This window comes from Rhinoraja longicauda, chromosome 18, assembly GCF_053455715.1.
Source record: "Rhinoraja longicauda isolate Sanriku21f chromosome 18, sRhiLon1.1, whole genome shotgun sequence".
NCBI classification, from domain to species: Eukaryota; Metazoa; Chordata; class Chondrichthyes; order Rajiformes; family Arhynchobatidae; genus Rhinoraja; species Rhinoraja longicauda.
In genome coordinates, this window is record NC_135970.1 from 8481133 (window position 1) to 8553221 (window position 72089).

Here is a 72089-nt window from a genome sequence, read left to right on the forward strand (position 1 = left end):
TTTCTATTCTTACTTCCAAAGTGAATAACCTCACACTTATCTACATTAAACTGCATCTGCCATGTATCCGCCCACTCACACAACCTGTCCAAGTCACCCTGCAGCCTTATTGCATCTTCCTCACAATTCACACTACCCCCCAACTTAGTATCATCTGCAAATTTGCTAATGGTACTTTTAATCCCTTCGTCTAAGTCATTAATGTATATCGTGAATAGCTGGGGTCCCAGCACCGAACCTTGCGGTACCCCACTGGTCACTGCCTGCCATTCCGAAAGGGACCCATTTATCCCCACTCTTTGCTTTCTGTCTGTCAACCAATTTTCTATCCATGTCAGTACCCTACCCCCAATACCATGTGCCCTAATTTTGCCCACTAATCTCCTATGTGGGACCTTGTCGAAGGCTTTCTGAAAGTCGAGGTACACCACATCCACTGACTCTCCCTTGTCAATTTTCCTAGTTACATCCTCAAAAAATTCCAGTAGATTTGTCAAGCATGATTTCCCCTTCGTAAATCCATGCTAACTCGGAATGATCCCGTTACTGCTATCCAAATGCTCAGCAATTTCGTCTTTTATAATTGACTCCAGCATCTTCCCCACCACTGATGTCAGACTAACTGGTCTATAATTACCCGTTTTCTCTCTCCCTCCTTTCTTAAAAAGTGGGATAACATTTGCTATCCTCCAATCCACAGGAACTGATCCTGAATCTATAGAACATTGAAAAATGATCTCCAATGCTTCCACTATTTCTAGAGCCACCTCCTTAAGTACTCTGGGATGCAGACCATCAGGCCCTGGGGATTTATCAGCCTTCAGTCCCATCAGTCTACCCAACACCATTTCCTGCCTAATGTGGATTTCCTTCAGTTCCTCCATCACCCTAGGTTCTCCGGCCCCTAGAACATTTGGGAGATTGTGTGTATCTTCCTCAGTGAAGACAGATCCAAAGTAACGGTTTAACTCGTCTGCCATTTCTTTGTTCCCCATAATAAATTCCCCTGCTTCTGTCTTCAAGGGACCCACATTTGCCTTGACTATTTTTTTCCTCTTCACGTACCTAAAAAAACTTTTGCTATCCTCCTTTATATTATTCGCTAATTTACCCTCGTACCTCATCTTTTCTCCCCGTATTGCCTTTTTAGTTAACTTTTGTTGCTCTTTAAAAGAGTCCCAATCCTCTGTCTTCCCACTCTTCTTTGCTATGTTATACTTCCTCTCCTTAATTTTTATGCTGTCCCTGACTTCCCTTGTCAGGCACAGGTGTCTCTTACTCCCCTTAGAGTCTTTCCACCTCTTTGGAATAAATTGATCCTGCAACCTCTGCATTATTCCCAGGAATACCTGCCATTGCTGTTCTACCGTCTTCCCTGCTAGGGCCTCATTCCAATCAATTTTGGCCAGCTCCCGCCTCATGCCTCTGTAATCCCCTTTGCTATACTGTAATACCGACACTTCCGATTTTCCCTTCTGCCTTTCCATTTGCAGAGTAAAACTTATCATGTTGTGATCACTGCCTCCTAATGGTTCTTTTACCTCTAGTCCCCTTATCAGATCAGGATCATTACACAACACTAAATCCAGAATTGCCTTCTCCCTGGTAGGCTCCAGTACAAGCTGTTCTAAGAATCCATCTCGAAGGCACTCTACAAACTCTCTTTCCTGGGGTCCATTTCCAACCTGATTTTCCCAGTCTACCTGCATGTTGAAATCTCCCATAACCACCGTAGCATTACATTTTTGACACGCCAATTTTATCTCCTGATTCAACTTGCACCCTATGTCGAGGCTACTGTTTGGGGGCCTATAGATAACTCCCATTAGGGTCTTTTTACCCTTACAATTTCAAGGAGACACCCTGGTGAATCCCCAGCACAATCTTCAGCACAGTCACATCCTTCTGAAAATATGGCGACCGGAACTGCGCACAAGTAACATGTAAAGATCAATGCAAATTACAATCAAGCCTTAGATACAATCTATCGGTTTTCTGTCAACCATTTTGAAGAAACAATAATTAAAAGATAAAAACCTGCTGTAGCAATGCCTATTTTACTTAGTTTGATTTAGCTTAGAAATACAGTGTGGTAATAGGCCCTACGGCCCACTGAGTCCATGCCAACCTGTGATCCCCATGCACTAACACTATACTACACTGACAATTTACAAGTCTTGTCAAAGCCAATTAACCTACAAACCTGGACATCTTTTGAAATTTGGGAGGAAACTGGAGCACACAGGGAAAACCCATGCGGTCACGGGGAGAACGTGGAACGTAGAAACTCTGTCCAGACAGCACACGCAGTCAAGATCGAACCCGGGTCTCTGGCGCTGCGCCACTGTGCCACCCAACTCTGACAGTGATGAATCTTTGAAATTCTATGTCCTGGAGGACTCTGGACGTTTATTCAAGACAGAGATGGATAGCTTTCTGGACATGAAGAGAAATGCAGGAAAATGGAGCTGAGGTGTTAGATTTGCCAAGGAATGGATGAGGAAGGAGACGTCAGAAACAAACTCCAGCGCTTTACTCTTATGATATCTTCTTGTACAAACTTAGGTAGGATACTTAGTCGTCATTGACAAGTTAGGATAAAGAACCTCTTATGATTCTATGACTCTAATCCATCCAATTTTACCTGTCCAAATTCTGTTATTTAAGACATTGTATCTAAAACCATATCTACAAACTGTGTTTGTAACCAAAACCCTATATAGAATGAGCTACCAGAGGAAGTAGTTGAGGAAGCTACAATAGCAGCATTTAAAAGACACTTGGGCAGGTATATGGATAGAAAAGATTTAGAGGGAAATAGGGCAAACTTGGGCAAATGGGAATAAAGATGGGGCATCTTGGGCAGCATAGACAAGTTGGGCCAAAGAGCCTGTTTCTGTATTGTATGGCTCTATGCCTCTTTATGACCATGCTAGCATTGTCTAAAACCATTGACCATTGTAGCTGTCAGTTGGCAGCCATTTTCCATCCAGCACCACCATCTGGTTGCTTGTCTAAATTGAGAGGACCATGGACTGATGGATATTGGTCTAGGATTTTGGCACTAGTCAAATACTAGTCTGAGGAAGGATCTCGACCCGAAGCATCACCTGTTCCTTCTCTCCAGAGATGATGCCTGTCCCTCTGAGTGGCTCAGCATTTTGTGTTCATATTCGATGTGAACCAGCATCTGCAGTTCCTTCCTGCACACTAGGAGGGGCAATTGGAGTTGGGTTGGATGGTATTCAAGCTCCCCTGTAACAGCCAAACCCATAAGAAAAGTTTCCCCATGATGGCTACACAGTTTGTGTCCATTCTTCTTTTCATCACGACGGGCAAAGCTGAGGTCAAGCTGAAAGGGAAACCATACTCAGGGGAAAGGAGACAAAGTGCTGGAGTAACTCAGCGGGTCAGGCAGCATTTCTGGGGAACATGGATAGGTGATGTTTTGGGTTGTGACCCTACATCAGACCTTAATCAATCCATTTACAGTGTATTGATACATGATAAGGGAAAAACGCATAGTGCAAGGTAAAGCCTGCAAAGTCCGATCAAGGATAGTCCAAGGGTCACCAAAGAGGTAGATAGTAGTTCAGCACTGTTCTCTGGTTGTGGTAGGATGATTCAGTTGCCTGATAACAGCTGGGAAGAAACTGTCCCTGAATCTGGTCGTGTGGATTTTCACACTTCAATAACTTTCGCCTAATGGGAGAGGGGAGAAGAGGGAGTGGCCGGGGTGCGACTCGTCCTTGATTATGCTGTTGGCCTTGCCGAAGCAGCGTGAGGTGTAAATGGAGTCAATTAAGGGAGGTTGGTTTGTGAGACGGCCTGGGCTGCGTTCACAATTGTCAAGCGCAAGGTCGACAGTGTGCACAACATTACTGTTTGGTCCTTCAAGCATATCTCTTCTCTATTCCACACAGTGTATAAAACCCTCTTCAAACTCCTTTCAGCAAATGCAATTTTACTCTAATGGACAGCTCCTTGTGGAACTGGAGGATGTACTTCCTGCGGCAACTGAGGAAACATAATCTGTCACAGGTAATGATGGTCAGTAAATGCTCAGTAAACATAGGTGAAGTGAATTGGGCCATTGGATAGCAATGGAATATTTTTATCTATGAATACATAGGTGTGGGCAGTGCTGTTGTAAAGCCCAAAGCACCTGAAGCATACTGTACTTGTAATGCCCAGGATCACAGGCACAGGGAACTGTTGACAGATTCAGTGCCTTGGTTTGAAGGGAAATAGAATGGTTACTTTTAGAAGACTGGGCTTCAGAACTGTTTACAAATCAGTTGGCCTTGAATAGCTTAAACTCTAAAATAGAGGTTGCCCTCTGGTTAACCAGCAGTGGTGGGACATGGTCTACATAGAACACAGGAGACATTAGTGCGAGTGTTTAATGAAAGCTCTCTATTGCTGGATCAGCACACCTCTGGAGGTAATATTAGACAGGACATGGTCTGTTCTGTAAAGGAGGGGGGGAGAGGAGGATTCCGGGTGGGGGACCATGGGCATGGTGGTGGTGCAATGCACCTGGAGTGTATGAAGAGTGAGAGGCTGGAGAGGTGACTTTGCTTAGCCTAGGCCAGCTCCAATGATGGGGTCAACAGCATTGGGCCAGGAATGGGAAAGAAGAACACTGGCAGAGAGAAGGACACGAGAAGGACCAAGCTGTGTGCCAAAGCACGCTTGCGGATACTGTTCCCACCATTAACCCTATTCTGTGGAGCAAGGTGGAGGGGGCGGAGGTGATAACACAAGGCTGAGGCCATTCCCCCCGATCACTTTACCAATCCCTGATGTGTGGTCCCGGATCAGAGGAGGAACTGTGCTTTTAATCAGAAAACTGACACCTGTTTTCTCACCCTATGCTATAAACACGAGTCAGGCCAACCAGTAGGACTGGTTTTCCTGTTGATACAAGGAGCTGGTTAACAATTAACCATTTGTCCTCCTGCCACTGTAAAGATTTAAACAGTTAAGACATTGCCAGTAGACCTCAGGCAGAGCCAGGCACATCCCTTTTATTTTAGTCAACTATTTCCTGCACTGGTGCAATATTTATAGAAAAGAAATACATTTTCTCTAGTGAAGCTTGGCGCCTGATCGTAGAAACCCGGTGCCTTGTTTACAATAACCACGGCGAATACAACAACTGCAGTGATCAGGTTAACTAGCATTTTATGTAAAATAAAAAGGATGCAAATTAACAAGCTCCTTGTTGTTTAATTCATAACTGTGGCCAATCAAATTAAAGGAGGTGAAGGCGGGGGAACTCCCCATGCAAGGCAAAGTCCTTAAGAGGCCTCTGAATTATTTAAATTACATCTGGCCCAATTTTCATCTGCTCACACAGAAAAGGGGATAATCCGAATTGTGCAACTCGCCCAGCTTGCCCAGTGTTACAGGAGGCTCAGTAACCATCGGCTAATCCATTGCCCGGATGCCATTGTGGAGACGCATCAGGACCTGCTTCAGGTATGCTCCACAACCCTTCAATTGCTCACTCCTTCTGCCGCACCTGTCCTGACCCGGTCTTCGTAGTTCATCTGTCAATATCCTGTTGTCTGTTCAACAGTTCAAGAAGCTTTCGAAATTTTGATTTCATAAAAGTTGACTCAGAAGTTGGTGGAGTAACGTCTAAGTACTTTGTCAGTCAGTGCGGCTAGAGATGATTCTGTGGAGCCCCTAGTGGGTCGCATCTCGGTTCCCGACCCGAACCTGCAAATGTTCCTTCAGGAGATGCGGTCCTTCGATTTTGCATGGGGAGGTTGTGGGTAGAGTTAGCTGTTTTCTCCCTGCTAATAGGGTGGGAGTTATCTCAGAGAGGTGTTACTGGGTTCGGACTGTGGGGGGGCTTGGGGGGGAGGGGGGGGGGAGGACTGTATGGGGTGGCAGGTGGCTTCACTTGAGAGACATTGCTTAAAAGGGCAAATCTGACATCCCTACCATTCTCAACTTTCGAGAATGTGAAATCGATCTAAGCCATGATTGCTGCTGCTAGATCTGCTGAGTATTCCAGCATTTTTGTTTTTTATTTACGTTTTTGACAAGCAGTGATTAAAGCAGTGCAAGGATATGTAATGTAAAGGATCTTCCTCCGGGCATTTGATACAATCCCTCGTAAGAGATAGTTGGCTCAAACTGAATGCCTGATTCTGAAGACACGTCAATGACTGATCAGGAAGTTGATTGTGCGACAAGAGACAAAGAGTAAAAGGGCAGGTGTCCAGATCTGAGGGATGCGACTGGTGGGCCTGGCAAGGATCTGTGTTAGACCACAATGTACAGAATGGCTTTGGTGATAAGGATAGAAAGACTTTTGTTTCCAGTCACACAGAAAGAATTCAATGTGCAGTGTGGAGGAGAGGATTTTCAATGGGGGTCAAAACTAGCAAATGGATTTGAATGTCAGCACACTTACGCTTTGACTTTTAAAAGACTGTGAAAGGTACTTTCTAAAGAGTGAAACATTGGTGATGGTGGGGCAACTGTGAGACTTCAGGAGTGGGTGCAGGTGAAGGGGAATGGGGAAGGTGGATCCATGACTATGAATCATTAATAAATCATGAAGTGTGCATGAAATCGTTGAAAGGGTCAGGGACAATAGACAATAGGTGCAGGAGTAGGCCATTCGGCCCTTCGAGCCAGCACCACCAGGGAATGGCAATCTTTTTCCAAGGCGTGTTTGAAGGGAGTGGAAACATTGCTACACTGACACGGAGTTTTGGATAGATCGCACCTGGAGTATCTGGTCTCCACATCTTCAGAGAGATAATTTGATTCCAGTTCAAGAGAGGGGTTGTTTATTATAATGCTGCCCAGACTTCAGAATATTATTATGGCGGGGTGGCGCAGCGGTAGAGTTGCTGCTTTACAGAGAAAGCAGCGCCGGAGACTCAGGTTCGATCCTGACTACGGGTGCTGTACTGTAAGGAGTTTGTACGTTCCCCCCGTGACCTGCGTGGGTTTTCTCCGAGATCTTCGGTTTCCTCCCACACTCCAAAGACGTACAGGTATGTAGGTTAATTTGACTGGGTAAATGTAAAAATTGTCCCTAGTGTGTGTAGGATAGTGTTAGTGTGCGGGGATCGCTGGGCGGCACGGACTTGGCGCTGTATCTGAAATATGAAAAAATAAAATTAAAAAAATATGAAATGACGGAATCCAGAGCTGCATTTGCTGAAACCGTGAAAGGTTTGATGCTTTTTCTATCACATAAAATGGGTGACAAATGGGGTGATCGGAATAATGATTTCTGCTGTTTGGTGATTTTAAACTAGAGGTGTAATGTAAAAAAAATCAGACTAGTTCTTTCTGGGATAAAGTTTGGTAATACAGTATTTCCAGATGCAGTGGAAGTGGTAATACAGTATTTCCAGATGCAGTGGAAGTTTTGAATTTGTTTCCAGAAGTGACAATTGACGCTTGGCAAATTGTTTAGTTTAAACTAAGATTGATACATTTCCGTGGTGAAATATATGAAGTAAAGGTGGCGACATGGAATAAGGTCAGAGGTCAGTTGTGATATGAGTGAAGTGTAGAACAGACTCAAGGGGGTGAATGGCCTCCTCAGTTCCCATTCCCCAAGGCCTTACTGCCAGCTGTGTGATCCGGATGAACAGTTGTCCCGAGCCAGCTGACTGCGGATTATATTGCCACAGTCCAACTCATTGCTAACTACTGGCCACACCTCACACGCCTGACCCCCTCTCTCGCCCCAATATCGCGTCAGTGTCATCTAGCAACAGTGCAATCAGAAACACTATGGCCGCCCAACGCCACCATGAGCTCCCGCTGCCGTCCCCCCCATAAGGTCGTCACCTAAAGGAGTAACGGCATCAGCTTCCCTGTGGTTTCACCCAGATCCATTGGTCGGTAGGGCAGGAACTTGGCGAGGGACGTGAGGCAGTCTGCTGAAGGGTACCACTGACACAGATATAGCTCCAAAGATGTGGCTTTGGTTTTCAATTCGCGGGTGTGCGTCCACTGTCTTGGTTGATTTAGTTCTCCAGTGATTGAATTTGAAAATAAATTTCAGGCCAGAAAGCAAGTCTCCAGTCTGGGTTCTTGGACTCCCTTTACATAGTGGGAAGGATGTCCTCTTGTTATCGAGGATGTGTTGACTTTTTGTGGTTTGGAGATCCTGTTTATCCAAATGCAAATACTGTTTTGCGGTCGTAACACATGAGGAGATAATAACTTTGCGATGACCGGTTCCCTCTCACAGTTGACGGAGGTGAAAGAGGGGAGGTGTCAACTGAACAGAAAAGGCCAGCATGTCGTGTGGTGAGGGAGAGGGTCTTGCATTCTATTCCCGGACTCACCTGCGGTCCTGTTTACTGCCCTGTCAATGATCTGGTAGCAAGAGTCGCTCAGGTCGTAGGGGTGAAGTTACTTCAGAGCATAAGCCAGACACAGAAAGACCATGCGATGTTTACCCACTGTCCTCAATCACATACTCAACAGTCTGAAGAAGGATCTCGACCCGAAACGTCACCCATTCCTTCTCTCCCGAGATGCTGCCTGACCTGCTGAGTTACTCCAGCATTTTGTGAATAAATACCTTTGATTTGTACCAGCATCTGCAGTTATTTTCTTATACATACTCAACAGCATTCTTTTCCCCATCTTCGTTCTCAGCCCAGCTAGGAAATCCATTCAAGAGCCAAGAGTGTTTTATTGTCATACAGTACGTCCCAAAATGAAATTCTTACCAGCTCTGTACGCAATATCATAAATGAGAAAACAAGTTCAGCGTATATATATATATAGTTGTATATATAGCTGTATATATATATACGCACAAACATACACACACGTACATATACATCAAAACAAACAAACAATAGTGCAAAAATACAAAACCAATGCCCCCAAGTCCATGTAGTTCAGAGCTTGTTTTGAGGTTGTAGTGTTTAATAGCCTGATGGCTGTGGGGAAGAAGCTGTTCCTGAACCTGGGCGATACACCTATCAGCCTCCTGAACCTGGGCGATACACCTATCAGCCTCCTGAACCTGGGCGATACACCTATCAGCCTCCTGAACCTGGGCGATACACCTATCAGCCTCCTGAACCTGGGCGATACACCTATCAGCCTCCTGAACCTGGGCGATACACCTATCAGCCTCCTGAACCTGGGCGATACACCTATCAGCCTCCTGAACCTGGGCGATACACCTATCAGCCTCCTGAACCTGGGCGATACACCTATCAGCCTCCTGAACCTGGGCGATACACCTATCAGCCTCCTGAACCTGGGCGATACACCTATCAGCCTCCTGAACCTGGGCGATACACCTATCAGCCTCCTGAACCTGGGCGATACACCTATCAGCCTCCTGAACCTGGGCGATACACCTATCAGCCTCCTATATCTTTTCCCGATGGCAGGAGTGAAATGAGAGTGTGACCAGGGTGGTGCGGGCAGGCACGCTGGAGGATTTCCGGGACCGCTGGGCACCGCGAGGGATTGGATGTATCCTAGACGGGGATTGTAATATAATTGCATAATAGTCTCATTTGGTATATTTGTTTGTATAGTATTCTGGTGGTGGGTTATGTTTTGTCTTTATTGTATTGTAAATATTGTTTTAAAATAATTGAGTATAATTTTTGATTTAAAAAAAAAGGGCAGTGTGGGTCTCCGATGATGCTGGCTGTCTATTTAAGGCAGCAACTCTTGTAAATCCCTTCGATGGTGGGGAGGTCAGTACCCGTGATGGACTGGGCACTATTTTGCCGTCTTCTTCACTCCTGGGCATTGAAGTTGCCAAACCAGGCAGTAATCCAACCAGTCAATAAGCTCTTTACTGTACACCTGGGGAAGTATATCTGTAGAAGGATACCTTCAGTTGTATTTCTTCAAGGCCTCCTGATTTGAACGGTATTCTGCTCCCAAAACTCTCCTTACCACCATCTCTCAAGTGGCAATTATAGATAAGTTAGTTTCAAATACCTCTCCAAATTAGAAGCTCATGGGTTCAACTCATTCTCTTGCTCAATGTGGGTGAGTTGTTGAATCTGGGGGAATTTAATGAGTGCAAAATAAGATTAGATTAGTGTAGGATTAGTGTAAATGCGAAGTTGGTGGTTGGCACGGACCTGTTGGGCCGAAGGGCCTGTTTCAATCTGTATCTTTCTATCTCTCGTGGCTGAACTTCACTGGCCATTGTTTGAGGAGGAGGGTTAACCTGTCTCTTGTTGCTTGTTCAGGACAATGGAAGCTCTCATTCGGTACCAAGAAGACCAAGGCATTTCCTCACTCTTGAGGTCAATAATAAAAGGCTGATCACTTGACGATGCATCCCATTGCTAATGCGGTTCATGTGTCCTCAACCTGAATGCAACATTTCCTACACTGCAGTTGTAGCTTTCCTTCAAAAGGGGCAAGGGGGAAGAAGACAGGGGTTTGATAGTTACCTAAAATTGGAGAATTCAATCTTCATACCGTTGGGTTGGGTTGGGTTGTAAACTACCTTATTTTCTTATAGAATATAAGGTGTTGTTCTTCCAGTTTGCATGTGGCCTCACTCTGGCAATGGAGGAGGCCAAAGATGGGAAGGTCAATGTGGGAATGGGAAGGAGTGTTACCATGGTTACCAACCAGGAGATCCTACAGCCCTTGGTGCGAGAGGCGAGGGAAGGCTGAGAAGGAAATGTAATTAATGCCGGCAAGTGGGGTCAGTATAGGTGAGAATGATGTCTGTATAGGTACAGACACAAAGGACAGAAGAGCCTGCTTTTATGCTGTACAACTCCACGACTCAAGAGTCAGAGAGTGATGCAGCAAGGAAACAGGCCTTTCAGCCCATTGAATCTGTGCTGGCCATTGTTTTTTCAAATCCTACATTAATCCCACTTTTAATCTCCCCTCAACTCCAATTTGCAACAGCCAATTAACCTACCAACCACAACAGCCTGTGGGGTGTGGGTGGGACCAGAGTCCCTGGAGGAAACTCACATGATCGCAGGGGGAGAAACGTGCAAACTGCACGCAGACGCGGAACCTGAGGTCAGGATTGAACCCAGATCACTGCACACACGAGGCTGTAACTTTACCACTGCACAAGCCCTCTCACACAATCACTCCTGCAATGCACCCTCAGCTACTCCACACCATGTTAGGCACTTTGTTTAAGCACCAATACGCCCAAAGTAGGCAGTTCAGAGACAAGTGAACAGACTGAGATAATACTTACTGAACTTCCGAAAAATGTGAAGTGATTTTATTGAAACCTGCAATATTATGAGGTAGAAACAAGGAACTGCAGATGCTGGTTTACAACAAAAAAAAAGAAACAAAGCGCTGGAGTAACACAGCAGATCAGGCAACATTTCTGGAGAACATGGATGGGTGACATTTCGGGTCGGGACCACTTCTGATTGTGGGGTGAGGGTGGGGGTGGGGGAAGAAAGCTGGAGGAAAGGAGGGGGCAGGACAAAGCCCAGCAGGTAATAAGTTGAAACAGGTGAGGGGGCCGATAGGCAGATGGTTGGACAAAGGCCAGAGGTGAAAAGACAGGAGGTGTGAGACAAAAGGATTGAAGAGTTGCAAATTGTGAAGCTAGAAGAAGGAATGGAGGTGGAGGGGGAGGGGGGGGGGGGTGTGGAGGGGAGAAATAGGTACGAGTCCAGGTGGGACACACAGGGAAGGGGGTTGGAAGGGGAGGTGTGCGAAATAAAGGAGGAGGGGGTTGTTGTGTTTACTTAACATTGGAGAATTAAATATTCATACCATTGGGTTGTAAGCTACCTGAGATTACAGAGGTGCTGTTCCTTCAGTTTTCATGTGGTCTCACTCTGGGAATGGAGGAGGCCCAGGGCACAAAGATCAGTTTGGGAATGGGAAGAGGAGTTAAAATGGTTAGCAACAGTGAGATCAAAGTAGGCCTTGGTGGGCCGAGCGCGTGTTTGGTGAAACGGTTGCCGATGTACAGAGGCATTGGCAGAGTATGGACTGAGGATATCGCCCCTAGTTAAGGGTACGTAATACTAGAAGGAGATAGTTTGGGAATATGGACTCCCCAGTTAAGGCAGGAATGAGATGGAATGACTTTACTCAGAGTATTGTGCATCATTTAATTGTGTGCCACAATATAGTCATTGAATATATTCAAAGTGGTGACAGATATATAAACAACAAGGGGGTCAAGGGGCACTGGGAGGGTGTGGGAAAGCGGTCCATCCATGGAGAGGCTAAATGGACTTGATCTTGCTGTTTCTAACATCACCGTTTAATCTGTGATAACCAGGCCGCCCCCAGCTTAACACAATGGTCGAGAGGAATGACACATCCACACCACACATAAGTCCACACCGCAGTCTGCAAATCCGAATCTTCACCCACCCTTGCCATAACGCCACAATCCAAAGACCTACTGCAGTGCCTTGCTGTGTCTCATCGATCCACAGACCCTCCCACACAACATTGAATCCCAGCCTCAAATGCATCTGCTGTGTGATGTAAGCTGGTACTGTTATATATTCCACACGCAATGTGGGGATATGAAATATTAGATGAATGCCTTATTGTCTCCAACCACTCCCTCTGGAAGTGTAAGGCATTGCTCAACAAGTTCCTTAACATCTCATTACTCAATGAAACAGGAACTAAATCACCATGTGCAAATAATGCAAGTCAAATATTTTTGCCACGTAGCATTCTGAAATGTAATTGCTGAGAGATGGGTTGTGTGCAAACTTTCCTCAGGCACAGGTCTGTGTGAAACATAAACATCCTATTTCCATCCTACCATAGTGTGGAATGGCCAAGATATGGCTTAACTTGGTATAACGTGACAGCAGTGACAATGGTAATAGTGAGATAGTGGAATCAGATACAATTGCTACATTTAAGAGGCTTTTAGACAGGAACATAAATAGGCACGGTATAGAAGGAGCAAGGAACTGCAGATGCTGGATTGCACAAAAGGATACAAAGTGCTGGAGTAACTCGATGGGTCTGGCAGCATCTTTGGAAAACATGCGTGTGAAAGAACTGCAGATGCTGGTTTAAATCAAAGATAGACGCAAAATGCTGGAGTAACTCAGCGCGACAGGCAGCATCTCTGGAGAGAAGGAATGGGAGACGTTTCGGGTCGAGATCCAGAACATTTTCACCTGAGATGCTGCCTGACCCGCTGACTTACTCCAGCACTTTTTGTCTTTTAAGGTATAGATGGATATGGTCCTAGTGAGGGCAAAGGGAAGTAGTGCAGATGGGCTAAAAAGTCAGCATGGCAGTGATGGGCCGAAGGACACATTTCACTGCTGAACGATTCCATGACTCTATGACATTAAATAACTGGTCAAGCATGTATGATTAAAAATAACAAACAGTGTGTCAGATTTAGCAACGTGTAAACCGCCACATCAGCATTCAGGTGAATCCTGACATTCATTGTCGTTTTGCTAGTCATGGTGAATTGAATTCTGTAATCCATTGCCAAAATTTAGCTGGCAAATTAGCCAAAACAACAAAGACAAAGAATGTTGTAAATACTCTGCAGGTTAGGCAGCATCTGTGGAGAGAGAAACAATTCAGTGAACTTATTGTGTTCGAACAATCACTCTGGGTCTGGAGCCATAGATGCAATTAATCTTTGTCTAATTGAATGGGCAGGGGAGACAAATCTCGCAGGAATAAAAATACATTGTTTTATATATCTTTTTAGATATGACAATAATTGACAGATTCTTGACAGCCCATTAAATGTAGCTATCACTAATCTTTGGTGAGACCGAGCGCTCAGGGAGTTACTGGGGATTTCCCAATGTTCTGCCTGAGATTGAATCAGAGGGCACTTGAGTAGAGTCAGAGTCATAAAGAGAGTCACAGAAGCTGTCTCTTTGGCTCACTAAGTCCACACCAGCCGCCAACCACCCATTTACACTAATCTCACATTAATCCCATTTAATATTCTCTGCACATTTTCTTCAACTACCTCCATGCAATTTACAGTGAGCAATTAACCGACCAACTCCCACGTTAACCTACCAATTCCCACTGGATGCGGGAGGAAACCGGAGCACCCAGAGGAATCCCACAACATTGCAGGGAGAACGTGCAGACTCCCCACAGAGAGCGCCGGAGATCAGGATTGAGCTTGGGCATTTGTCTCCGTGAGGAAGTGGTTCCACTCGCCGCCCCACCATGTTTTAACGGTGACAAATATGTTGAATCTAAAACGCGCAGCAGCTCCAATGACTGATGCATTCATTTGTTGTTCTCACTGATCTCATCAGTGGAATCTCATCAAACTGGAAAGTGTGCAGAGAAGATACACAAGGATGTTGCCAGGACTTGGGGGCCTGAGCTACAGAGAGAGAGAGAGGTTAAGCAGGTTAGGACTCTTCTTTGGAGCGCAGGAGAATGAGCAGTGATCTTAAAGAGGTGTAAAAAATCATGAGGAATAGATCCAGTATGCACAGTGTCTTGCCCAGAGTAGGGGAATCAAAAACCAGGGGCCATAGGTTTAAGGTAATGGGGAAAGATTTAATAGGAACCTGATCGGTAACTTTTTCAGATAGAGGCTGGTGGGTGTATTTAACGAGCTGCTGGAGGAGGAGGTAGTTGACACAGGTAGTAGTATCACAATGTTTAAGAACCATTCGGATAGGTACATGGATAGGACAGGTTTAGAGGGATATGGGCCAAATGCAGGCAGGTGAGACTAGTGTAGATGGGAGATGTTAGTCGGTGTTGGGCAAGTTGGGCCGAAGGACCTGTTTCCACACTGTATGACTATGACTCTATGACTCTCGGAGTGTGTCATGTCCTGGAACATCAATGGATCTCAATGGAGTGGACTGGATTCTCTGCTAACTTTCTTCATTGTCTCACCCCTCTCCACATCACCTTATATACCCCTGCGCATTTGGCCAATTGTCCCTGAATGCCTCAGTCTGCGTTGTCTGAATTTCGAGCAGATACATGCCGTGGAGCCAATCATTTCCTGTATAATTACTGTGGTTAACTTGCTGGGTGACATGAGCTATGTAGGTGCCTGTTGAGTAACATTGCAGCAACTGTTCTAATAGCGAGTGGCCTTCATTTACACAGCTGCACGTTATGATTAAAAAAACGATCACTGCTCATAAGTATAAATAAAAGGCAGCGTTTCTATGATGTTGAATAGAATTGGTTTCAAAATTGGTCCTTGCTCATTACAATGGTTCTCACATACTTCGATGGAAGTGGACAGCCAATGCTACTGGTCGAGATCCTTCATCTTGAGTCCAGAGACAGGGACTTTAGCAAAGCCTTCGACAAGGCCCTGCATGATAGGCATGCTTGGAAGGTTAGACCACATGGAATCCAAGACAAGCTAGACAGTTGGATTCAGAATTTGCCTGCAGGGAGATGTCAAAGGATAGTTGTGGGGGGGTCTGTTTTTCTCATTGGAGGTCTGTGGCCAGTGGAGTGCTGTAGGGGTTGGGCTGGGCTCACCGCTGTTTGTTATATACATTAATGATCTGCCTGACAATGCTGGGCCCACAGCCCCCACCAGGCAGAGTCCCACAGCACCGCTGGGTCCTACTGCCCACCCTCTACTACAGGTAACCACAGCAAGTTCTCCACTGGACCTCCCCCTTCCCCCTCTAGCCAGGCGACTCTAACTACTCCCCACATTGGTCCTCATGCCCCCCTCTGCTCTGTTAACCCACCACCCCCTCACCATACATCCCCTCCACCTCCACCTGCCCCCCTGCCTTCATCCGACCCCAACCCCCACAATTGCCGAGTGTTCACCATCCCCCCTGACCTCCCCGTTTCAGACACCGAACGGTCTGTCCTCAGCAGAGGCCTTACCTTTGTTCCCCTCCGCCCCCACATCAACGAGTTCCGGGTCCGCCATGACGTGGAGCTCTTCTTCTGCCGCCTCCGCCTCCGAGCCTTTTTCCATGGGAAGGAGTCCTCACCCCCCACTGATGACCCCTTCTCCTGTCTCCAATGGACCCCCTCCTCTTGGACCCTCCCTGTTGGCCAACTACCCTCACTAGAACCTTTCATCTCCATTAGCAACATGCCTGACAATGTAGTTGACATGGTTAGTACATTTTCAGATGACACCAAAATTGGCAGTATAGTGAAGAGTGAGGGAGGAATCAAAGTTTATCACAAGATCTAGTCCCTTTGGGAAGGTAGACCAAAAAAATGGCAAATGGAATTTAATTCTGACCAGTGTGAGGTGTTGCACTTTGGTATATCAAACTTGGGCAGAATTTACACAGTAAATAGTCGAGCCCTGGAGAATGTTGAAGAACAGAGGGGTCTGGGAATACATGCGTACAGTTCCCTTAGAGTGGTGGGTCAGATGAAGAGTGTGATGAAGAAGGTGTTTGGCAGCAAAGATAGGCACAAAATACTGGCGTTTCTCAGCAAGTCAGGCAGCATTTGCAGAGAGGGAAGCACCTGGAACACCTGATGCAACTGGTACAAGTCGTTGGTGAGACCACACTTGGAGTACTGTGTGCAGTCCCGATCACCCAGCTACAGGTAGGATGCCGTCAAGCTACGAAAAGAGTGCAGAAGAGATTCACCAGGATGATGCCTGGGCTTGTGGGCTTGAGTTATTGGCTGGACTAGATGTTTTCTTTGAAGCGCAGTAGGCTGAGGGATAATCCTATTGAGGTGTATAAGATCAAGAGGGGTATGGATAAAATGAACACTCACTATTTTTTTCCCAGAGGTCTAAAACTAGAGGGTCTAGACTTAAAGTGAGAGGGGAGAGATTTAAAAGAGACCTCAGGTGTTGCTTTTTCACCCAGAAGATAGTCCACATCTGGAATGAGCTGGTAGAGGAAGCTACAGCAGCAGATGCAAAAATGACTTTTAAAAGATATTTTGACAGATGTATGGTATAGTCAGGGTTTAGACAGTTGTAGGCCGAATGCAGGCAAATGGGATTAGCCCAATATGCCAACTTGCTTCTCATGGACAAACTGGGCCAAAGGTTTGTTTCTATGCCATACAACTCTATGACTGCATGGATCCTGCCTTGAATTGTCAACTGCTGATTTCCCTCCACAGATGCTGCCTGACCTGCTGAGTTCCACCAGAATTTTCATTTTTTGCTCGTGATTCCAATACCTGCAGTCTTTAGAATTTCCGTTCTTATGTACTCTCTGACTATGTGTCTATTTCCTGGTGGAACCTTCATCGGAATTGGATAAAGTTCAAGATCAAACAAACTTTCACTGTAGAGAACCAAGAATAAAACTGAAGGCTAAAATGAAAAAAAAAGTGTTGGTTCTGGAAACCTGATATGGGAGCAGAAAATGCTGGGAATACTCAGTAAATCAGGCAGCAACTGGAGAGAGAGGAGCGGTCGGAACTCTTATTCCTCTCTCCAGAGATGCTGCTTGACCTACTGAGTTACTCCAGCATTTTGTGAAATAAATACCTTTGATTTGTATCAGCATCTGCAGTTATTTTCTTACACTGCCTGCCCTACTGAGTGTTTCTAGCATTTTCTGCTTTTATTTAAGATATGTAAAAAATTCTCTGAAAGAGCAAAAAGGTTGAATTATAATAGAAAGATACAAGGTCGGAGGACTGGTATTGGGATAAAGAAAGAATGATCACTGGGTCTAATAGGAATGGCAGAACTCACAGTTGAAATTATGAAACTAGTAGAGGTGGCGATCTGTTTCTAGTGTATAAGTTGTTGTAACTCTCTCCACTTTCCAACATAGTAACATCCAGCATCTTTACAGGGACACCATTGAGAGGAACTTGTCGCAAAGCTGACTCTCTCCATGTGATTCCAGATCATGATTGTGCAAGACAGAAGCATCATGAATGGTCAGTTCAGAAACCACCATATACCACAGCAACTATCGCCAACTTGGAGCAATCTCGACCTCGAAAGCAATGGTAGGGTTTTCTAATGACACTAAATAAACAAAACAATCCAGGTTTTGAATATGAATATGACAGAAATGTAGTACTGGGTTATGAACGCCTGGCTTATGGGCACCTTACATATGAGCAAGCCGCCATATATTATTAAATGCTATGTTTATTCCTCTGCTTGGCAGAACTGGTTTGCTCTTTCCCTCCATGTTCAGTAATTGTTCTTTCCTATCACTCTCACATACCTTAATGCCATTTAATGCCATTTAATGCAATACTATGGGGATATGGATACAGTATCTAATATTTTTTGTTTTACTTTCTCACTTATGAACATACTCAACTTTAGGACACCTGTAAAAACAGAACCCTGGGGGCCAATTGTATTTGAAAGCAAATTGAAATCTCATTTTGTATCTCTTCTGGCTTGTATTTCTCATAACTTCAATAGAAATAAAAATTGGAAGAGATGTGAAAGGACTTGCTGGTTTGTTATTTATCGATTTCGCCAGCGGGTCAAGTTCTGACTCGAAGGAGAGCTGGCAACACGAAACAGTCATTAAGTCTCTTCCCCCATCCGCCAAAGCACACATCCAGTTCTCATTCAGCCCACCTATGCTGCCTGCCTCCAATTTACTTGTAATCTTTGTGCAATCAGCACATCATTCGAACCAATGCAAGGGGTAAGGCTGTTGTGTTATCAGCTGCACCCTTTCAGCTTTGATCAATGAACACAATAAAAATGGGATCAAAAGCACTAACCAGCTGAATGTACACACACATGTATTTTGAAAATTGAATGGCAATGATGCTGTAAATAAGAACAGCTAGTAGCTCAGCACATCCATCAGGTTATCATTACTAATAAGCAAAGGGAACAACTCACTAAGCTACTTTAGTTCAGTTTAGTTTAGAGAAAGAGCAGGGAAACAGGCCCTTCGGTCCACCGAGTCCACACGACCATCGATCACCCATTCGCACTAGTTCTCTGTCATCCCACTTTCTCATCCACTCCCTACATATTGATGGTGGCGCAGAGGTAGAGTTGCTGCCTTCCAGCACCAGAGACCCGGGTTCGATCCTGACTATGGGTGCTGTCTGGGTGCAGACGATACAAGGCCTTCTATGCCCGCACCTCCAGACTCAGGAACAGCTTCATCCCCAGGGCCATAGCTGCTATGAACCGGTCCTGCTGAGCCGGATGGCCACAACTTTACCCTGTCCAAAACTGTTACAACTGTTTCGTTTCGTTGGGTTGCTGCTGTCTAAATTACCTAAATTATTGCATCATATGGGAGGCGCATTCCCAATCTCGTTGTACCCCTGGGTACAATGACAATAAAGATATATTGTATTGTATTGTATTGTCTGTACGGAGTTTGTACGTTCTCCCCATGTGTGGGTTTTCTCCGGGTGCTCCGGTTTCCTCTCATACTTCAAAGATGTACAGGTTTGTCGGCTAATTGGCTTGGTAATATTGTAAATTGGCCGTAATGTGTGTAGGATAGTGTCAGTATGTGGGGATCGCTGGACGGCGCGGACCTTGGGCCGAAGGACTTGTTTCTGCTCAGTATCTAAAAAAATATTAGGGATCATTTTACAGAGACCAGTTAACTTATAAGCCTGCAGATCTTTGGTGTTTGGGAAGAAACTGGAGCACCCGGAGGAAAGCCACGTGGTCACAGAGAGAACGTGCGTACTCCGCACAGAGAGCACCTGAGGTCAGGATCGGACCCGTGTCTCTGTGAGGCAGCATCTTCACCAGCTGTGCTGCTCTGCCACTCGATGAGTTATGCAACATAACTGAGTTACATTGAAAGGACTGCGAGAAGCAGCATCAAGCACGCCTAACAACAGAGTTCTGCAGCAAATCAATTACCTTCCAAAGATACCAGTCAGGAGTGTGATGGATGAATACAGCTGACTCCAACTATATTTAACCAACACAAAACCATCTTCATCTATGTGGTGTTGGTATGTTCTTCCTGTGATCCTATGAGCTTCCCTCCAGGTGCTCCAGTTTTCTCCCACATCGCATAGGCTGGCCAAGTTAAATGGCCACTGTGTGCAGGTGGATGGTCAGGGTGGTATTGATCAGTATGAGCGAATAGATAAGGTTCAGGGAAGTAAGCGAGGGAATGAGATTAATGGATTGCTCTGAGAGTCAGCAGAGACTAAGGGCTCATTCACCTCCTTCTGTGTCACAAAGAAAGATGAAAAATCTATCAAATATGATAGAGGACAAAGCAGTCCACTTGGTGGTCACCCATTACACCACTCTGCATGTTCAGTTACTCCAACACCAGCTCACCGTGCCCGCAGTCTGACATCTACAATAGTTGATAGTGACTCTCAAACCCACAGCTTCAACCATCACGAAGAACAAGGACAGCAGGTGCATGGGAGCACCACCACCTGTAGGTTCCCCTCTGTTGCACACTGCCCTGATGTGAACATGTATCACTGGGCATTCATCATGACTGAGTCTAAAACCAGTAACTTCCTCTCCAGTAGCAACATGGGAACAACTTCACGAGAAGGACCGTAGTAATTCAAGATGGCCATTTACGATCACCTTCTCAAGGGCATCAAAGGACCTTGCCTGTGATATTGTCATTCCCATAAATGAATAAAAAGAAGTCCTGGCAAAGCATTTATGAAGGACTGCGTGCTTGTTAACCAGCCAAAGCCACGCTGGTAAGGGACAGAGCTAAGGGATTCCACAACCAACCCTGCCAAATCCAGTTGTGTTTAAAAGCATACAATTAAGCAGGAAGTGAAGATTTTGAGATTGTCGCCATCTCCCAAGCCAATGGCGTCCACCAGGTGATTAGCAAAGACAGCCCTGTTCTGTCAGCTGTGTCCCTCTCCTTTCCTTTCCTAGATCACCCCATCGGGGAAGTCAGTCTCCAGCCATTCCATGTGATAACAAGAATATGCCCTGAGCACTGGAGATGCAAATTCTATTCGACCGGACAAGATCCTTGCTGGAATCAAAAAGAAATTAACTCCAGACATCGGAAATAAACAGAAAACACTGGAAAAACTTAATCGGGTCAGGCAGATGTGGAGAGAAAAGCTGATTTCGTGTCTTGGGTCAATGGCGCCTTCATTAAAACCAGGAAAAATTGGAAATCAAATGTATTTGTTTAACTTGTAGAGAAGGGGAATGAGTGGAGAGGCCAAAGGGGACACTGAGATAGAGTGGGGAACATGGCAAATGGATGAAGCATGAGGAGATGATGCTGGCTGAGAGAGGGAGCAGAGGCTTGTTACTTAAGTGGAGTTGTGTAGAGGAGCATGACATGGGAGATGAATGAGAACAGAGAGAAACACTTGCTGAGAATGAGCGATACAAAATACTGCAGCTGCTGGAAACGAGGAAAAGCAGAGAATACTGGAAATACTCAGCAGATCAGGCAGCATCTGCCGCTCGAGGGAAACTCTCCATTGCCCCGATCTTACGAGTCAAGTTGATGAATAGTTGTTGTAGCTCCTCTCTAATTAAGGTGTGGTTCAATATGCAAGCCTTCCATGAGTAGACAGTATGCAGTGCAAGCTAAGTTGTTTGACATCAACAAAAAGGTGTGTGTGTGCGACAGAATCAGAATTCCTGAAGCAACAATCCCCATGTGCAGTAATATCCTGTTGCACAGCACACCAAGCATTGTGCTGTGTGATAGCAATTCTACGCCTTAATATTTCCAAGATGTGAAAATTAAAAGTTCTATATTTCTTGAGAAGATCTTGCCTCCTGCAATATACAGCAGGCTTGTATATCGTATATGGGTGTAGATTAGTGTAATGGTGTCACTCATGTTATGTGTCATGCTTTTGTAGTTATGCCCCTTTAGCTTTTTAGTGACCACTGCTTGTGAGATTGGGGTTAGTGTAAGTGGAACGTGCAGGCGTGAGGTCGTGCTTGCTATGTAGTTAATAAAGTCTTTGGATCATGATACAGGTGTAAGGCTTCTGTTATTATACGGTCAGCACAACATGGTGTCAGAAGTGGGATGCCTTTTGGTATATGTTCTGCCAGTGAAGTATTTCAACAAGCCATGGAGCAATTGTTTGCGGGCTACCCGTGCTCCATTGTAGTGGATGATATCCTCATTGCTGGAAGTGGAAGTGGGGCTGCTGAGGCCATCCATCTCAAGCTAAATCCTCTAAAATGCAAATTCAGAGTGAATGAGGTAAAATACTTAGGCCATATATTTACCAAAGACGGCCTCAAAAGTGATCCAGCGACAGCTAGCGCTATCAACGAGCTTCCAGCACCCACAGACGTGCTCAGTTTGTAGAGATTCTTTGGCATGGCCAACTATTTGAGCAAATTCATTCAGGACTTCAGTGAAATTTCAGCCCCATTACGCCAGCTTACACACAAAGACTCTGCTTGGACTTGGCACGAGCAATAACAGACTGCATTTGACACTCTTAAATGGCGGATGTCTAATGCTCCGACTCTGGCTTACTTTGACCCTAAACTACCAATTACTCTTACTTGTGATGCCTCACAACACGGGCTGGGCGCTGCATGCCTTCAGTACGATGGCAATGGCAATAAGCCTGTTGCCTATGCTTCGCGCACCATGACTGCAACAGAACAACGATATGCCCATATTGAAAAAGAACTGTTAGCGGTTGTTTTTGCCTGCAAGAAATTCAACGATTTTGTCTTTGGCCACACTGTCACAATTGAAACTGACCACCAACCTCTGATGAGCATTGTCAACAAACCTATTCACACCTCTCCAGCGCGTCTACAACGGATGTTACTGCAACTTCAGAAATATGACATCGTGCTGGTCCACAAACGCGATAAGGACATGCACCTGGCCGATACTCTTTTACGTGCACCCCGGAAGAGCTGCGAGGGTCCGCCCTCGCCGGATGACGTCTTTGTTGTGATGTGTGTGTCTTTTATCCCTTTGTCCTGCATGGAGGACCTGGTTGCCCACACTGCTGTTGACAGTCCCCCACGGTCGCTAACCTCCGTCATTAAGCGCGGCTGGCCAGACAAGCACTATAACATTCCGCTGCCAGTCCGGCCCTTCTTTGCTGTCCGAGATGAGCTGGTGCTGCAAGATGGCATTATTTTAAAAGGACACAAGGCCGTGGTTCCTGCCTCGCTGTACCACCGGTATTTTAACGCTGTCCATGCGGGACACCTGGGTGCTGAAACCACTGTTTCACGGGCGAGAAGCATGTTTTACTGGTCTGACATGGCCGAATACATCACCGAGAATGTGGCAGTGTGCAACAGTTTGGTACCTCACCAACAAAAGCCACCGCTTCTTTCACATCCGGTACCTGAGCTCCCGTAGTCTACAGTCACAACTGACATATTTGAGTGGTATGGCGAGCAATACCTGGTGCTCGTGGATTCTTATTCAGGATGGCTCGACATTGATTTTCTCAGCAGCCCCACTTCCAGCGGAGTGATTTCGAAGTTATCTCGCCACTTTTCAGTCCACGGATCCCGGGTCAAACTGTTAACTGACAACGGCAGTCAATTCACCAGCCAACAATTCAGGGAGTTCGCTAGACACTGGAATTTTCACCACATCACCAGCAGCCCGGAATATCCACAGTCTAACGGGCTGGCTGAACGGGCTATCAAAAGTGCTAAACAGCTCATGGAACGTTCGTACAGAGCAAAATCGGACATATTCCTGGATCTGCTTAACTTACGCAACATCTCCTGTGACCCCATCTTGGGTTCACCCGCTCAACGTTTATTGTCAAGGCAAACCCCTGCCACAGTGCCTGTAGCCAATCAGGCTTTAGTCCCACAAGTGTTTCCACTTCAATCCAGGTTGAATCCAGTTTCCACTTCAATCCTGGAGGTTCAATCCAGGTTGCACAGAAGCGCGACATTCAGAAACGATGGTTTGACAAGACAAGTAGGCCACTGCCACCGCTGACCAAAGGGCAGGTGGTCCGCTTACAGACTGACAGAGGCCATGACCTTATCGGAGTAATCTCTGGAATTGCTTCGGAGCCACTCTCATATATCGTTAGTGCCGATGGCGGTACCTACCGATGTAACAGGTGGCACATCCTGCCTGTGAACGAGCCAGTTCCTCCTCCGTATTGTCCAGATCGTACAAGTCCGCTTTCGTTTGTGCCTAGTGGCACTCGCATGCTTTTGCCAGCACAACATCCCATGTCTGCAACAGCCCCTTTGCCTGTAACAGCTCCACTGCCTGTTCCATCTTCCCCTCCATATTCATCGCCTGTTCCACAGTTTGCTGCTTCATCTCCAGGAATGTTGATTCAGTCTCCCTCGCCTGTGGAATCACCTGCTCTCTCCCCGGATAAGAAGAATGGAGATGGTCTCTATCGTACACGTGCTGGTCGTGTTTGCAGATCAGTTGTGAAGTATCCGGACTATGTTTAACTTTCCACCAGTTTGTCACCAATTGTTATACATGACGTCCTTAGTTTATGGATCTGTATCGTTGTTGATTCTTTAAGAGGGGGGGATGTAGATTAGCGTAATGGTGTCACTCATGTTATGTGTCATGCTTTTGTAGTTACGCCCCTTTAGCTTTTGAGTGACCACTGCTTGTGAGATTGGGGTTAGTGTAAGTGGAACGTGCAGGCGTGAGGTCGTACTTGCTATGTAGTTAATAAAGTCTTTGGATCATTATCCAGGTGTAAGGCTTCTGTTATTATACGGTCAGCACAACAATGGGTGACCCGAAACGTCACCCATTCCTTCTCTCCAGAGATGCTGCCTGTCCCGCTGAGTTACTCCAGCTTTTTGTGTCCACCCTGTGAGAATGGACTGGATGGACGGAAGGGCCAAGGCTCTGATGGACTGGGCTGTGTTCACCACTCTGCAGGTTCAGGCGATTGAGAGCAGAGCAGTTGCCATAGCAGGCTGAGATGCGTCCCGTGACAATGCTTTCTGCAGCGCATCTGAAAAAGTTTCACAGAATCCTCCTTGAATTGGCAAATCTTCTCAGACTCCTAAAAAACTAAACTTGTTGATGTGCTTTCTTGATCACCGCAGGGGTGTGAAGGGACCAGGTGAGGTTACTGGTGATGTGAAAGTCCAGGAACCTGAAGCTGTTGACCATCTCTGCAGCAGCCCATTGATGAGGACAGGGTTGTGTTCACCCCTTCACTTCCTTAGGTCAACAACTATGTTTTTGTTTTTTTTAAGGACTAGCTTGTTGCCCTCATACCATAACACAAGGGTCTTGATCTCTTTCCTGCAATTTGTCTCATGGTTTTTTAGATCCAGCTGACTCCAGTGTTATATTTGGTGAACTTAAAAGATCGCGTCAGCATTGTACTTGGCCACACCGTCATGGGTGTGCAGGGAGTGGACCAAAGAACTGAGCACTCAACCCTGGGGAGGGCGGGCATCAGTGTTGAAAGTCACGACGGAGTCAATGTTACAACCAATTCTAACTGCCTGAGGTCTGCTGGTCAGGAAGTCTAGAAGCCAGTTGCAGATGAAGGCTCCAATGCCGAGGTCCAGAATTTTAGGGATTAGATTATGCTGCTTTATGGTGTTGAAGGCTGAGCTGTGATCAATGAATGGCATCCTGACGTAGGTGTCCTTATTGCCAAGAAGATCCAGGACTGCATGTCATGCAAGGTAGACGGTGTCTTCTGTAGACCTATTTGTCCTATGCACAAATTTGCAGGGTTTCCAGATTGACCAGAAGACTGGGACCAATGCAGGCCATTACCAGTCTTTCAAAGCTTCTCATTATAGTCCACCTTAGAGCTACTGCGTGGTATTGCTTAAGACTTGGGGACTGAAATGATGGAGTTTTCCTTGAAACAGATGGGGAATGTAGACTGATTGAAGCCGGAGATTAAATATGTTAGCAAAGACTGTGGCCAGTTGATTGACGCATTATTTCAGAACTTGTCCAGGGACTCCATCGGGACAATTGCTTTCCAAGAGTTTACTCTCATGGAAGGAGATCTGCCAGCAAGATGTGAGGAACAGATCCTGCAGGGGATGGGGGCCGTATTTAGGTGGACTTTTTCGCTTGTTCAAAATAGGCAGAAAAGACGTTGAACTTATCCAGTAGAGATGCTGCCTTGCCAGAGATTTCCCCTGGTTTCAGCGCGTAGCCTGTGATGGTATTCAGACCCTGCCACTGTCCCCTTAGCATCCCATTGATGGAATTGGTCTTCCATCTTGTTTCGGAAGACTAATAGCAAATTTCCAGCAAATACTGGAAACCTGAATGAAAGGCAGAACAAGGTGGAGATACTCAGCAGGTCAGGCAGCATCTGTGGAGAGAGAAATTGAGTTCATGTTACAGGTCAAAGACTTTTGTCAGAACTGCAAAAAGTTAAAGCAGAAAAACAAAACAAAAATTAGTTCTCATCTCGTACTCCCCCTGATGGCTCACAGGAATGTTGTGAAGTTCCATCATTAATTCCAGGAGCCTCTAGGAATGTCCTGGAAGTTTGATAAGCCCATTCCCTTCAGATTGCCTCTGCCTGGTGGAAATCTGATCTATCAAGAAACCCATAGAACCGGGAGGCAGCAGACAATATCCATGTCATTCCCTCAGTAACCAGAGAGGAGAGGAAGGAGCTAAAGAGGCCTGTGATGAATAGACAATAGACAATAGACAATAGGTGCATGAGGAGGCCATTCGGCCTTTCGAGCCAGCACCGCCATTCAATGTGATCATGGCTGATCATTCTCAATCAGTAACCCATTCCTGCCTTCTCCCCATACCCCCTGACTCCGCTATCCTTAAGAGCTCTATCTAGCTCTCTCTTGAATGCATTCAGAGAATTGGCCTCCACTGCCTTCTGAGGCAGAGAATTCCACAGAATCACAACTCTGACTGAAAAAGGTTTTCCTCATCTCCGTTCTAAATGGCCTACCCCTTATTCTTAAACTGTGGCCCCTTGTTCTGGACTCCCCCAACATTGGGAACATGTTTCCTGCCTCTAACGTGTCCAACCCCTTAATAATCTTATACGTTTCGATAAGATCCCCTCTCATCCTTCTAAATTCCAGTGTATACAAGCCTAGTCGCTCCAGTCTTTCAACATATGACAGTCCCGCAATTCCTGGAATTAACCTAATAAACCTACGCTGCACACCCTCAGTAACAAGAATATCCTTCCTCAAATTTGGAGACCAAAACTGCACACAGTACTCCAGGTGCAGTTTCACTAGGGCCCTGTACAACTGCAGGTCTCACTAGGGCCCTGTACAACTGCAGAAGGACCTCCTCTGCTCAAGTGGGAGCAGATTAAATAAACAGAGGGATAATTTTTTTATCCATCCGCAGGATGTGGGCTTCATACAGTCGGTAGATAATTGCCCATCCCAGGTTGCCCCTGAGCAGATGGTGGTGAGCTGCCTGCTTGAACTGCTACAGTCCTTGAGGTGTGGGTATACCCACAGTGCTGTTAGGCAGGGCGGTCTAGGATTTTGACCCAGTGACGGGGGATGAACGCCAATCCATTTTCAAATCCGGATGGTGTGTGTGGCTTGGAAAGCAACTTCCAGGCGGTGGTAGTCCAATGCTTTTGCTGCCCTTGCTCTTCTAGCTCGTCAAGGTCATGGGCTGGGACAGTGCTATCTAAGGAGTTTTAGATTTTAAGGTAATGGCTGAGGGATAACCATTGGCAAGGAAACCAGGTGAGACTTTTCCGTTCTCTACTGGAAGAGGGGAATGGGATTTTTAAAACCCATCTCAGAGGGCAGGTGGGTCCTTGGTTTAATATCTCTTCCAGATGATAGCACCTCAAGTCAAGTCAAGTCATCAGGGGATATGGGGAGAAGGCAGGAACGGGGTACTGAATGGGAATGATCAGCCATGATCACATTGAATGGCAGTGCTGCCTCAAAGGGCCGAATGGCCTACTCCTGCACCTATTGTCTATTGTCTATTGTCAAGTCAAGTCATGTCTATTGTCAGATGCACAAGTACAGTGAGGCACAGGTACAATGACAATCTTGCTTGACTCAGACTGCAGATAAAACATCAATTATGCATAAATTGCCCATACGTAAATTCTGCAAGACAGTGAAAAGGAAAATACTGTGCACCAAAACAAGACATTAGCACAAAACACAATTAGAGCACAAGTCCATGGTAGTGCAAGAGGTGGCCCATTACTGAGGCAGGGTTAAGGTTGTGCAGATCGATTCAAGAACCTGAAGGGTTTGTAGGAAAGTAGCTGTTCCTGAACCTGGTATGTAGGACTTCAGGTTCTGCACCTCCTGCCCGATGGTAGAAGCAAAAAAAGGCCATAGCACGAATGGTGAGAGTCTTTGAAAATAGATGCTGCCTTTTTGAGACAGTACCTCTTGTAGATGGTTTTGATAGTGGGGACGACTGTGCCTGGGATGGACCAGGCTTAGTCTAGTACCAGGCCGCACCAGGCCACACCAGGCCGTACCAGGCCGTACCAGGCCGTACCAGGCCGTACCAGGCCACAATGCAACCAGTCAGGATACTCTCTACAGTGCGCTTGTAGAAATTCTTTGGTGAATTTGGTGACATGTTGAATTTCTTAAAAATTCTAAGAAAATCGAGGCACCTTTTGGTGGGACAGTGCTTCACAGCGTGTCAGTCTATGCGTTTGTCTCCAAAGCTGTGGAGTGTGACTTGAACAAAGTCCCACCGAAGAGAAGCCACATACAACACCACATCAGGAAGCTAGTGACTCTGGTGCTATAAAAGCAGAAGATGCTGGAAGATCTCAGTAGGTCAGGGAGCATGTGTGGAAAGAGAAGCAATTAACACGTCGGGTCAAAATTCGTCATCAGAACTGAGAAAGCAAGTTAGTCTAAAGGAATAGAGAACGTAAAACATAGAACGATCCAGCCCTTCAGCAGGCCCCTTGGCCCACAATGTCTGCGTTCAGTTTCGTTTATTGTCATGTGTAACGAGGTACAGTGAGAAGTTTCACGTTCAGTGAAAAGCTTAACATAATGCCAAGATAAACTAATCTCATTTGCTTACATGTGATCCGTTTCCCTCAATTGTCTTTATATCCATGTGCCGATTGAAAAGTTTCTTAAACACCACAATCCTATCTGCCTCCACTCTATCTCTGGCAGCACATTCCAGGTACCCACCAACATCTGTGTAAAAAAGGTTGTCCTGAACGGCTCCTTTAAACTTTGCCCCACTCACCTTAACGCTATGCCCTCTAGTCTTTGATATTTCCACCCTGCGAGAAAAGTTCTGATTGTCCACCCTGACTATGACTCGCATAACTTTATGTACTTCTAATGGGTCTCTCCTCAACCTCCCATGTTCCAGACAAAACAGTACAAGTCTGCCCAACCTCGAAATGTAGCTGAAACCCACTAATCCCGACAACATTCTAGTAAACCTCTTCTATACCGTCCCTAAAGCCTCCACATCCTTCCTGTAACAGTGAAGATATGGGAGGACAACGAGAATGTCAGTAACGGAATGAAATGATGTATAGACATTGAATGGACACTGAATTCCTTTGTGTAACGTCTTCCTAGTTTTGTGAAGTCCAGTTGTTGTTGGATGGCCAACTAGGGTCAGCCGAGGAGGCCAGAAAATACAACTGAAGGGAAAAGAAGAGGGGAAGGAATGGTAGCATGAAAACTGCTCTGAACTAAACCGAAAGAAAGCCCTGAAGTCTGAAGAAGGGTCTCGACCCAAAACGTCACCTATTCCTTTTCTCCAGAGATGCTGCCTGTCCTGCTGAGTTACTCCAGCACTTTGTGTCTATCTTTGGTGTAAACCAGCATCTGCAGTTCCTTCCGACACAGAAAGCAAAGAGCAAGTTATCTGACATTGGAAACTTCAACAGGCTGCAGTGTGCCCAGAGAGGAGATGAGATTTTGTTTTCTCAGGTTTGCATTGTAACAGTGCAGAAGGTCACAAACAGAGTGGGGCATGATGGTGAATTAATATTGCAGGCAATGGGAAGCTTAGTGTCGCTCCTGGGGCAGAGGGCAGGTGCTCCGTGTGGTCTGCAAGTTGACATAACACTCCCATTCCTTTTGTATCTCCCAGCTCCAGGTGGGTATTGTGGAGGCTCGTGGCTGCAGGCACCTCCCCATCTATGGACCAAGTACCACGTGTGGGAATGGCTCCAGCACACGTTGGACGCCAACCAGCTGGACGCCAACTTCATTCGCTTTCACGACTTTGATGTGACCGGGGAGCAGCTGTGCGCCATGTCCTTTGAGATCTTCAGCCGTGCGACTGGCCCTCTGGGCCCACTTCTCTTCAGCAGCCTGGAGAGCCTAAAGTGGAGCAGCAAGTTCCTCCCACCAATGGGGCAGCCACTAATGGCAGAGCAGAGAGGCAAGTATCACGCTCTGAGCTCACTCGGAAACGCGGGGTCAGTTGTGCGAAGAATACAGCCACTCAGCTTCACAATCTGTACCTCACCACCAACTATATCTGAGATGATATAGGTTTAAAGAGAGGCAACACTATACCAGATTGCCATAAAGTGGATCAGCTCAGGTAGGCAACTTGGACGGCATGGAAACAATGGACCGAATGGTCTGTTTATAAACTGTATAACTCTATGGTTCTATGGCCTAACAATATCTTTATCATGTTGTGCCATAGAATGCTACTGACCTGGGATTAGGGTGGTGATTCTGGCCTTTATTGTACTGTTTATCTGTACATTTTGTATAATTACTTGTCCCCCAAACACTTTGCACCACAAGCTGCCTTACTCTTTAACCTGGTGCAGTAATTAGTATGTGGCAGGAATGAAAAGGTTCAGAGTTTGATTAGGTGACTTTTGGCACCTCCACTAAGGATTTTCTCAGCCCTCTTGGCAAGTAACATTATACATTAGGTCTGGAGACAGGAAGCTTTTGCCTACAGCTTCAGGAGCCCCAACAACACCACCCACGTGACAAACTCTACTAAATTACGGAAACAGGTATTGAGCAGATAATGCATCATGCGTCCTAATATTCTTACGTAAGGTGCTTAAAACTGCTCGCATGCTAATATATTTACGTAAGCTGCTTAAAATGACTGGTGGTTATGTTTCTAAACATCATTCCCACTGCCCCAACTCCACCCATTCTCCAACTTGCCACTGTCCAGACAATTACAATGTTTTGCCTCCAAATAGGTCCACTTTCCGAGAATATGCTGGGTAAAGGTGCTGGGATAGGTGGCTGAGGATGGGTGACGTTTTGGGTCAGGACCCTTTTTCATGAAGAAGTCCTGACCTGAAACGTCACCCATCATTATTCTCCAGGGAAGCTTCATGATCCGCTGAGTTATTCCAGCCTTGTGTCTGTCTTTGGTATGAACCAGCATGTGTAGTTCTTTGTTTCTACATTTGCCTGGCCTACCTCCATGCTGTACAGCTATGGCTCGATGACTCCATCAGTGGGGAATGCAGTGGAAAGTTCTCTTGGAGAACTAGTGTTGAAATTGCCTCGTGGGTGACTAATGGGCAGGCCACAACAACTCTCACCAACAGTTAAGATCATGGCAGTGGAACATAAAATCCAGTCAGTCTAATTCAATTGTACTCAAGCTTTAGTTTAGCGGCAGGCGCTAAATCTCTCCAGGAGACTTCATTTTATCTATGTGGGATAACATTAGTAGTCAGATTTTTTTATCAGGGTAGTTTGAACACCTTCAGATGGGACTGTATGGGTTTTCTCTGGGTGCTCCAGTTTCCTCCTGCACTCCCAGTACCTGGTTCAGGAGAAATGTGTATGGGAAGGAACTGCAGATGCTGGTTTACATCGAAGATAGACACAAAATGCTGGAGTAACTCAGCGGGACAGGTAACATTTCTGGACAGAAGGAATTGGTGACGTTTTGGGTTGGGAAGTTCTGCTATTTCTGAAGAAGAGTCTCGACCCGAAACGTCACCCATTCCTTCTATCCGGAGATGCTGCCTGTCCCGCTGAGTTACTCCAGCGTTGTGTCTGTCTCAGGAGAAATGTGTGGCTGTGGGGGATCTTGCTGAAACCAACTGAACTCATCAAAAATTTAAATCACAACACAGGCTAAATCATCTTTTGAGTAGACATCAAGGAAACTTGAAGATGACAGTATTTGTCACGATCCTCCAGGAATAATGAAGTTAATTTTGTGCCTTTACATTCAGGTTCTTTTATCACTGACATGGTATTCCCAGTGAATGACACCGTTAAATCGTTTGGTAAGTACCTGTCCATTCATTGAATTCACTTAGTGTTATGGAGTCTTATTACATTTATTAAATTAGAAAAAATTAACATCCTTATTAAAATACAAAGAATATATCAATCAATACACAGGTGTCACCTGATTCCGCACTCAGCTACAAATCTACACAGCACAATGTTGCCACTGCATGGAACAAACCTCTCAATCCGCACACAACTGCATGGAAACAGACTCTGAATTTGAACATTTTTTTAACTAGCACTCACCAATCTCCCAATCCACCTCCTTGCACTTTTTATTTGCACTTTCTCTGTAACCTTAACAATATATCCTACACTGTTTCCTTCCTCTTTTTGCACTACTCGTTCAAGAGTCAAGAGTGTCTCATTTCACTGCTACCATCAGAAAGGAGGTGCAGGAGCCTGAAAACCATCACGACTGGGTTAAAGACAAAAGCTTCTTCCTAGCAACCAGCAGGCTCTTGAACACTACATAGAAACATAGAAAATAGGTGCAGGAGGAGGCCATTTGGCCCTTTGAGCCAGCACCGCCATTCATTGTGATCATGGCTGATCATCTACAATCAGTAACCTGTGCCTGCCTTCTCCCCATATCCCTTGATTCCACTAGCCCCTAGAGCTCTATCTAACTCTCCTTTAAATTCATCCAGTGAATTGGCCTCCACTGCCTACTGTGGCAGAGAATTACAGAACATTAACCTCAACAACAATGATCTTCTTTGGACTGCGTCTTTCACTGCACTCGTTTTGCACTTGTGTGGTTACCTACTATTTACTATTTTATTTTTCTATTGTATATGTACCAGCAACAGTACAATGAAATTCTTACTTGCTGCAGCTTAACAGGCCCGTAAACACAAAAACACACAGAGATATATATAAAAGTAACATAATATATTTCTAATCAGTTGCAACATATTTCTATGCTCCGTTTTTCTCACGTCCCCCATAAGTGTGCTGGTTGATAATGACATTTTCAACTGTAAATTATGCCTGGTGCCGGTGAGTTGGCATACAGAATCAAAAGATAGTTGATGGGCATGTGGCACAGAATAAGTTGCAAGGCTACAGAGAAACAAGTAGAGGGGGAACAAGACTGCAGGGATTGCTCTGATGGGGGGTCAGCATGGATCTGATGGGCTTCCTTCCAAATTGCAATGATTCATTGCACTTTGGCTCATTAGTTAAATTATCATGCTCATGGTGACCAGTATTACATGGCCTTGCCACAATTTATGCAATTACAGAAGTCTATAAGCAGATATGAAGTAAAGGGAAATATACTGTTCCTATATCAATTTCTTTTTATGTCTGTTTTGAATTTCCTAACAGTCAACGTGATTTAGGAAGATGGATACTTGACAGTAACAATGGCCAGTGTGGAGAGCATTGACCACAGACCATAGAACAGTATAGCACAGGAACACACTCTTCAGCTCATAATGTCTGTGCCTAAATAATGCAAAGTTGAAACGAGTCTCCTCTGTTTTCACTTGATTCATATCCCTCCGTTTCCTTCCATATCCCTTCATTCCTTATTTTGTTATATTTTATTACTGACTTTTCATGCTGGAAGCCTACGTCCTGGCCTGAGGTTTAGTATTCTCATTGTTCTAGATGCTGTTGACGAGGGAGATGTGGGAAGACCAGAGATTACATTGACGTCTGTCCCCCAAGACACTCAAGGTAATACCAGGTCAGGAAGTTGAAGTGAGTTTCAAATCATAGGAGGTGAGACCCGGTTGGTTGTAGCTTAGTTGAATTACGTATTCACTTACACTATCAGATATGTGTACCTGACATCATTGTCTGCCATGAAGCTGGTGAGAATAAGCTGAAGGATGGTGGGTGGATGAGCGGGGAAATGGAGATGGAGGTCGGTCATTGCAGGGGACAATGAAGACCACATGGTTCCTGACATAAGACAAGGGGTAGATTATTCATGGTTGGAGGGAGTGGAACCTTGATCGCAAAATTGTGGCATCGTGATGGGGGGGAAAGAAGAGATGAAGAGTCCTGAGGCTTTCTTCCTGCTCTGATAAATGTCCACCGAACATGGCCCCATCCGCTGCTCCACTGTTGACAACAGGCAGCACTTGCTCCGAGGCATTGTGGGAAACATTATGATGTCATCAAGGAGCGACATACACTGACGTCAAGCCCAGGCATCTGGCAAAGGAGGCATTGTCAGTGCTAACATTCAGTGGAGACCGACGTCACTGGGTGGGAACAGTGACTAAGAAGTTGACTAAGCAGGCAATACGGGGAGAAAAGATGAGGTACGAGGGTAAACTAGCCAATAATATAAAGGAGGATAGTAAAAGCTTTTTTAGGTATGTAAAGAGGAAAAAAATAGTCAAGGCAAATGTGGGTCCCTTGAAGACAGAAGCGGGGAATTTATTATGGGGAACAAGGAAATGGCAGACGAGTTGAACCGGTACTTTGGGTCTGTCTTCACTAAGGAAGATACAAGCAATCTCCCAGATGTTCTAGTGGCCAGAGATCCTAGGGTGACAGAGGAACTGAAGGAAATCCACATTAGGCAGGAAATGGTGTTGGGTAGACTGATGGGACTGAAGGCTGATAAATCCCCAGGGCCTGATGGTCTGCATCCCAGAGTACTTAAGGAGGTGGCGCTAGAAATTGTGGATGCATTGGTGATCATTTTCCAATGTTCTATAGATTCAGGATCAGTTCCTGTGGATTAGTGGTAGCTAATGTTGTCCCACTTTTTAAGAAAGGAGGGAGAGAGAAAACGGGAAATTATAGACCAGTTAGTCTGACATCAGTGGTGGGGAAGATGCTGGAGTCAATTATAAAAGACGAAATTGCGGAGCATTTGGATAGTAGTAACAGGATTGTTCCGAGTCAGCATGGATTTACGAAGGGGAAAACATGCTTGACTAATCTTCTGGAATTCTTTGAGGATGTACAGGGGTGAGCCAGTGTGGTGTACCTTGACTTTCAGAAAGCCTTTGATAAGGTCCCACATAGGAGATTAGAGGACAAAATTAGAGCACATGGTATTGGAGGTAGGGTACTGACATGGATAGAAAATTGGTTGACAGACAGAAAGCAAAGAGTGGGGATAAATGGGTCCCTTTCAGAATGGCAGGCAGTAACTAGTGGGGTACCGCAAGGCTCGGTGCTGGGACCGCAGCTATTTACAATATACATTAATGACTTGGATGAAGGGATTAAAAGTAACATTAGCAAATTTGAGGGTGATACAAAGCTGGGTGGTAGTGTGAACTGTGAGGAAGATGCTATGAGGTTGCAGGGTGAATTGGACAGGTTGTGTGAGTGGGCGGATGCATGGCAGATGCAGTTTAATGTGGATAAGTGTGAGGTTATCCACTTTGGTGGTAAGAATAGGAAAGCAGAGTATTATCTGAATGGTGTCAAGTTAGGAACAGGGGACGTACAATGAGATCTGTGTGTCCTAGTGCATCATTCACTGAAAGGAAGCATGCAGGTACAGCAGGCAGTGAAGAAAGCCAATGGAATGTTGGCCTTCATAACAAGAGGAGTTGAATATAGGAGCAAAGAGGTCCTTCTGCAGTTGTACAGGGCCCTAGTGAGACCACACCTGGAGTACTGTGTGCAGTTTTGGTCTCCAAATTTGAGGAAGGATATTCTTGCTATTGAGGGCGTGCAGCGTAGGTTTACTAGGTTAATTCCCGGAATGGCGGGACTATCATATGTTGAAAGACTGGAGCGACTAGGCTTGTATACATTGGAATTTAGAAGGATGAGAGGAGATCTTATCGAAACGTATAAGATTATTAAGGGGTTGGACACGTTAGAGGCAGGAAACATGTTCCCAATGTTGGGGGAGTCCAGAACAAGGGGCCACAGTTTAAGAATAAGGGGTAGGCCATTTAGAACTGAGATGAGGAAAAGCTTTTTCAGTCAGAGAGTTGTGAATCTGTGGAATTCTCTGCCTCAGAAGGCAGTGGAGGCCAATTCTCTGAATGCATTCAAGAGAGAGCTAGATAGAGCTCTTAAGGATAGCGGAGTCAGGGGGTATGGGGAGAAGGCAGGAACGGGGTACTGATTGAGAATGATCAGCCATGATCACATTGAATGGCAGTGCTGGCTCGAAGGGCCGAATGGCCTCCTCCTGCACCTATTGTCTATTGTCTATTGCCTTTGGCTGATTATTTAACTCAATTTTTGCACTGATTGAGCTTGATTTAGTGGATTAACCAACTGAAATACATAAAACTGTTCCCATAATAATCGTGTCCTTGCAGACTGTCAAGATAAAGAACACCAGATTCAGTCGCAGAGAGGAAATGGGAAAAAGCACAGTAAGTAAATGTCTAAACTTGATCCATTATTAGGCTTCAAGCATCTCAGTTTCACATTGATGAATACGAGATACCCAGAAAATAGGTGAATCCTGGCTGTGTGGGGCTCAGGAGCAATTCTCAGTGTAGATTCTTGGATTGGATCCAACCTCCATAGAGGTATCTTCCAGATGCTTGACTGGGCAGATAGTGCTTTGGTGATGGTGAACAACTGGCTGAGGCTGTGAGTTAGTGACACCATAGCTTAGCCAGCTTCATAGTGTCCATAAACTCGAGCCCTTAGTTATTATTGACCTGCATTTGTTTTAAGTTGTTTCAAAAGCATTCCATGGCCTTGTCCCTCTCTGCCTCTGTCAGATTTTCCTTTGCACAACCCTGCAAGATTTCTAAATCTTCCAAATCTGACCACTTGACCATCACCCATTTCAATGTTTCACTGTTGACAACCATGTTTTCAGCTCAGGAACCTCCTGAATCCTTCATACATCGTAGAATACTCCCTTCTTTTAATACGTTCACTGATATCCGGTCACCTTGGCTTCTTGCATCTTGTTATGTAGCCAGATTCAAATTTTGTTTGCCAATATATCTGTGATGCACCTTGTTTTCATTGAAGGCTCTTTATAAATGCACATTATTATTGTGGTTGATGTTAATCCGGGAAGCTCCCTTTTCTTTAAGCTGCACTGGAAAAACCAATGCCAAGGACATTTATTTACCCTTTCAATCCTGTTGCACAGTTCTGACCTGAAACATTAAACGCCCACATTCTGTGTCTGTAGATGTTGCATGGCCCACTGAGTAAAAGAATCATGGTGTAATTGAGTCACAGCACAGAAACAGGCCTTTCAGACCAACTCATCCATGCTGACCAAGATGCCCCATCTAAGCCAGTCTCATTTCCCCACATTTGGCCCTTTTTGTCTCTAATCCTGTCCAAGTGTCTTTTAAATATTTTTATGGCACCTGCCTCAACTACCATACCTGGCAGCTCGTTCGGTATACCTACCACACTCTGAGTGAAAAACGTTGCCTCTTAGGTTCTTATTAAGTTCATAGTAGGTTCATATTAAGTACATAGAAGGTCTTCCAGTGCTCTGTTTCTTGTTCCAGATTCCAGCATCTGTAGTCTCTTGTGCCTTCACTGTAATGTGGCCTGGATTGGAGGAGTTTAGTTATGGGGAGAGATTGGATAGGCTGGGTTTTCCCTGGAGTGAAGGAGGCTGATGGGTGATCAGAGAGTGATGTAACATTTTAAGAGGCATAGATCAGCTAGATAGTCTGAATCATTTTTTCCCCCATGCTGGGGATTCAAAAATAACAAGCAAAGGTTTAAGGAGAAAGGAAAGAGTTTTAAAAGGGATTTGAGGGGAAGGTTTGTTTACAGAAAGTTAATAATATCTGCAAGGGGAGATAACGGAATCAGATACGATCTCCACATTTAGGAAACATTTAGACAGAGACTTGAATAGGCAAAGCATGGAAGAATATATTCCTTACATGAGCAAATGGGGTTAGTGTAGCTGGGCAAAAAAAGTTGGTAATGCTGTGGTGGGGCAAAGGGCCCATTTCTATGCTGTCCAAATCTAAGTGTGTGATTCTATACTGTGATCCAACAGTCTGGTCTACCCAATACAATGGTTCATAAGTTCATAAGTTCGAGGAGTAGAATTAGGCCATTCGGCCCATCCAGTCTACTCTGCCATTCAATCATGGCTGATCTATCATTCCCTCTCAACCCTACTCTCCTGTAACCACCTCTGATCACCCAGTAATATGTCAATAAACAGCTGGCTTTATCAGGTTAAAATGCAATAAATGGAAGTTTACAAACATTCCTAGGAAATTGGGTGATGTTCCGGATTTCTTGCTCTATCTTTTTCCAAACATTTAATGCCTTTTAACAACTCCAGCAGTATAATTTCACTGGTTTTATCGGCCTTTCGTGATGTATTAGGAATCTAAGAAAGAAAGAGTGAATGTCCCTGTAAGTTTTAATCAGAATTGAAGTGTTGCGTAAAAGATATTATGTGGCTTTCCCAGGAAGCATCTAATTTTATATAACAGCATGACACAGATTTTATAGCAGAGGAATAGATCCTTTGATACAGGCTGATGTTTATATTCTGCAGGAACTTCTCCCCATTCTACTTCATTGAACTCCATCTGCACATTGTTAAAATCTATTAGCACGATCATAAAAACCTCAAATCCAATTTAAGCTGCATCAAAGCAGTGGTATCTTGGATAATCAATTGCGGAGAGCTCAGATGGAAATTATGATGATCAGTTGCAGCGTAGTTCTGTGCAGTTGCATAATGACTCGGAATTTCAGATTAGCCTGAAGGCAAAGACAGGAGCATTGTATTTTTGATGTTTCTGATTTAATTCAGCGACTGTTTCCTGTTTGGAACATTTCCCATAAAGATAATATTCAGGACATCTTCAGCCAAATGTTTTCACTGCAAATGCAGTCATTGGGTTGCTCATTATGTTGTTTCCCCCCTCAAATTTACTTACTTCCTTGTAACTCTTTTTACTGGCAGACGTGTTGGGAGACAAGATGACACAGATTTAATGAATAGGGTCAAGTGAATTCAGTAACTTCATGGCTTGTTACCAGCAGCATAATTAAGGACAAGTCGCACCCTGGCCACTCCCTCTTCTCCCCTCTCCCATCAGGCAAAAGATATAGAAGTGTGGAAACGCACATCACCAGATTCGAGGACAGTTTTTTCCCAGCTGTTATCAAGCAACTGAATCATCCTACCATAACTCGAGATCAATGCTGAACTACTATCTACCTCTTTGATGACCCTCAGACTATCCTTGATTGGACTTTGTTGGCCTTACCTTGCACTAAACATTATTCCCTTATTATGTATCTATACACTGTAAATGGATCAATTGGAATCATGTATTGTCTTTCTGCTGACTGGTTAGCAAGCAACAAAAGCTTTTCACTGTACCTCGGTACAGGTGACAATAAACTAAACTGAACTGGAATGCACAGGGCTTAAAGGGTGGCTAAAGAAGGTTTAACACAAACCCCTGAAAGAGAGTTAAACAACGACCATCTTAGAGTCGATGGTGAAAGAGCAGCATTGGCAGCTCTTTCAAAGAGTTGGCATTGGCGTCTTGGGCTGTACTTTCTGTGCTTATTAAATCATAATTCAAAAAGCAAGAAATGCCTTAGAGCCACTGACATCATATTTCAGTTATAAAGGAGCTCAAGTTTCATTTGAAACAACCTTGCATATTATCCAACTTTGTCAGACAGCACCGATTTTAAAAGCTTGAGCAATGACAAATCTCCCAATTCTCGCCATAACAAAGCTCCTTCGATGCAAGATGGGCAGCCAAGGATCTGCCATTGACCATAGGATATAGGAGCAGAATTAGGCCACTCGACTTATCGAGTCTACTCCGCCATTCAATCATGATTGATCTACCTTTCCCTCTTAACCCCATTCTCCTGCCTTCTCCATGTAACTTTTCACGCCCTCACTAATCAAGAACCTATCAATCTCTGCTTTCAAAAATACCCAATGTCTTTGCCTCCACAGGCTTCTGTGGCAACCATCACCCTCTGGCTAAATTAATTCCCCCTCATCTCCATTCTGAAGGTACTTCCTTTTATTTTGAGGCTGTGTTCTTTGGTTTTAGACCCTCCCATTGCTGGAAACATCCTTTCCATGTCCACTCTATCTATGCCTTTAATTATCCGGTAGGTTTCAATGCGATCTCTCCTCATCCTTCTACATTCCAGTGAGCACAAGCCCAGAGCCATCAAATGCTCCTCATGTGCTAACCCAATCATTCACGGGATCATCCTCTGGACCCTTTCCAACACCAGCACTTCCTTCCTCAGATATGGGGCCTAAAACTGCTCACAATATTCCAAGTGTGCCATATAAAGCCTCAGGGTTTATATCCTCACCTTTCTTGCCTTTATATCCTCCCCTCGAATTTGTCTTCCTGTCAACTTAACCTGCAAATTAATCCATTGAGAATCATGCACCAGGACTTCCAAGTCCCTTTGCACGTCCAATTTCTGAAGCCGCACCCCTTTTAGAAAATAGTCTATGCATGACCGTACACTTTACTACAGTATTCCATTTGCCCTCTGCCCAAACCTGTTCAGATCCCTCTGCAGACTTCATGCTTCCTCAACACTAAGATCATAAGATCATAAGTGATAGGAGTAGAATTAGGCCACTCGGCCCATTGAGTCTACTCCGCCATTCAATCATGGCCGATCTATCTCTGCCTCCTAACCCCATTCTCCTGCCTTCTCCCCATAACCCCTGACACCCATACTAATCAAGAATCTATCTATCTCTGCCTTAAATATATCCACTGACTTTGCCTCCACAGCCTTCTGTGTTGAAGAATTCCACAGATTCACCTAAAGTAATTCCTCCTCATCTCCTTCCTAAAAGAACACCCTTTAATTCTGAGGCTATGACCTACCCTTCCACCTATCGTTGTATCATCCACAAATTTGGCCACATCATCCAGTTCATTGAAATATATCGTGAAAATTAAAGGACCCGACACTGACCCCTGTGGAACACCTACCCCCACAGCCGACAATCAGAAAAGGCCCCCTTCATTCCCACTCTTTCCCTTCTGCCAGTCAGCCGATCATGCTAGTAGCCCACCTCTAATACCATGGGCTTCCATCTTGTTTAGCAGCCTTACATATAGCATCTTATCAAAGATTTGAATGAATCAAACCTCTGCCATCCATATCTTACACCTCACTCACTCACTCACTCACTCACTCACTCACTCACTCACTCACTCACTCACTCACTCACTCACTCACTCACTCACTCACTCACTCACTCACTCACTCACTCACTCACTCACTCACTACATTAGGCTTAATGGTTCCCAGTCCAGCAGCAGTTGTCTAATTGTTATCCTAATTAGTACCTGCCTCAAATATGCCCTCCATATACCACCACCCTCTGCGTGAAAACATTGGTCCTCAGGTTCCTATTAAATCTTTCCCATCTCATCTTAAATCTATGACCTAAGGTTCTTAATTTAAAGGACTAATTCCAAGGAATAAAGTCTAGGCCTTCTTAATCTCTCCCTATATATCACTCACAGAAACATAGAAAATAGGTGCAGGAGGAGGCCATTCAGCCCTTTGAGCCAGCACCACCATTCATTGTGAATGAATGTGGCTGATCGTCCCCAGTCAATAACCCGTGCCTGCCTTCTCCCCATATCCCTTGATTCCACTAGCCACTAGAGCTCTATCTAACTCTATCTTAAATCCATCCAGTGATTTGGCTTCCACTGCCCTCTGTGGCAGAGAAATCCACAAATTCACAACTCTCTGGGTGAAAAAGTTTCTTCTTACCTCAGTTTTAAATGGCCTCCCCTTTATTCTAAGACTGTGGCCCCTGGTTCTGGACTCGCCCAATATTGGGAACATTTTTCCTGCATCTGGTTTGTCCAGTCCTTTTATAATTTTATATGTTTCTATAAGATCCCCTCTCATCCTTCTAAACTCCAGTGAATACAAGCCTAGTCTTTTCAATCTTTCCTCATTTGACAGTCCCACCATCCCAAGGATCAATCTCGTGAACCTACGCTGCACTGCCTCAATTACAAGGATGTCCTTCCTCAAATTAGGAGACCAAAACTGTACACAATACTCAAGATGTGGGCTTACCAGGGCCCTATACAACTGCATAAGAACCTCTTTACTCCTATACTGAAATCCTCTTGTTATGAAGGCCAACATCCCATTAGCTTTCTTCACTGCCTGCTGTACCTGCACGTCAACTTTCAGTGACTGGTGTACAAGGGCACCCAGGTCTCGCTGCACCTCCCCCTTACCTAACCTAACACCATTGAGATAATATTCTGCCTCCTGGTTTTTGCCGCCAAAGTAGATAACCTCACATTTATCTATATTATATTGCATCTGCCACGCATCTGCCCACTCACTCAACCTGTCCTGGTCACCCTGCAACCTCCTAACATCCTCTTCACAGTTTACACTGCCACCCAGCTTTGTGTCATCCGCAAACTTGCTAGTGTTGCTTCTAATTCCCTCTTCCAAATCATTAATATATATGGTAAACAGTTGCAGCCCCAACACTGAACCTTGCGGCACTCCACTCGCCACTGCCTGCCATTCTGAAAAGGACCTGTTTAATCCTACTCTTTGATTCCTGTCTGCCAACCAATTTTCTATCCAAGTCAACACCCTACTCCAATACCATGTGCTCTAATTTTAGTCACCAATCTCCCGTGCGGGACCTTATCAAAGGCTTTCTGAAAGTCTAGATACACTACATCCACTGGCTCCCCTTCATCCATTTTACTTGTCACATCCTCAAAAAATTCCAGAAGATTAGTCAAGCATGATCTCCCTCGAGTCCTTGCAACATTTAGCGACTCATCGAAAATTAAGAAAAGCATTTAACTTTTTTAGAAAGTAGAAAGTTGTAAACAAGCAACACCCTGTTACAGTCATATCCAGAATTATCCTCAACAACTAATCACCTGGACCTCCTTCAACAGGATATCTGGTATGTCTTGTGTTGCTGCTGGAGATGCTCCACTATTTGCACCTCTGTTCTCAGTTCATCTTGAGCTTCTCCAGAGGTCTCGACCACCATTAGTCACTTTGGCCAAATTACTATTTTCTATGATTTCCAGACTAAATTGTTTGCAGATATACAAATCTGCCTTTTTGGCTCATACATCAGGTACTCTCAGCACTAGGAAGGGGGATATTCATGGTGTTGCCCCTCCCAATTACCCAGCTCTGGATGTGTTAGAATTGCAGAGCTTTGATCCATTGGTTATGGTTTTGCTTCATTTAATAGGCCTCAACGTTGCTCTGCATTGCATGCATGTGTTCTTTGGCTGTAGCTTCACTATCAGTTCCAGATGTACCCGTTCCTTACATACTCTTCTACACTCCTCATTGGGAATAGCAGCTAATGAGGCCCATGCTGGGCCCTGAGACTATAGCCTGTGGAGATATATCTCTCTGCTGCTACCCATGGTCCATACTACTTTGTGCTAAACCAGTTTTGAGCTGCCATTTCTGTTTTGAATCTATTGAATTTAGCAAAATGGTAGGGCCACGTATAGTTCCAGGAGAGACCACACAATCTGACAGGATGAGTAACCCAGGCAGATACTTTATACACTGCACTTCAACTGGCAAGTCACTGGCCTTATTTCTGCACTACACATAAGGAAATCACCGTCTGCTTTGATCTGTTGTTTTCACACCTTACCCCTCCATATCTCCAGACTCCCTCTCCCGTGACCCTCTGTCTGAAGAAGGGTCTCAACCCAAAACGTCAGCCATTCCTTCTCTCCAAAGATGCTGCCTGTCCCACTGAGTTACTGCAGCATTTTGTATCTATCTTCGGTGTAAACCAGCATCTGCAGTTCCTTCTGACACATCTATAGTAAGGCTTCTCCCTATAGGGTGCCTATCAATTTTAGCTAATGTTGATAAACATCTGCTTTGTCCCACTTTACTCCTTAAATCATGTTCTTGCTTAAATTGTTTAGGTAGTTTCCAATGCTTTGCTCCTCACATGATGAATTGCTTTGGTGGGATGATGACAGGTGTGCATTTATATTCGTGCCATTGCATTTACTGACAGAATTAGCCTCAAAACTTTTCCTGTTTGACGACTTAAATAGGGCAGGTTTGTGTGATCTTTCCATCATCATTTAACAAGAAGTAAGAGAGATTACATGATGATAGAAAGTAAAACCAGTTAAGCAAGGTCATGCTCAGCTCAAAAATGCTAAATATGAATTTGAAAATCAGGGGAGAAGAAGAATATTAAGTACTGTGACTCGGTTACAACTGGTTGATATATGGAGCACCTTCATGTGATTTAGATAGTTGTGATACTGGTGCCACAGACATAAATTTAATGGTGCCAATATTGCTAATTCCAGGATGCTGACTCGGAGGTGGGAACAGTGTGTTAAATTTAATTTGCACCAGACTTTTCGGCCTAAGGTTTCCTCAAATGATTTTTAAACTAAATACAGACTTCCAAGGTGTGGTCCGCATTGCATTATGGGGAGCATGGCACCCTTCTTGAGCACAATATCCCACTATGTGTTAACACCCCGAGAAGTCTTTAAACAGTCCAGCTCCTCTCATTGACCAAGCAGTTATAAAGTTATAAAGTTTCTGATTTCATTGTAGATAAGCAACCTTGCCAAATGAATATATCTCAATGGTTCATAGCGCAGGCTCCACTTTCGCAGAAAAATGGGTTAAAGAAAAATGATTATTATGTATTAACATACAAATTCACTTTGTGGTTCTTATTCTACCACGCCTCACAGATTTGAATTCAAAACACCATTATTTTCCCACTCTGTTCATTCTTTCCCGGATCCCATTACTGGAGTGCCTTAGATCATCCTACCTCGGCAACAGACTAATAAGGACCACCTCTTGCACCACCAGAGGCTTGTTTTCTATTTGCGTTTAGTGCTAATGTTGTATTTTTTGCAGTCTTTTTTCAAAATCCATTTTACTGTCTTGCAGAATTTATGGGTCATTTTATGTCTGATTTATGTTTTTGTGTGTTATCTGAGCCTGTGATGCTGCTGCCAACAAGATTTTCATTACGCAACCGTACTCATCCATATGACGAAACAACTCGACATGACGACTTCACTCCTTGCACTCTTTCTATCCCCTATAATCCATCTATATACTAAAACTCTCGTTTGTTTGTTTGTTTGTTCCTGAACTACAGCCAAAACGGTACATGATAGCGCGACAATTTTAGGCCCACCTTACTCACCGTCGTCCCTTTGGTGGTAATGGAAGCAGTTTCATTGAAATCGACGTTATATTTTATTCACATTTTCAAGTTTAAATCTATCTCTTAGGGAAGGAGGGGGGAGGGGGAGGAGTGAGGATAAGGGGGGGTTGAGGGGGATGGAGTGGGGGGAAGGGAAGAGGGGGAGGGAAAGGGGGGGAGGGGGAGGGGAGTGGGAGGAGGGGGCAGGAAGGGGAGGGGAGTGGAGGAAGGGGGAGGAGGCAGGGGGGAGGAGGCAGGGGGGAGGGGGAAGAGGGAGGAGGGAGGGAGGGGTGGAAGGGGGAGGAGGGAGAGGGGAGGGGGAGAGGGGAGGGAGAGGGGATAGAGGGGAGGGGGGGGGGGGGGGGGGGAGAGAGCGTCCTGCACCAAATCAGGAGATGTTTGGGTCCAATTTGGTCTAGTAAGTGTTTAAAATCCAAGCTAACCATTGCTATACCTCATTCGCAAAAGGCCACTGAAGTACTTGTGAACTACTCCATACCTGCTCTCAATTCATCCATTTATAATACTGCTCTGACATTCCCCTCACATAACAACTGACTTTGGGAGGCTGGTGCTCTGGAGTCGGAGAGAAATATTCACCTGGTTATGGTTCAGGAGGTTTACAGAGGATAAGAATGAATAGGCACTGAAGGCATGTCTCTGTCGTACAAAGCCATGGTTAGACCACAGCAGGCGGGCTTTACTCAGTGCTTGACATGCACCATAGATTTATCAGATATGTACTGGAATGCAAGTATCATATTGACGTTGTTATTTTTAATGGCAATGTGATCAACATTTCACAATGTTAGGTGAAGCTTTTGTTGAATAAAGAGAAACTAGTTCTGCTGGTTAGAAGAACGGAATTTAGGCACAAGCCATACTGTTCAGAAACAGGCCCTTCAGCCCACAGTGTCTGTACCAGCCATCTACACTAATACCACATCCCTTAACTTCCCCCTCCCTGCCACCACTTACATTGGGAGCAAGTTCCAGTGGCTAATTCACCCAGTAGCCCACACATGCCCCCAGGACGAGGAAGGAAATCAGAGCACCTGGAAGAAACCCATGCAGTGACAGTGAGTAAATGGTATGTCCACACAGGCAGCACCTGAGGTCTGTATTGAACATGGGTCCTGAGCACAGTGAGGCAGAAGCACTAACACTGCTTTACAATACCAGCTGTCCAGTGTTCTAGGCCACTAGATGATACTCCCTCCAACTACTGGGCAGCACAGTGGAACAGCTAATAGCACTGCAGCCTCAACACACCAGGGACTTGGGTTCAATCCTGACCTTTGGTGCTGTCTGAGTGAAGTTTGCATGCTGTCCCTGTAACCTACCCTTTACCTATTGACTATCATCCTGATCATACTAAGGTATGGGTGACGTTTCGGGTCGAGACCCTTCTTCGGAGTCTGACCTAAAAGGTCACCCATTCCTTCTCTCCAGAGATGCTGCCTGTCCCGCTGAGTTACTCCAGCATTTTGGGCCTACCTTCGATTTAAACCAGCATCTGCAGTTATTTCCTACCCATCCTGATCACGCTTCAACCCTCTCACCCCACACTCAGCCTTTTCTTCGCACATTCCACTGTTAGGAAACTCCAACCAACTAGGGGCATTAAGCACGTACGGCCAATTCTCATCCAAACAAGCTGGCCCTCAAAACTGGATGGAAGTTTTCAGTTCAGAAGAATGTCCAGGCTAGGTTGTGGTCAGCTGTATCATTGTGTTGCTGAGTTTTCAGCTGCATTTCCTACATGCTAATAGTAACTATGTTTGAAGAGTTCTCTGACGGTTGCAGAGTGTTGTGGGGAGAGCTGATGTTGTGCAAAGTCCCGCTGAAATCCTCTTTCCCTTCTGCTCGATCAGGTCCCCGGGGAACGCACTTGTGGGAGTTCATCCGAGACATCCTCCTGGACTCGGAGAAGAATCCCGGACTGATCAAGTGGGAAGACCGATCGGAAGGGGTTTTTCGATTCCTCAAGTCCGAGGCTGTGGCTCAGCTCTGGGGGAAGAAGAAAAACAACAGCAGCATGACGTACGAGAAGCTGAGCCGTGCCATGAGGTGGGAGCTCCTGAGCTGATACCTGCACTGCTGGTCTCCATCGATCTCAGCGAGAGCCCAATCCCAAAGCCAAACCACAGCCCACTTTACCACCTCATCCACCAGTCTGGAAACCATACACTATACCTAGCAATGTCAGTGAAAAGGTCTTTGTCCAGGATTCCTGCCGTTCCTCTCACCCATTAAGTAAGAACCTGTAGGGTGGTGTAGCAGTAGAGCTACTGCCTAACAGCGCCAGAGACCCGGCTACAGGTGCTTGTCTGTACGAAGTCCATACATTCTCCCCATAACCTGCCTGGGTTTTCTCCGAGATCTTCGGTTTTCTCCCACACTGCAAAGATGTGCAGGTTTGTACGTTAATTGGCTTGGTATAAATGTAAAAAGATCTGTCCCTAGTGTGCGTAGTGTTAATGTGAGGGGATCGCTGGTCAGTGTGGACTTGGTAGGCCGAAAGGCCTGTTTCCGCGCTGTATCTCTAAACTAGACTAAACTAAACTAAATTAAACTGAACAGACTGCAGAGAGAATCTAACCAGGGCCACTTCCTCTTGATGGGGCTGAGATGCTTGAGTGGGAAGATCTTATCCAGAAAGCTGTCCCAGTTCAGCTTTCGTGTACTGTATGAGATCACCACTGCATTGCATTACCTTGCATTAGGTTGACAAATGTTAAACATTACAGAACCCAAACTAGCTCTTTTAAAATTCCCTGTTCCCAAGTAATGAAACTCCAAATTCTAGTAATCCCTTCATTGTTTGTCAATTGTTTATGGAGCCAAATTTAGAGGAAATGTATAAGATTAGTTTCCAAGCATTTATAGGATTAGAATAGTTTGTTAATGGATCTGCCTAACATGATCCAAAACAATTCAAGAATTCTCGTCCACTGTGCATATTCTCTTGACATTGGAGATAAGTGAAACACATAATGACATATATCAATATTTCAAAATCCGTTCTTGAGAAAAGGATCCTTGATGTCGCCACAGGGCCTCCAGAAAGCTGCGGGCAGGGCTGGGATTAGGATTAATCAGACTTTGGAAGGTTGAAGACTGTGGTGTCTGAAGTTCAGGACCTCACACCTGGCACTAAACCCGTCATCTACCAGATAACAGCGATCCAGTTCCTCATGGACCTACCTGACCGGCTGAGTTACTTTAGCACTTTTTTATTGTGCTCAAGAATGCAGCATCTGTAGTTCCTGTGTCTCTGTTTGTTGTCGGCGTTAGTGTGGGGCGTGTGATGGACATGGTCTGTCCAAGCGAACTGAGTGAGTGAAAATAGACACAAAATGCTGGAGTGACTCAGCAGGACAGGCAGCATCTCTGGAGAGAAGGAATGGGTGACGTTTCGTGTCGCGACCCTTCTTCAGACTGAGTGAAGCAGGGGCTCAGTGTTGGTGATGTTGGTCTGGGGGGAGCACACTGACATCGATTCATCTAGCTGGGACTGCGTTGGCGGTATTTTTTCCAGTACCTTGAGAAGCCTGCGGGAAGTAGTCCAGGACTCAGAAGCGTCAATCAATGTCAGAGTCCCTTCCCCAGACGTCACCAGCACTGAGCACTTGCTACACTCAGATGGAAGACAGAGGTGGGGCAGGACAAGGCCTGGTATGTGATGAGGGGGTAGAGGCGAGGGAGGTATGAATGGCAGATGAATGGAGTCAGTGACAAAGGCTAGTGATATAATGGACACAAAAGGCTGTCAGGTAAGAAGGGAAGTGCAGTGAAATGTGAACCCAGAGGGAGAGATATAGGTGGAAGGGAGGGGAAACAGGGGAGAATAAAAAGGGAATAAGGGACTCAGGGATGGGAGATGTGTGGTGGGGGAAAGTAGCAGGGTAAGGGGGGGGGGGATTGTGAGAGACTGGGATCACAATGGGGCAGAAGGTGTGCACCACTTCATACATACTCATCTGCCTGTTATCTCAGCCACCTCCTGCCCCTTCTGCAGCAGAGTATGCAGCCCCCATGTTGGCACCATCAGCCACCTCAGCTGCTACAAGACTGGAGTGGAGTGATAATGTCACGCCCAATCCTGAGGGCGGCCTGGGAAGAAGCAATTCTCGAACCACTATGTGGTGAAGGGACTTACTCTATTTAGTTAGACTTCCAGATTCTTTCCCAGCTACCATGAAACAATAGTACAAGTCAGGAGGGGACCTTGGAGAAGAACGTTCCCGGCAACGGATTCCATCACCATCTAGATGGAGGAAGTCAAGGGTACTCATTGAAAGGTCTTTTATGAACCTGATTTAGATTGACCTTTGGTGAGTGTATGTAACAGATAAGTTCCAATTGTTAGTTTGTTTCCACCTTGGAGTTCAATCTGTGAACATGGTCTGAAGAAGGGTCTTGACCCGAAACGTCATCTATTCCTCTCCAGAGATGCTGTCTACCCTGCTGAGTTACTCCAGCTTTTTGTGTCTATGGTTTAAACCAGCATCTGCAGTTCCTTCCTACACATAACATGTTCAATAGGTATATTACACAACATTTTATTTGCTGATTTTCTCCTTGATTACGTCAACTTTTTTCAGATTACAAATCCCGCTCGATATGTGTGGGTTTGTTAAATAACATGAACCTGCATTTTACAGCATTGAAAGGTTTTTATGCACTTTACTGAGGTGTGACCAAGTAAGGGAGTAAACATTTTCTTGGCGGAAGAAACAAAGAAAGGGCAAGGATGAGTCAATCACAGAACCTTTGATCTCCCTTGGTAGAAAATAATGTCCTCCAACATTTCAAAGCATTATGTTGTACAGAGTTAAGTTATTGGAACCAGCTAGCTAATTTGCATCAAACTACCAAACTTGCTCAATCTCAATGTTACAAGTTATGTAAGGCAACACAGTGATGCAGCTAGTAGAACTGCCGTCTCACAGCTCCAGTGGCCCGGGTTCAATTCTTACCACAGGTGCTGTCCATGTGGAGTTTGCATGTTTTCTCTGAGGGTTTCCCCGGATGCGTTGATTTCCTCCCTCATCCGAAGGATGTGTGTGTTTGTAGGTAGACTGTCCACTGTAAATTGCTCCCAGCGCACAGATGGATGGTAGAATAACAACAATTGTTAATTGAAGAGCTGGCTCACCATGAGGCAATGGAGCAGTATTTTGTTTGAGGAAGAATTTGCCTGATTTGAGCCTGCCTACAACATGCCACAGCAATACAGCACCAGAGACCCAGGTTCGATCCCGATTACTGGTGCTGTCTGTATGGAGTTTGTACATTCTCCCCATGACCACGTGGGTTTTCTCCGGGTGCTCCGGATTCCTCCCACACTCCATAGACATACAGGTTTGTAGGTTAACTGGCTTCGGTAGAAATTGTAAATTGCCCCTATTGTGTAGGATAGTGCTCGTGTATGGGGATCACTGGATAGTGCGGACTCGATGGGCCTAAGGGCCTGTTTCTGTGCTGTAACTCTAAACTAAACTAAAGTGAACTGTATTTTTATTTGATAGATATTATTACAAGCGCGAGATCTTGGAAAGGGTGGACGGCCGGAGACTGGTCTATAAATTCGGAAAGAATGCCCGTGGTTGGAAGGACTGCGACCAATAGGCGATTTCTTGGAGATGGGAGTGTTTTGCATCTGGTGAAAGTGACGCCAGGATGGTTGTTATTTATATGTATAGAAAAATGATGAAGCTCCTCATTAATCCTTTCCATTTGTCGATCAGCTGCCTCGTGTTTCCCAGACATGAGCTGGTCGGGGAGTGTGGGCTGGGAAGGGGTGACTGAGTTTCCAGGCTCCTGCTGATAACAGCACTGGCAGTCAGTGCTCGCAGGTCTGTGCTAGGTTTGTGTTTCTGCTCTGCAGGAAGACGCCTGCTGGCCAGGTAGGAAGAAGGAGCAAGTCACGCACTTTCCAAAGCAAAAAGCAATGATTTGACCAACAAACACTGAGCAAGAACACCCGTCATCCCGCTTGTCGTTGAACAACTGCATTTAGGCAGCACGTCCAATGTGATAAATCAAGCAAAGATTTCACTGGAATGCAATTCTCAACCCAATCTAAAAAGAAAAGGGAGGTCAGGACCTATGTTTGAACCGTTGGTCAAATAGGTAAATTTAAGGAATCGTCTCAAAGGAGCAAAACGAAGTACACAAAACAATGTAGAAATTCCAGAGCTCAAAGCGCGGTCAGTCCATATGTGACAAGGGGAATCAGGATACCAACAAAGGGGTAATCGGCAGGGCAGATAAGCGTATTCCACCCGTAACGCAGACTCTGAGGAGAACGGGCAGTGCTTGACGTTAGGGAAGCTGAGTACTTCTTTCTGCAGGTTAATTACATCACACCTAACACAACTTCGGCAAAATGTTTCCATCTTAAACTGTTTAAGGTCACTTAAGTGTTTGGGCAATGGAGAGATCAGTATGGTAGCGACCCAAGGACTGGGCTTTTACACAACCAGCATGTGGAAAGATTCGTTATTGTGAATCCAACATTTCAAGACAAATGGAAATGGTTAAAGATTGTTTTATTCCAAAGAATCTTTGTAAATTTGTAATTTTTTCTGTAATGAAAGTAGTTAAGCCATCTTTTATATATTTTTAAACTAATGTAGTGACACTGTAACTTGTGCTGATTCAGGTTCTCTCTCAGCTGTGGTGGCCTTGAACTGTGTGACAATAATGGCGTGAAGAGCCGTTTAAATGTGGTAATGCTCTTGTTCGTGACTATAGAAATTGTGCTGTAGTTTCCCAAGCAAACAGAAGTAGGCCACATGGCCCCTCACTGCTCCACCTTCAATTAGATCACAGCTGAGCTGATTCAAACCTTGACACCATATTCCCGTCTGTCCTTGGTAACCTCTCACCCTTTTTGCTTACCCTTTGTATCTATTTTCACCTTATCCAAAAAATCCACTTTTGCATACCACATACCAAATCTTCTCAATCTTCTTACAAAGTAGAGGAGTTAATGGGCTTTTAAAAAAATTCATCAATGTGCTGGATCCAGGACAGATCTTCAGAGATATGCACGCCCAGGATCTTGAAGTTTGTTGACTCTCTCCAGCACCAACTTGTCGATGAAGACAGGTATGTGGATACTTGGCCTTCTTCTAAAGTCAACAATCAGCTGCTTGTTTTTACTGCCGTTGAGAGTATGGTTGTTCTGGCACCATTCAATCAGACAAGGGAGTCAATCTCCCTCCCAGGGTCTGACTCATCGTTACCTGCAATTAGTCCAACAATGTCCACACAATCGGGGTGGCACCATGCCACAATTTTTAGCACAGTTTTGACCAACCATGGTCATCATAGAAAGATATGAATCAGCTTAGTCACAATCGTATGAAGGATGGAGCAGGTTTAAGGGACCGAATGAGCTACTCCTGTTCCTAATTTGTTTGTACGCGTGGGCAAAGTTTAGTGGAGATGTGTGAGACAAGTCTTTCACACAGATAGTGGTGGGTGACTGGAACGGGCTGTCAGGGGTGGTGGTGGAGACAGAACCGATTGTGGCATTTAAGAGACTTTTAGATAAGCACATGGATGTGGATGGACTGGAGGAATATGGATTATGTGCTCGCAGGGTTGGTCTTGGCATCATGTTCAGCTCAGACATTGTGGGCTGAAGGGCCTCCTCCTGTGCTGTACTGTTCTATGTTTATTAAAGGTCAGTATTTTCCTTCATTGACATTAGATTCGTTTTGCTCTTCATCATTTTGTAGATGAAGGCACAGGTAGACCAAGTCAGCTTTTCCTATCCAATATGTTTTGATATTGCTACAAACTCCCAAGATTCAAAATTCCTTTCTGGTCACGTACATTTTCTGAATTTCAAATGGAACCCATTGACATTTATCCTGGTTCTCAGCAAGTATGTTATTCTAAACTGTTCCCACCAATTCCTGCTATATAATTTTTCAGTTTTCTGATATTGTAGCTGGTTAAGATGTATCTGACATTTCCAGCGTATGTTAGAATCCATGTGAAATTCCTTCAGGAGAGGTTTGGGGTCATCTTCAGGAGGCTCCCTGATCGAGCAACGTGTTGAGACATTCTGACAGGAACGATATCTGCTGCTGTCGGTTCGCAATGTGTCTGGGGTGTTTGCAGTTGGAAATGAGCAGTGGGCTTGCTATTCTGTAGGGTGGAAGAGGCATCCTCCCATTCACCTGCCTTATTAGTTTAGTTATAGTATAGTTCAGAAAAACAGTGTGGAAACAGGCCCTTCGGCCCATGGAGTCCATGCTGACCAGCAATCCCGCATGCCAATGTTATCCTACACACATTAGGGACAATTTAGAATTATACAAAACCAATTAACCTACAAACCTCTCCATCTTTGGAATGTGGGAGGAAACCAGAGATCCCGAAGAAAACCCACATAGGTCACGGGGAGAACGTACAAACTCCGTACAGCCAAGCACCTGAAGTCAGGATTGAACCCGGGTCTCTGGTGTTGTAATGCTGTGGCATGTTATGGGCAGGCTCAAATCAGGCAAATTTATGCTCCAACAAAGTACTGCTCAATTGAGTCACTGTGGAAATCTCTTCAATGACAATTGTTTTCGCAAGAATGATTAAATTCCAATGGTGTAAAAGTCTCTTCCATTTCTCTCAGCTTTTTGTCTCAGGAAAACTATCCCTTTTCTCTGATGGAATCCTAGTCACTTGCAAAGGAATGGGATGTGGGTCTACATTCACCCCCCCCCCCCCCCCCTCCTTGATAGAGAGCAATGGGTTTCTCCTACGAATCGAGGCAGGTTCCTAGTCTTCACTGAGTTAACCAGCTGCTGCCAGTTGTCAAGGGTAGTAACTTGGCTCCCTACCTATCGCCAGGCCTCCAGCTACTGTCACTGCTAAAGGAATCTGGCTGCAGAGTGGGTGCGCGCCTCTGGTTCCTGGCAGCAAAAGCCAGTGCTGCCTTGATCTTAAAGAGACGTACAAAATCATAAAAGGACTAGACAAGCTAGATGCAGGAAAAATGTTCCTAATGTTGGGGGAGTCCAGAACCAGGGGACACAGTCTAAGAATAAAGGGGAGGCCATTTAAAACTGAGATGAGAAGAAACTTTTTCACCCAGAGAGTTGTGAATTTGTAGAATTCTCTGCCACAGAAGGCAGTGGAGGCCAATTCACTGGATGAATTTAAAAGAGAGTTAGATAGAGCTCTAGGGGCGAGTGGAATCAAGGGATATGGGGAGACGGCTGGCACAGGTTACTGATTGTGGACGATCAGCCATGATCGCAATGAAAGGCGGTTCTGGCTCGAAGGGCCAAATGGCCTCCTCCTGCACCTATTTTCTATGTTTCTATGACAGACTGGCCACTGGTAACAGCTTGCACAGTGGTCACAAAAGACAAGTACAATCCTACATGTGGACTTTGCTGATTTAACAATGCAGACAACAGGCTCCTTGTAAGGTGACAGGTCAACGTGAGTCCGGATCAGCCTTCAACAATTCATTCTCTTCTGAGCAGGTTCGCAACTATTACTGTCAGCATATTGTACAAGCCTTTCTTAAAGTGTTTTTGCATTTTTTTAGAAGCGTTTTATTAATATGTATTAAATTTATTGTGAAAATATAGTCTGACTTGGGAAAACAGAGTGTCATGGATTGGATTGAAGGCAGTGCTAAGCTCTGTGCTGTGCAACTTGCAAGTTATGTAATGTTGATTAAAACGATAGTAGCTAAATTTCAAAAGGCTTTTCCAAGCTTCGGTTAATTTGCTTGTTGGGAAACACGCGAGTTACTCAGGACTTAAAGTGCAATACAGTGTTGTTTGCACAGGAGCTACTGACGGCTGCAACTAATACCTGGCTACACTACAATTTGCAAGCTGCAGGTGCAGGTTCAGGAAGATCAATTGAATACGGATGATGTTACATTAATATTCCAGGGCCACAATACCTGGCCGAGTAACTATTCGGATGCAATTTTTAATAAATACATTTGTGATAAATTGCCTCTGACTTCTGTGCATGGTCTGAGTGTTCCTTCAGTACCGTCTGTCTATGGGTCAGGGGTCCTTCACCATTGAGCCTTTGTGGGTCTGTGTTCCCTCAGCACTGTTCCTCTGTGGGCTGGGGTTCCCTCAGCACTGGCCCTCCGTGGATCTGTGTTCCCTCAGCACTGTTCCTCTGTGGGCTGGGGTTCCCTCAGCACTGGCCCTCCGTGGATCTGTGTTCCCTCAGCACTGTTCCTCTGTGGGCTGGGGTTCCCTCAGCACTGGCCCTCCGTGGATCTGTGTTCCCTCAGCACTGTTCCTCTGTGGGCTGGGGTTCCCTCAGCACTGGCCCTCCGTGGATCTGTGTTCCCTCAGCACTGTTCCTCTGTGGGCTGGGGTTCCCTCAGCACTGGCCCTCCGTGGGTCTGTGTTCCCTCAGCACTGTTCCTCTGTGGGCTGGGGTTCCCTCAGCACTGGCCCTCCGTGGGTCTGTGTTCCCTCAGCACTGTTCCTCTGTGGGCTGGGGTTCCCTCAGCACTGGCCCTCCGTGGGTCTGTGTTCCCTCAGCACTGTTCCTCTGTGGGCTGGGGTTCCCTCAGCACTGGCCCTCCGTGGGTTGGGTTTCCTTCAGCACTGTTTGCACAGGAACTACTGACGGCTGCAACTAACAACACCCAGCTACACTACAATTTGCAAGCTGCAGGTGCAGGAAGACCGATTGAATAAGGATGATGTTACGTTAATATTCCAGAGCCGCAATACCTGGCTGAGCAATTATTTTGTTGCAAAGTTTAATAATTTTTTTAATTTTTTTTAATATATCAAAAAATACTTTATTCAAGTAATAAATATTTACAAAACATCTTCTTTTTAACAACCCCATCCGACATTTCCGGAGGTTACACGTTCAATATAGGTATTCATTTCCAAATTTACATTGAAATTTACACAGTATCCCTTATTTGGAGGGGCGTCTCCACCACACCCTGCCCCCCATGTCCAGCAGCGGAAGGACCCTAGATTGTGGTTCTCCCTTAATAAATACATTTGTAACAAATTGAATCTGACTTCTTCTATTCAGTTGACAGTCCACCCACGGGTTGAATGTTCCCTCAGCACTGACCCTCTGTGGGCCAGGGTTGTCTCAGCACTGACCCTCTGTGGGCCAGGGTTGTCTCCGCACTGACCCTCTGTGGGCCAGGGTTGTCTCCGCACTGACCCTCTGTGGGGCGGGTTCCCTCAGCACTGACCCTCTGTGGGCCAGCGTTGTCTCCGCACTGACCCTCTGTGGGGCGGGTTCCATCAGCACTGATCCTCTGTGGGCCAGGGTTCCCTCAGCACTGACCCTCTGTAGACCAGGGTTCCCTCAGCACTGACCCTCTGTGGGCCAGGGTTGTCTCCGCACTGACCCTCTGTGGGCCAGGGTTGTCTCAGCACTGACCCTCTGTGGGCCAGGGTTGTCTCCGCACTGACCCTCTGTGGGCCAGGGTTGGCTCAGCACTGACCCTCTGTGGGGCGGGTTCTCAGGTTGGCCAAGGGTTGGAAGATAGGATTAATCCGAATGGGTGCCCATTGGTTGGTATATAGTACAATACAATACAATCTATCTTTATTGTCATTGTACAGGGGTACAACGAGATTGGGAATGCGACTTCCATACGATGCAATAAATTAATTAGCTAATCAGCATAAATTTAGACAACCCAGCGAGACAAAATTAGAGACAGTTTTAAGACAGTCTATGACAACCTCTATGACAATCAAACGGGGAAACCGGTGAATGTGGTGTATTTAGAATCTCAGGCCTTCAATTAGGAGCCATAAAAGAGATTATTAAACTAAATTTGCATGCATATATCGCGATAATATATTGAATTGGACTGAGGGTTGATTAATAGGGATAAAAACAAGACTAGTGATATAAAGGTGATATTCATGTGTAGGAAGGAACTGCAGATGCTGGTGTAAACCGAAGATAGGCAATAAAAGCTGGAGTAACTCAGCGGGACAGGCAGCATCTCTGGAGAGAAGGAATGGATGACGTTTTGGATCGAGATGTTGGCAACCAGTGGGATGATGTTGAACTCCCAGCTGTTCACAATCTATGTCAATGGTTCGGATGATGAGATTAAGTGTATCAGTGTCTGCTGATGATACAAAACCAGATTACAATGTGGACTTTGAGGAGGACTAAATGACGTTAAGGCAAGTGGAATGTGGAAAAAGTAAAAACAAATACAGAATATTTTTAAAAGGCAGAGATTGATAAGTGCTGGTGCTCAGAGGGACCTAGGTCTTAGATCCATAAATCACACAAACGTAGCTTGCAGGTTTGGCAAGCAATTAGGAAAACAAATGCCTTTATTGCAAGGGAATTTGAATACAACTGCAGAGATCAATTATATAGAGCCTTGGTTAGAGTGCATTGAAATTCAGTGTACTGGACAGATCTTCCCACCTAATTATATAACGAGCGTTCAGACTTCTGAAATGGTGAGGCAAGATAAACGAGGAACACAAAACATGGTCATTTCAATAATAGGTCTCAGTTAATGTAGTAGCTTATTTATGATTCCCTTTTTTGCCTAATATAATTGGATAGCAGGGAAACACAATCAATAGCTTGAAAAATATTTCAGAATTTACTACTTGAATGCTGATCGATGTTTCATTGTCATAGAGCTGTGTAGCACAGAAACAGGCCCTTCAGCCCACTTTGTCCATGCTGACCAGTTTGACTGGTCCCATTTGCCTGCATTTGTGCCATAGCACTCTGACTTCTTTGTAACCATATATCTGCCCAAATGTATTTTAAAAGTTATAATCTGCAGCTTCCTCTGGCAGCTCTTTTCAGATATTGACTACCCACTGAGTGAAAAATCAAGACCAAACTTTAATTCAAACAGCAGCCTTCACAATGTTCCAACTCTCTTCATACCCATTTAGAGTCATAGAGTTTTAGTTTAGTTTAGAAATACAGCTTGGAAACAGGCCCTTTCAGCCCACCAGGTCCGCGCCGACCAGCGATCCCCGCACATTAACACTATCCTATTTCCACTAGAGACAATTTTTACATTTACCAAGCCAATTAACCTACAAACCTGTACGTCTTTGGAGTGTGGGAGGAAACCGAAGATCTCGGAGAAAACCCACGCAGGTCATGGGGAGAACGTACAAACTCCATACAGACAGCACCCGTAGTCGGGATCAAACCCAGGTCTCCGGCGCTGCATTCGCTGTAAGGCATCAACTCTACCGCTGCGCCACTCTACAGCATAGAAACAGGTCCTTCGGTCCAACTCATCCATGCCAACCAAAATGTCCCATCTAAGCTAGTGCCATTTGCTCTCATTTGTCCCATATCTTTTTAAACCTTGCCTATCCATGTACCTGTCTAAATGACTTCCAAACATAGTTATTGTACCTCCCTCAATTACTTCCTCCTGTTGTCTGTTCCATACATGTACCACACTTTATGTGGAAATGTTGTCCCTCAGGTTTCTACTAAATCCTTCCCCTCTTACCTTAAAACTATGCCTTCTAGTTCTTGATTCCCCTTCCCAGGGGAAAAAAAGATTGTATTCACAGTATCAATGCACCTCGTGATTTGATATACCACTATAAGATCACCAAGGAATGAAGTCGTAGCCTGCTCAAAATCTCCCTATAGTTAGGCCCTCAAGTCTGGGCAACATCTTTTTAATCTTCTCTGCACTCTTTTCAGAGTAATAATATCTTTCCTGTGGCAGTAGGACCAAAGATGAACACACTACTCCAAGTACGGTCTCACCATGCCTTGTATAACTGTAATATAACATCCCAACTTCTATTCTCAATGTCCTGACTGATGAAGGCCAGCGTACCAAAAGCCTTCTTCACAATCTGATCCACCCTATCTACTATGCTCAAACATTTTTGGTGCTTCAGTGTAGAAAAATGTGTTAGAAATCTGTGCTCCGCATACTCCTCTCGTGATGGATGTTTTTGTTTGGGAGGTAAAGATTGTAGAACTGCCTGCTTCCTCTCCAGAGCAGGCCTTGTGCAATTTCCAATGGGACTTCACCTACTTTTGCTTGACTGCCGTCTCTCTGCAGCAAATTTCAGTGTGTCCCTCAGCATGTATGGCCCACGCCCAAGAATAAGCCAGATGGCAGCTCATGCACCAGTTCGGGGCAGAACAAAGGGTGTCTTTCAGCAAATTGTTGGTCTTCAGCAGTGGTGAAACAGAAGATGGCTCAGGTCACTGCTGCAATGTAGGAGTGAGGTACTGGCCTCACCTGCCACAGTGTAGGAGTGAGGTACTGGCCTCACCTGCCACAGTGTACGGGTGAGGTACTGGCCTCACCTGCCACAGTGTAGGAGTATGGTACTGGCCTCACCTGCCACAGTGTAGGAGTATGGTACTGGCCTCACCTGCCACAGTGTAGGAGTATGGTACTGGCCTCACCTGCCACAGTGTAGGAGTGAGGTACTGGCCTCACCTGCCACAGTGTACGGGTGAGGTACTGGCCTCACCTGCCACAGTGTAGGAGTATGGTACTGGCCTCACCTGCCACAGTGTACGGGTGAGGTACTGGCCACACCTGCCACAGTGTAGGAGTATGGTACTGGCCTCACATGCCACAGTGTACGGGTGAGGTACTGGCCACACCTGCCACAGGGTAGGAGTATGGTACTGGCCACACCTACACCACATACAGTAACACCGAGACCCCCTTACACCTGATGGCCAGGTTCATGCTGCCATTGAGAGGGAGCGCCACTCCCACAATCCCCCATTCTATTTCACCTTGATTTATCCACTCAAGACAATCCTTGCCACACAGACAGCATCCCCAGCACCTTCTGGTAGTTGGACCTGATGTTGAGGGGAACAGAGGATCGTTCAGGCCAGTGGACAAAGAACATGGTCTCATGCTTGCTTCGGGTAAATCAGCTGGCCCAAGACAGAGTTGATTGCACTACAGTAGTAATGACTTTAAACGTAATCTTATAATCCATATTCAGTGATGTGTGTTGCCTATTTCTGATGTTTTCCCTCTCCCCATCTTGCTTATAGCTGAGGTGTTGATGGTCTTACTCATGAATCATGACATGCTACTACATAGAAGCAGAGCAACAAGTCAGGGCCCATCCAGAGACAGAAAGCCCTCACTTCTGGGAGTTTCATTTGACGCAGGGGAATGGATTGACCGTGCCAACTTGCCAGGGTCAGTGGCTGGTCAAGATTCACTAGTTTTTGTCTAAATGTTCCGATATAGAGCATGGGAGAGTCCAGGAGGTTTCACTGTCCGGTCTTTCTGTCGTACAGACCAGTGTGGAAGGTTTGCAGATCCTCAGCCTGTCTGCTGTGATGACATTGCTGAGCAGAGCTCCATCTTAATGCTGCGGGTCACAGGGCTCCCCCAGTGCACCTTGTGGAAGGAGTAATGTGTGCACATCTCGTCCTGCTCCACACACCAGGCTCTGGATTGAAGGATGGTCTTGGAGAACAAGGCAAAGGGTCAGGCTTCCATGGAGTTTCTCCGCCACATTCACCACATCGCCTGTAGGTATTTCCGGTGATATAATTCCTCCGATTCTCCCTTAGATTTTGAACACAATCGCTGAGGAAGCCGTCCTCTTAAATTGGTTCCCACCATCCAGCCCACTCCAAAACAAGGAGAGGGCTCATTTCAAGAGCAAGCCAGCTGTAACATCAGTTAATGTGGGGTTATAAGGGGATTTGGCTGGGAGCAAGGCTAAACAATCACAGTGAAAATTGGTAGGATAATGGGATTGCTCAGTCCGTCAGCATAAACTTGATGGGCTGAATGACATCCTTTCCTGTTGCCAGGAAGAGTGGACGTTTGGGAGAGCAGCCAGCGGATCTCGTGGACAAGCTGAGCTCAGCGACATCATGAGGAAAGAAAGGAGAGACAATCAGATCAAGATGTGGGATCAGTAACACTGCAAGGCAAGGCTTGCCCTCATCTAGAAAAGGCAGCATGCAAATCACATATTTGCAAATTTAAGAATAACATTAAATCATTCTGTGAGGATTCATATTTTGCAATGCAAATCTAGTATCTTTGAACTGTGAAGAGGTCACACCAGGTTCTAAAATAATGAGCAATATAATAATACAGGCAGTTACTTCTCTACTGGATGAATAATACTGTGGTCCGTGATCATTAATGCTCAATAATGCACTAGTCCCACTGTCTCTATGTCTGCAAGCCCATGAATACAGAATGGTTTGTGTGAGTTTACTGCATCCTGTTCAGTTACTGAGACCTGTGATGATGCTTAAGTATGAGTGGATATCAGGTTGTTACTATAAGTGCTTCTTCACCTTAGAACACTTTATCTAAAAGAAAATCTGAGGTGATGTCCCATTGTTGCAGGGTTTGGCATGCTGGTTGTGGTTGTGCACAATGACATTCTTTGCACTCCCCGGTGACATCCAGTGACATCCAGTGTCTTGGTCTCACTTAAGTCATTGGATACTGCTGGGGTCCTCTTGAGTGTGGGTGGACATCAGCCAAACATGACTGCACATTCCTCGCAACCCAACCAATCCTGCTAAAGACTGAAGAGACAGTTATCAGGCAAGTGCAGTCAGATATGGATAACTCAGATATAGGGTAAGGTACGTCAATAGACAATAGACGATAGGTGCAGGAGTAGGCCATTCGGCCCTTCGAGCCAGCACCGCCATTCAATGTGATCATGGCTGATCATTCTCAATCAGTATCCCGTTCCTGCTTTCTCCCCATACCCCATGACTCCGCTATCCTTAAGAGCTCTATCTGGCTCTCTCTTGAATGTATTCAGAGAATTGGCCTCCACTGCCCTCTGAGGCAGAGAATTCCACAGATTCACAACTCTCTGACTGAAAAAGTTTTTCCTCATCTCTGTTCTAAATGGCTTACCCCTTATTCTTAAACTGTGGCCCCTGGTTCTGGACTCCCCCAACATTGGGAACATGTTTCCTGCCTCTAACGTGTCCAACCCCTTAAAAATCTTATACGTTTCGATAAGATCCCCTCTCATCCTTCTAAATTCCAGTGTATACAAGCCTAGTCGCTCCAGTCTTTCAACATATGACTCCCGCCATTCCGGGAATTAACCTAGTAAACCAACGCTGCACGCCCTCAATAGCAAGAATATCCTTCCTCAAATTTGGAGACCAAAACTGCACACAGTACTCCAGGTGCGGTCTCACTAGGGCCCTGTACAACTGCAGAAGGACCTCTTTGCTCCTACACTCAACTCCTCATCTTATCCAACGCCTGTATTGGACAACAAGTAATCCTGCCTGCAGAACAACCAACTCACTCAAGCAACACCCAGTCATAGTAGAAGGACAGGGCATAAGAGATCAACACCTTAACAAGGTGGTTCTAGTCTAATGGAGGTACAAGAAACTGCAGGTGCTGGTTTACCAAAAACGACTGCAGAAAGGTCCCACCCAAAACATTACCTATCCATGTTCTCCAGAGATCCTGCCTGATCCATTGAGATACTCCAGCTCTTGCGTTCTGGTACTCATCTAGTGTTTTTGTGGAGATCTGATTCTGGACACTCAGAGATCCAATTTCACTGTCTATAGGAGATTTGTACATCTCCAAACACGTACAGGTTTGTAGGTTAATTGGCTTCTGTAAATTGTAAATTGTCCCTAGTATGTAGTATAGTACTAGTGTACGGGGATCGTGGTCGGCGCGGACTTGGTGGGCTGAAGGGCCTGTTTCCGTGTTGTATGTCTGGAGATTATATTATTCGGCTTTGGTGGGGAACAATTGGACAGGCTAGATAGATTTTTTTCTTGTCTGTTAACTCCATATGTGTGTACATCTGTCAGCACGTGATAGAAATTATGTTTTCAGTTCTTTTTAAAGTAAAACTACTGCTGACACTTATTATTCTTTGTTTAAGACAAAATAGCATGGAGAAGGTGAAGATTGGGGTTTTTCATGTGAGCACCATTGTCTGTATGTGGGCAAGGAGGATAATGACTTGGTGTCATTTAAATGCAACAAGGCAGGGAGAAAATAAAATTATGTTGGTCTCAAACCTGAATGACTTGAAAATTCCAGCCTTAAACAGGCCAATAGCTGAAAACTAGTTACGAAACACAGGTGAGTAAAAGTCACATCAAATGAAATGGAAGGTCATTCAGCCGGACATGTCCACGCTGGCTACCAACAGGGTAATCCCAATCCCTGGTTCATCTCCAGCTCTTTCCCACTCTCATGTCCATCAGTTTCCCTCCTTGTTGATTCTTTTGCCAGTTATTTGGGTAATTTACAATTGATAATTGACTTACCAGCAAATTTGTGGGATGTGGGAAGAAACCCACACAGTCAGAGGGAGAGCGTGCAAACTCCACACGGAGAGCATTCAATGTCAGTGTTGAAGCTGGGTCATGAAAGCTATAAGGGAACAGTGCCAACTGTTGCACCACACCACCGCCCTTTAGTTTACGTCCTCTGCTGAACTATTAGATGGCCACTACATTGATATTGCTCGGAAGTCAATTATCCATTTATATTGCTGTTGTTGCACATTGGCTGAGTCTGAATAGTAGACCGAGAGCCTTCAGCATATTGCCCAATACATTGTGATCATTAAAGAATGTAGAAAAGCACCCACTGTAAAACCCCAATAATCCGGCAAGCTCGGAATGTTAGTGCCGGATCAGTTGCCATTTCTATTTATACCCAAGCACACTTTTCATTCACCCCTTTTCCCCCGATATTACAGTCGTGTAGACAATAGACAATAGGTGCAGGAATGGGCCATTCAGCCCTTCAAGCCAGCACCGCCCTTCACTGTGATCATCCACAATCAGTACCCCGTTCCTGCCCTCTCCCCATGTCAATAGACAATAGACAATAGACAATAGGTGCAGGAGTAGGCCATTCAGCCCTTCGAGCCAGCACCGCCATTCAATGCGATCATGGCTGATCACTCTCAATCAGTACCCCGTTCCTGCCTTCTCCCCATACCCCCTCACTCCGCTATCCTTAAGAGCTCTATCCAGCTCTCTCTTGAAAGCATCCAACGAACTGGCCTCCACTGCCTTCTGAGGCAGAGAATTCCACACCTTCACCACTCTCTGACTGAAAAAGTTCTTCCTCATCTCCGTTCTAAATGGCCTACCCCTTATTCTTAAACTGTGGCCCCTTGTTCTGGACTCCCCCAACATTGGGAACATGTTTCCTGCCTCTAATGTGTCCAATCCCCTAATTATCTTATATGTTTCAATAAGATCCCCCCTCATCCTTCTAAATTCCAGTGTGTACAAGCCCAATCGCTCCAGCCTTTCAACATACGACAATCCTGACATTCCGGGAATTAACCTAGTGAACCTACGCTGCACGCCCTCCATGGCAAGAATATCCTTCCTCAAATTTGGAGACCAAAACTGCACACAGTACTCCAGGTGCGGTCTCACCAGGGCCCGGTACAACTGTAGAAGGACCTCTTTGCTCCTATACTCAACTCCTCTTGTTACGAAGGCCAACATTCCATTGGCTTTCTTCACTGCCTGCTGTACCTGCATGCTTCCTTTCATTGACTGATGCACTAGGACACCCAGATCTCGTTGAACTCCCCCTCCTCCTAACTTGACACCATTCAGATAATAATCTGCCTTTCTATTCTTACTTCCAAAGTGAATAACCTCACACTTATCTACATTAAACTGCATCTGCCATGTATCCGCCCACTCACACAACCTGTCCAAGTCACCCTGCAGCCTTATTGCATCTTCCTCACAATTCACACTACCCCCCAACTTAGTATCATCTGCAAATTTGCTAATGGTACTTTTAATCCCTTCGTCTAAGTCATTAATGTATATCGTAAATAGCTGGGGTCCCAGCACCGAACCTTGCGGTACCCCACTGGTCACTGCCTGCCATTCCGAAAGGGACCCATTTATCCCCACTCTTTGCTTTCTGTCTGTCAACCAATTTTCTATCCATGTCAGTACCCTACCCCCAATACCATGTGCCCTAATTTTGCCCACTAATCTCCTATGTGGGACCTTGTCGAAAGCTTTCTGAAAGTCGAGGTACACCACATCCACTGACTCTCCCTTGTCAATTTTCCTAGTTACATCCTCAAAAAATTCCAGTAGATTTGTCAAGCATGATTTCCCCTTCGTAAATCCATGCTGACTCGGAATGATCCCGTTACTGCTATCCAAATGCTCAGCAATTTCGTCTTTTATAATTGACTCCAGCATCTTCCCCACCACTGATGTCAGACTAACTGGTCTATAATTACCCGTTTTCTCTCTCCCTCCTTTCTTAAAAAGTGGGATAACATTTGCTATCCTCCAATCCACAGGAACTGATCCTGAATCTATAGAACATTGAAAAATGATCTCCAATGCTTCCACTATTTTTAGAGCCACCTCCTTAAGTACTCTGGGATGCAGACCATCAGGCCCTGGGGATTTATCAGCCTTCAGTCCCATCAGTCTACCCAAAACCATTTCCTGCCTAATGTGGATTTCCTTCAGTTCCTCCATCACCCTAGGTTCTCCGGTCCCTAGAACATTTGGGAGATTGTGTGTATCTTCCTCAGTGAAGACAGATCCAAAGTAACGGTTTAACTCGTCTGCCATTTCTTTGTTCCCCATAATAAATTCCCCTGCTTCTGTCTTCAAGGGACCCACATTTGCCTTGACTATTTTTTTCCTCTTCACGTACCTAAAAAAACTTTTGCTATCCTCCTTTATATTATTGGCTAGTTTACCCTCGTACCTCATCTTTTCTCCCCGTATTGCCTTTTTAGTTAACTTTTGTTGCTCTTTAAAAGAGTCCCAATCCTCTGTCTTCCCACTCTTCTTTGCTATGTTATACTTCCTCTCCTTAATTTTTATGCTGTCCCTGACTTCCCTTGTCAGCCACAGGTGTCTCTTACTCCCCTTAGAGTCTTTCCACCTCTTTGGAATAAATTGATCCTGCAACCTCTGCATTATTCCCAGGAATACCTGCCATTGCTGTTCTACCGTCTTCCCTGCTAGGGCCTCCTTCCAGTCAATTTTGGCCAGCTCCCGCCTCATGCCTCTGTAATCCCCTTTGCTATACTGTAATACCGACACTTCCGATTTTCCCTTCTGCCTTTCCATTTGCAGAGTAAAACTTATCATGTTGTGATCACTGCCTCCTAATGGCTCTTTTACCTCTAGTCCCCTTATCAGATCAGGATCATTACACAACACTAAATCCAGAATTGCCTTCTCCCTGGTAGGCTCCAGTACAAGCTGTTCTAAGAATCCATCTCGAAGGCACTCTACAAACTCTCTTTCCTGGGGTCCATTTAAAACCTGATTTTCCCAGTCTACCTGCATGTTGAAATCTCCCATAACCACCGTAGCATTACATTTTTGACACGCCAATTTTATCTCCTGATTCAACTTGCACCCTATGTCGAGGCTACTGTTTGGGGGCCTATAGATAACTCCCATTAGGGTCTTTTTACCCTTACAATTTCTAATTTCTATCCATACTGATTCAACATCTCCTGATTCTATGTCACCCCTTGCAAGGGAATGAATATCATTCCTTACCATCAGAGCAACCCCACCCCCTCTGCCCACCTGTCTGTCTTTTCTATACGTTGTGTACCCCTGAATATTCAGTTCCCAGCCCTGGTCCTCTTGTAGCCATGTCTCAGTGATCCCTACAACATCATACTTGCCCATGACTAACTGAGCCTCAAGCTCATCCACTTTATTTTTTATACTACGCGCATTTAAGTACAACACTTTAACTTCTGTATTTACCTCCCCTCTCACATCGGTCACAATTGGCCCTGCCCTTAATTTCTTTTCCCCTCTAGAACTTCTGTTCCCATTCTTCCGAGAGTCTTTTGCAATATCTCCTGTATTCCCTTTTACCTCATCTTCATATTCACAATTTGTTAACCCCTCCCCCCCACTACTTAGTTTAAAGCCACAGGTGTCACACTAGCAAACCTGCCTGCCAGAATGTTTGTCCCCCTGCTGTTAAGATGCAACCAGTCCCTTTTGTACAAGTCACCCCTAGCCCAGAAGAGATCCCAGTGGTCCAGAAATCTAAATCCCTGCTCTCTGCACTAGTCCCTCAGCCATAAATTCATACCCTCTATCTCTCTGTTCCTGGCCTCACCAGCACGAGGTACCGGTAGCAGTCCAGAGATAACCACCTTCGACGTCCTACTTCTCAGTGTTTTTCCCAACTCTCTAAACTCCCGCTGTAGCACCTCCTTCCTCTTCCGCCCGACGTCATTCGTGCCCACGTGCACAACGACTTCAGGTTGATCGCCTTCCCTCACTAGTCCTTTGACTCCACTATCTTTAAGAGCTCTATCTAACTCTCTCTTGAAAGCATCCAGAGAATCGGCCTCCACTGCCTTCTGAGGCAGAGAATTCCACAGATGCACAACTCTCTGGTTCCCCTCTCGCTCGGCGTTTGCTCCCGGATCCCTCCTCGCTCTCGGCGACGGTGGCTCAGAGCAGAGTTCAGAAACCGTTGGCCTGTGTCCATGGCGGGCTAGCCAAGCCTGCTAGAGGGCTTGGTCCTGCCCACTGGGATACCATTCTATCTACTTAGTTGCCACTTTCAGAGAGTTATGAACAAGCTTTTCACAAACACCTTTTCACTGTATCTAGGTAGACATAACACTAACCTAAACTAAAGTTGGATCCCAAAATCCCTGTGTGCATCAATGCTGTTATGCCTCATGCCATTAATTGTATATTTTCCCCTTGCAATTGACCTCCCAAAGTGCAACGCCTCACACCTGCTCAAATTAAACTCCATCTGCCGTTTCTCCACCCATTTCTGTAGCTCATCTTTATCCCACTGTAATCTTTGACAGCCTTCCTCAGAGCCCGTGACCCCAGCAATATTGGTGTCATCTGCAATCTTATTAACCAACCCGTCTACGTTTACATCCAAGTTATTTATGTATATCACAAACAGCAACGGTCCCAGCACAGATCCCTGTGGAACTCTACTGGTCACAGATTTTTATCCTTCCAACACAACCCTCTGTCTTCTATTAGTAAACCAGTTCTGAATCCACATGACCAAGTCACCATTAATCCCATGCATTTTAATCATCCGGATCAGCCTACTATGGGGGACTTTAACAAAATACCTTACTAAAATCTATGTAGACATCATTCACCTCCCTACCTTCATTGATCACCTTCATCGCTTCCTCAAAAATCTCAAGCACGTTAATAAGACACAACCTGCTGCGTGCATCATGCTGACTGTCCCTAATCAACCTATTCTCTTCCAAATGGGAGTAAATCCTATCGTGAAGAATCCTCTCCAATAGTTTCCAACCGTGACGGGTGCAAGGCTAAAGTAGTTATTGCAACCTTAATAGCACAAAGTCCATCGTTGATCGGTGATGAGGGAGTGTTTTGGTTAGGATTGTACAATGTGGTTCAAGACCCTGAAGTTTGATGGAAGAAGCTGTTCTTGAAGCTGGAAGTAACAGTTATCAGGCTCCTGCATCCTCTTCTCGATGGTGGTAGAGAGATGAGTGTATGACCAGGGTGTTGTGGGTCTTTGATACTAGCTACCTTCTTGAGGCAATGTCGTTTGGAAATGGCAGAAAGATTAAACTGATATTTTTTGTGTCCATCTTTGGAAAGATCTCCTAGAAACAGTGAGGAACAATGTCTAGAGAGAATGAGGAGCTGAGAGGGAGCAACTTTAATAAAATCCTAGTATTGTAAAAACTAATAAGATTAAAGCCAATAATCCTCAGGACTTGATGACGTGCATACAAACATTTTAAAGAAGTGGGCATGGTGATAGTGAATTCATTAGAGGTCATCTTCCAAAATTCTAGAGATTACAGAACCATTCCCATCGATTAGAAGGTAGCAAATGTGGTTCCACCTTTGAGGAAAGCGTGGAGAGAGAAAATGGAGAACTATGAACAAGATAATTCTATCCTTATCTCACACGTTTTTTCTTTTCATCCGTCCTTTGTCCAACCATCTGCCTATCAACAACCAACCCCCCCCCCCACTCACTTGTATCCATCTAGCTCTTGCCAGGCCTTATCCTGGATTGGGAAATCATAGCTGGGGAGGAAAGGTTGAAGAGACCAGGTTGATTTCTTGGAGAGTTGAAGCTAAGGAGAGGCTTAATAGTGGCATTTCAAATGAGGTCTGCGTGGAGTAAATAGAACAAACCTATTTCCCACAGCAAAGGGTCAAAAACCAGTGGACCTTGATTGGAAATAACTGGTAGAAGGATTCGGGGATAGAGGAGATTTCACGTTTACCCAGAGTGCGGGAAGTGTCTGCTCCCCACTGGTGGAATCAGAAGCCTTTACTACATGCACACACAGAGAGCCAAGCCCTGCTGGGCTGGAAGGTGGGATGTTGCCAGTATGGACATAATGGACCAAATTGCCTCCATTTGAAAGGTTAAGAGAATTGCAAATGAAAAGAAAGGCCCATTCCACATATCCATCACACACTGATTTCAAATTATCCCCTAAATATACATCAGATTGCTCCTGCCTCTCCTTCAGCGAGTTGCCTTGCTAGATTAATTCACTATCTAATCTTTTGAAATTAGCAGCTGCTTATTAAATGCGATTAAGAAGCTGTCAGTTCGGGAACTGCACGGCAACTTCGGACTTTCCCTGTGATCCCTGCCATGAATCACTCTCTTGTTTGGGGATCATATCAAATTCAAGCTGCTTTTTTCAAGTTTTTGTTTCCCCTACGGCAACCGTGTCAGAAGCAAGTTATTGGGGAATGAAAGACAGTCTCAACTCACTGTTGATGAAACTTAATCTCTCATTTTTTTAGGTCAAAAGGGTTGTGGTTTGGTTCAGTTGACATTTTTGGATTTACTTGTGCATTCATTCCAATCCAGATTGTGTTTATCCTTGAAGGTCAGGCATGACTTTTCCATAGTTACCTGCAGAATCAGGCCAAACACCATCTAGAGCATCGAGCAAATGCTCATCATGTTACCCTCAAAGAAGGCGGGAAAGTGACCATTTCGCACAGGGGAAATTACGACCCTTGGACTCAGACCTGAAAACAGACGGAGGCACACAACGCACACAATCCAGTCAACCATTCGCTTCCAGAGACTGAATTTGGAAATCAACAAACATGCAACACAGTGGTTGGCAGGACAATGTGATCCAGTTCTAAAAGGGCTGGATTGAGACATGATGCAGATGAGAAAAGAAAATATTGCTCCACTCTCTCTTAGATTTGGATCACGCTCACCTTCTTCTCCCTTGACCCCAGCAACATATTTAGTTTAGTTTAAAGATACAGCGCGGACACAGGCCTATTGGCCCACCGAGTCCGCGCCGACCAGTGATCCCTGCACACTAACTCTATCCTACACAAACACACACGAGGGGTCATTCACAATTTTACCAAAGCCAATTAAACTACAAACAGTTCATCTTCGGTGTGTGGGAGGAAACCGGAGCACCCGGAGAAAACCCACGCAGGTCACGGGGAGAATGTACAAACTCCATACCAACAACACACGCAGTCAGGATCAAACCCGGCCTCTGGCAATGTAAGGCAGCAACTCTACTGCTGCGTCACCATGCTGCCCTTGGCACGTGCTTCCTCTCCTCACACCCCTCAAGATCTGGAGCAGGTTATCTTACGGCTTCTTCAAATTCAAGTCACCTTGTCCACATGGGCCTGTACCTCATTCTTGGTCACGAGTGAAAGTGTAGAAAGGCTGGGGAGTAAAAGTAACTTGCAGCACTGGGCTGTTCAGGGGGAAATCGTATGTTAACACAATTCCATAACTAAACACTGACCACCCACACCAACACCACCCACTCTCAAACCACCACGCATCAATACTCATACACCTCTGGTGGTGTTCAGAGAGAGTGAGGATACCATTTTGCTGCACACCTCACACCATCACCCTGAATAGGAGATAGGAAAGTTGTTGGCACCATTCTCAATGCCTACTCAACATCTACAGCCCTACCTATGGCTTTACATGTAACAGCATCACCCTCCCCTGTTTTAATTGAAAGAAATGTATCTCATTATTCTGGTTCAAATTACTTTAGTTCAGCCTCAGGGAAATGACAAATCATTTTACATCACCCACTTCGATAAAACAGTGGTTTACCTCCGCCTCTCCTGCTAAATGTCTCCAGCATTTTGTTACCTCCGTCACCACTTGCTGACTGGAAGGTAGGCTGATTTGACAGGGCAGGCAGTGTTTGAATCACTTTGATGGACCGGCTTTCCAAATTAATAGATGGGCAACATGTTGGAACCTGCATTGACTCTGGAAGTGGCCGGTCTCCTGCACCTTCTCTGGGACATGTGCTGTGTTCAACTCCTCCCCTGCACCTGCAGCACAGCAGAAGGATAACACCATTATTTCCAAAAGGGGAAAAGGCCAGCAAGATGTAACGTCAGTGGTGGCAAACTAAAGAGCAATTATTGAGCACAAAATGATTTTTAATTTGGAAAAAAGATGGGCTAATAAAACTGAAATTCAGCACGCGTGTAAAAGGCAAACTTCGTTGTTAATTTGATCAAATTCCTTCATGAAGTAAAGTTGATGAGGGAAGTATAGGTGATCCACTTATGGATTTTTAAAAAGCTTTTGATTAAATATCGCCCAATACACGTAAAGAGAGTGATTAAATGGTTAAAACCAGAGAAAAATGAGCAATCGTTTCGCAAATAAGTGGGGAGCAGGCAGCAGTGTCCCCACTGGATGACCCTGACATAACTTCCATTTCTGATGTATGCAAGGTGTAAAAAGCAACCGTTTGCCCTTGGCACAAAACTCAGGAATGGAGAAGCAGTGAATAAAGCCGGCAGACTTTAGGAGGACGGGGACACTTAAGGACAAAGGTTCTGCTCACTAAGTAGCAGCTGAAGCTGAATGAGAAGGGGCACCACTCATCAAATGGTAGAGCTTTA

General features: G+C 45.3%; 1 protein-coding gene across 1 annotated transcript; it reads left to right on the forward strand.

The window, feature by feature from the left end:
* The first annotated feature begins 5442 nt into the window (after positions 1 to 5442).
* LOC144602060 (ETS homologous factor-like) lies at positions 5443 to 50795 on the forward strand. Its single transcript, XM_078414744.1, has 8 exons — positions 5443 to 5484; positions 17784 to 17889; positions 29877 to 30170; positions 31963 to 32016; positions 33641 to 33709; positions 36280 to 36336; positions 47036 to 47231; positions 50696 to 50795. The coding sequence occupies exons 2-8, from the start codon at positions 17787 to 17789 to the stop codon at positions 50793 to 50795; spliced, it is 873 nt and encodes a 290-aa protein (XP_078270870.1). The 5' UTR covers positions 5443 to 5484; positions 17784 to 17786.
* Positions 50796 to 72089: the final 21294 nt, after the last annotated feature.

Coding starts and splice junctions, on each gene's coding strand:
- LOC144602060 (XM_078414744.1), top strand. CDS start 17,787: ATGATTGTGCAAGACAGAAGCATCATGAATGGTCAGTTCAGAAACCAC. Junction 17,890..29,876: donor TCTCGACCTCGAAAGCAATG/GTAGGGTTTTCT, acceptor TGTATCTCCCAG/CTCCAGGTGGGTATTGTGGA. Junction 33,710..36,279: donor TGTCCCCCAAGACACTCAAG/GTAATACCAGGT, acceptor GTGTCCTTGCAG/ACTGTCAAGATAAAGAACAC.